Genomic DNA, 72,089 nt, shown 5'->3' with positions numbered 1-72,089 from the left:
AAAACAATGACATTTTGTATCAAGTGTTATTATTTTATAACATTCAATACAAAATGTCATGAAAAGACCGACATTAGATATAAAATGTCCAAAAGATTAGGACTTTATTTTAAATGTCATATTATAGTTGATAATTACGAACATTTACATTAATGCCGGAAATTTCTCTATATTTTTTAATTGTAAATCATTCTTTTCTAGAAGCAAAAGAAAGTATTCTTTTTATTTAGTACTGTATATTTTTTTGATATTTTTCCACAGAATAGACGAGTTCTCTTGTTATTAATCAATGTTTTAAAAGGTTTTTTTAGGACTCGCCGGCCTTAAAATAACATAATGATCATGTATGGTGTTTAGTTTTGTGAGGTTTACGCCCCAAGTGCCCGATTGTACCCAATTGTTTAGTGCTTGGGATACACCCAAGAATTCCTATGCAAATGATGTATTAAATTCCTAATTACTATTGTTGATCCTCGAGATACTTTAACAAATAAATGATAAAAGTTCTATACATATGTAGAATTATGAAGATTGAGATTAACTCAAATAATAAAGTTAGAGTATTGCATATTTACTAAGTGAGAACATCATAGGAGTAAATATTATTTGAATATTTCTTCTAAAAATATACATATGATCCGAAATTTATATCTGATCATTTGCAGTTGATCTCCATTTCTTAGTTTTATGTCTGTCAAAATTATTATTTTTAATTATTTAAAAGTTATGATATTATAGCCAATTTCTATCTCTTAATAATTTTAACACTATTGCATCATAGATACTTGTTAAAATATGTTAGTTATTTTATTTTCTATGAGTTTTTTTTATCTTTCTAATTTTCTTAATTTTTTAATGTACTCTCTATTGTTCACATTATTATACTATTTTATAAATTAAAAAATAATTTTTTATGTTGAATCAATAATATTACTAGTACTTGTTAAATATTGAATTAAAAAATAAAGTAGAAATTTAAAAAAATATATAAACCTAGACCACATTTGTAACTTACGTTAATTGCTAACCAAAAGTTAGCCGAGATACTCTCGGCTCCTTTCCTAGAAGACCTCAAAACCCTAACATGGTGCGAACTGTCAAATTGGGTCATTTTTGTTTTATCAAATCTAGTCCAATTTTAGTCAAATTTGATATGTATCTCAGCAATATATACAAATTGCAGTCTCGAAAAAAGCTATGTATGGAGAGTATCGGAGATTTAGAAGGAAAAAATTTTGGCGGTAAGAATTTTCGGCTTCCCTCCTCCTAATTCTGAAATTACAGTTTCTTTTATTAATTAGAATTCTTCAGACAAACGCTTTGGTAATTTAATCACATATACTTGGAGATTGAAGAAGACATGGAAAGGGAGGCAAGTTATTGGAAGAACATTGATATAGGGTTCAGACTCTTGGTGAGGCTTTCACAGGTTCATATCTATCTTTAATTTAATTTAATACTATGTAAATCTATTTTTTGTAATGTGATAGTTAAAAGAAAGTATTTTTCTGTTCTGAAATACTTACTAGGTTTCTCCTTTCCAAGTTATTTAGGCTCTTTAAGGTTGTTTGCATCTCTACTATTTGAACTTCTTGTATAGAAAAATATGCTGCTATTTGAAAAGGATTGGATTAATATGATCTCATTTTAGTTGTCGGATGATTATGGATTTACTCTTGTGAATTTAATTATCTACTCTACACAAAAATCAACCTTTCATCTTTGCTTCTCAAGTTCAACATGTGTTTTATATCCATCATCCAATGGCAGAGGAGTGTCAAATTGTTATTAAACTTAAGCCAAAAGTTTTTTTCGATTTAGATAAAAATACACAAGCAACTGGGAATATGGAAGGCCGTATGAAAGTGTGGCATGAGCAACGACTAGATGATACTATATTTAAAAGTGAAAAGATATTGAATGGGTTAGGGAAGGAGTATCCGGAACAGAAATTGACCCACAAACTCGAGAAAGTATTGAAGTATTTGATGAAGATTACATGTCTTATTGTTTGACTTGGTAGTTAGATATTATTTCATACCTTTAGACTGTAGAAATTATTTTCCAATTTGGCAGGAATCATATTTTTGGACTTGGGAGTTTAGTTGTTGATATATTGGATATGTAGCAAATTTCGTAGTGTGGCTGTAACATGTTTGAGCTGTAGTGCAAACTTATTTCGGACAGTAGTTTTATACTTCGCTTAGAATGCATTTAGTGAAAAACTACCTTTCCTACTCATCTCCACCATTACTTTATTTCTCTTCGGTTTAGTATTTGGACAAATGCAATAAATCCAGTCTCATATCATCAGATTCATTGTATTTATTTTTATTTGTTCTATTATTTGGAGATTTGAGATTATCTTATAAATTTGTGAAACTCAATTCTTTCTGGGTTTTTTTTTCCAGATATGAGAGTTATAAGTAAGATAATTTTGGTCTGGCTTATTTCTGTACTAGATGTGAAAAGCCCATGCTATGCATCGGCCCAACAAGATATGATTGTTCTTTGCATTTGTATTGTTACATCAGTTCTGGTCTAGAGCATCTAAATCATTTACATGTTGACCTGCTTGAATTTCAAGACTCTCAAAGTCACAGTTAGAAATTCTAGTAGAGCACTGAGCCAAGACATTATTTCTTCATTATTTAACTACTATGAAAGTGTCGAAGTGAAATTTATGATTTTCAGAATTAACCGATTTGTTGATATATTCATGTACGGATAACTTCAACATACAAGTGACATGAACAACAATGAAGGATGTGAAAAATAAAAAAGGGGTGAAAGATGGCATTAAACGGAAAGGTGGAAAGTAAAGCAGAAGACTGTTACCATTTCTTGCGTTTTGGTCAACATAAGTGAAGGCAAAGTTCTGTTTAATTCGTGAATATCGTTGAGCAATTTCTCATTCTCAATATTGTCACTTCTTATTTCAACGTCTAAAGTTATGATTCACATCAAATTCCAATTCAGAAAATGAAACACCAATTGTTGTATCTTTTATCAAGCATACACACTTTAAAGTTCTTGCAGAGTTGTTGATAAACAGAGCAATGGTATTTCAAGCTGTTACACGTAAAACAGCAGCCCACTCAAAAAAGAAAGAAGAGGCTATAAGAGGTATTGACATTATTATATTACTAATGAAGAATATAAAAAAATATAAAGCAGAAATGATACCAAGATATATAGAAGATAGAAACATAATTAACAGGAAGAAAGTTCGCAGATGTCGCGTGCTGAAGATCTTCAAGAACCTCTTCCACAAAAGCTGTTGTTGAACTTTCCAAAGCTTTTTTTTTGTTTAAACTATGAACTTCATTCCGTAATAGCTCTTTGTCTGCGAGCATAGTGCATACGTCATCATTATCTTCTACAAAAACTTCATTTTGAAAAGGCAGGCATGACACAATGAATTCATGTCTGCAAAGGCCAATGCTAAAGTTTACTAACAGTTGTTTTGAGATATAGAATTTGCTAACAGAAAGAGGCTACCCTATATTAAAGATACAAAACTCTCTGTTTGCATTTCCACACATAAAAGTGTCACATAGTTTAAGAATAGCACCTTATGTTATTGATACTTATAAGTATCTCGTCACGCCTCCTTGTTAGACAACAAATCTTTTCATCCAAATGTTTGAGAGAGGTCTCTCGATCAGCTAAAAACAAAGACAAGAATTGAAAGGAAATTATAAAAGCAATTAGAATAAAAGTCAATCACCGGTTCATCACTATTTAAATAGCGTAGAAAAAGTTTTCTGTATGTGTTTGTTTATCCGAAACAACTGATATTATTGGAAGTTCTAAATTTAGTCTTAAGCTCATATTTAAAGTAGTAAATTAGAGGATCGTAATATATATTATTTTAAGAATGTGAAAGCAAGTAATTTGACAGCTGGGAAAAAATGCATTACCAAAAAAAGAAGAAACAGATTATAATACTACACAAAAGCCTCTATAATCTACCATAAATACCATAAATTCTCATGAAGCCATCGATTTCAACTTGCAGTCTGTATGAAGTTCTCATCAGCTCCAATTCTCGAGTAGTCAAAGCACTTTAAACTTCCGTACTTGTTGCCTGAATGTTGCCTTAATTTTTTCGTTAACCTGAATGAATTCATTGAATATGCTACTTAGTTCCTAAGACATAGAAACACATAGAGACATACACACATATACATGTTTAAGTACACACACACCAAAAAAACACAGTGAATGAGATAAAACTGTATGGAAACACCTGATGAAGCATATCCTTGAGCGAAGACATCTGAAACAGAATTGCAGCTGAGCGTTCCATATTGCTTCAGTTCTCGTTCCTTCTTTTGTGTTTTGTGGATGCTCTCTTAATTTGACGTGCCATTAAGAGATGACATAGGAGAAGCCGTAAGCAACTGGGGTTCACGATTTTTCGACATTCAAAATCTTCATTTACAACTAATGCATAGGAAAGGCCAATTTGCACACACGTACTATATGTTGGTACTGATGCTTCATATTCAGAAATTTTTCTTGTATAGTATTTGCTGCGAAAGAGATCAATTGCACCTATTTCAAGAAGACAAAGGAATGATATGCACAGAATATTATAAAAAATTTTAATTAAGCTAAAAGAGATCAATTTTACCTATTTAGGAAGCTAGTTAATGGAAATTCAGTTAATAATCTGTAAATATCAAAATTGAAGTGAAGATACACACATAAGTACAAAGTATTCAGCAAAAGTCCAGCTTGTAAAGAGCTAACCATATCATCAAAACTGAAAAATCTGCGAGCTACAAATCTAGATCAGTACCACTAAGCCCCAGATAACATCTGAAGATATAATAAAGGAAGAAAAATTCAATACTGAATTAAGACATTGCCTAAGGAACCAGAAGAATAGAGTTTCAATAAGGAAGGATCATGTTTTCTGATCTAGTCTATTAATCAACATTTGTTGTTCATATTTTCGAATTCTACACTATTGTAAAGTTAGTAGGTATTTCATATTTTATACAACTGATTTAGATCATTTCACCTAGTTGTGTGAATCAGGAATGCCAACACAGAAGCCAATCAGTAGTTCCACTGAAGTATCAACTTCTTATCAGTTTAATGGAGAGTTTGCTGAACAAACAGTTGCTCTAAGAGGATGCTCATCTTCTATATTTAGAACAGGTTTGTAAACTAAGATTTTGTTATCCTGAACTGAACTATGAGACATTAAACATTTACATATTTAATACATTCATAACACCTTTTTTGTCTTAGAAAATATCTCTACAGTTCAAGATTCCCCTATTTTTAATAATGTCAGAGATGTACGTGATAGCTCCTGTATTTTTGAAGTTGGTAAGTGTGGAAGTATGTCTCCTGGAAACAGCCTCTCTACCCTTCGGGGTAGGGGTAAGGTCTGCGTACATATTACCCTCCCCAGACCCCACTTGTGGGATTATACTGGGTCGTTGTTGTTGTTGTTGTTGTTGTTGTTGTGTAAGTGTGGAAGTATGGTGTTCAAATTTGTAGAATGTTCAAACAGCCAGACTTATATGCTTAATTCCTTATATCTTAGGGTCCACATCGGGAACATGCGCTGAACAGAATGATATTACTATGCATAACACTGCAAATAGAGGTTTGGTTTCTTATAGCTTTAAAGTCATTTCAGTCATTTATTTTTCGAGGTTGTCATTTTTTCCCTTTGGTTAACCCCAAAAAACACAAGTCGTAGATCTAAAAAATTGGGTCAGTGGAACACTATTAACTTTCCCAGTAGCCCTTATAGACTGAAAACTGTACCGAATTATAAGTTTTGTAGAGCCAAAAAATTTCAATATGAATCACTGGGATTTTGCTGTGATAATGGATAAGTGAAATTGATTCACTATGGACTACCTTCTCAACTCCTAAATATTTATTTAAGAAACTCTGAGGAGTCCAAACATTTTTGCACTTATGTTAGATTGCATAACAATATATTTGCATTTACTTCTCTTGGAGTGAATTATGTCAGAGATTTAGCAAGAAGAATTTGTGGTATTTATACGTTTAGAGTTCAAGGGAAAATGTATCATTTCATAAATGACCTCCTTCCTTCGAGTCAACCAGCCAAAAATCTACAGTTGTATTCATATGATACTGATAATGAACTAGCAAATCGGATGACATTCTCTGACAAGCTTAACGAATCGGTTATCAGGACTTTGATGGGCATATTTAAAGTTAATCCATACTCTATCTTTTTGAAATCTTTAACAGATATCTCAGAATTATCAAACTTCTACATTGCACTTAAGTCTGACTCTAGTTTAGATCAAAGAACATATAACTTACCAACATCATCTGAAGTAGCAGCAATATGGATAGAAGATGGAAGTAGTTCTAATTTTTCTCTACCACATATTCGAATTTATACACATAGTAATAAAAGTCAATTGCTAAATTATTACTATGGCTGTTACGATCCATTGCAGTATCCATTGCTATTTCCTTATGGACAAAACGGATGACACTGTGGTATTAAAAAAATTATTCGAACGAATAATATTATTAGCCGCAGAACTTATTGTGATATGAATAGCTACCAAGTGTACTAAACGTGTGTTCAGTTGACATGCTACTTGACATGGAAGCAGAACTTCTAGAAAAAAAAGAAACGAAAAAGAAATATTGTGTCATGCCGTGAATATTATTGTTACAAGCTCCAAATGAGTGATGGAGAAGAAAATGGAGTTTTAAATGCTGGAAGAGTATTCCAACAATACTTAGTTGACGAATTCACCAAGCTTGAGACTCAAAGGTTAGATTTCTATTCATTTAATCAAGATTTATTTCGAATTGATGCGTTAGCGGGGATTCTTGATGTTCTAAGACATGGTGATTGAGAGGCATGCAACATAGGTAGACAATGTTTTTACCTATAAGTTTTATAGGAGGTCCTAGAGATATGAGCCAACGATATATGGATGCTATTGCATTAGTGCAATTTTTTTTGAAACCTAATATATTTGTAACAATGACATGTAATCCATCATGGACAGAAATAGAAGAACATTTATTAGTAACAGATGAGGTACAAAATAGACCCGATTTAATTAGTCAAGTGTTTAGAGCTAAGGTAGAGGAGATGAAAACAAATATACTGAAGAGAAATATATTTGGAAAAGTTGCTGCTTTTGTGTACACTATTTAATTTCAAAAGCGCGGTCTTCCACATGCTCATTTTCTTATCATACTAAATAACGAATATAAATTGTTAACTTCGGAAGCTTATGATAAATTTGTTTGTGTTGAACTGCCCGAATCTGATAAGAATGACTACCTGTATTCACTTGTTACTAAACATATGATGCATGGACCTTGTGGTAGCTTAAATCCTAAATGTCCTTGTATGAAGAATAGAGAATATTGTAAGTTCAAATATCCAAAAGAATTTGTTGATCATACATATAAGGGAAAAATGGATACCCAATTTATAGAAGACGAAATAACGGTAAATTTGCAAATATTTGATGCCAATTTCTTGACAATTCATGGGTCGTTCCTTACAATTCATATATATTGAGAAAATTTAACTTCCATATTAATGTCGAAGTTTGTTCTGATATTAAATTTGTTAAATACCTTTACAAATATATTTGTAAAGGACATGGTAAAATTGCCTTTTTCATCCATGCATGATGATCCTAATATTGAAATAGATGAGATCAAAGAATATCAATCTGCTAGATGGGTTTCTCCACCGGAGCCAACTTGTCGTTTATTTGGTTTTCCCATTAGCGAAATGACTCCATCCATTTACCATCTTCAGCTAAATCTTGATGGACAACAATTTATCTCTTTTAAAAGCACACAGACCATAAATTCAATTGTGAATAACCCCATTATCAGAAAAACCATGTTGACAGAATTCTTTGTGATGAATACAGAAATGCAAAGAAGTTAAATTTACTCTACTAGAAATTTCCAAAATACTTTGTATGGTCCAAACAATATAGAATGTGGACACGTCGAAAGAAAGGTGATGTTGTTGGACGTATAGTCTGTCATGGGCGGCTTTCCAGCCATGCCCCATGACCCCTTGGGCGTGCCCTATGGCGTCCTAGCAACCCTCCCAATGCCTAGATCCACGGACGGCCCTGTGGTCTTGGCCGCGCCAAGTTACAAGCGCGCATGTGCCTCTATCGCCCCACCGATATCCCTTGCCAGTGCCCAGCCGCAGGTACATGCCAAGTGTGCCGCGTGCGTAGACAACATTGTGCACGCAGATCGTGATGCCAAAGACAATGCTGCTAATAATGGACCTGTTTCTGCCTTGTAGAAAACTAACTCCTTTTCATTGTAAATATAGAGTAGTTTTATTTCATGTAATTCTATTATGTTTCTCTAGATTAATCAAGTCTAGTCTTGTAGCTTTGATTTATTTTTTTTAAGCATTATTAGGGGGGATCAAGCAATTAAAACTTTCTAGAAAGCAAACATTCTCTGTATTGGTGTCTCTCCCCCTCGACACCACGTTACCTTTCTGTAATAGCTTTCATTAATGCAATCAAACTTTCTTTCATTCTCAATTCTCATTTCTATTCTCTCAATTGATCTTGACATTAGTTTTTTCGTACGACACTGAATATCTCATCTAGCGTACGGAGGGGACCTCAGTTGGCGGACAGTAACTGCACTGACATCAGTTGCTTAGCCTTACGTCGCTCTTCCAAAGAATCTCAGGAAGGTGCTGCGTAACAAGTCACATGGCATCCAATAGAAGGATAAAAGTATTATCTTAGATTATTATTAATGAACACTAGAGGACCAAAATCATATCAACATTTGCTACCCATAAATGGATTATGTTGCAGTACATTTAGAGAAGCAGTAGAAAAATGAGGCTTATTACAATGTGATAATAACTTAGTTGATAGTATGTTAGAAGCTGTAAGATATCAGATGCCTTATAGTTTAAGACGTTTATTTGCTACACATCTTGTATATTGTAATCGTGCTAACCCGAAAGAACTTTGGAATCAATTTGAAGATTCTATGTCCGAAGACTTCAAGATTTTGCCAAACTTAAACTCGAAACAGATTCGTCATATGGCCTTAAACTATATTAATGACATTTTGCATTCAATGGGTCGTGACATAAATGAATTTACACTCACACCAGAAAGAATTTTAGTTTGTTATGCTACTAGGGAGGCTCAAGATTCTCATTTTGAAAGAAATATAATTGTTACAGAAGAAGATTTATTACTAGAAACAAAATTGAATGATGATCAGCGAAAAGCATATGATATAATCCTTGCTAGAATATTTAAGAATCAATGTGGAGCTTTTTTTATTGATGGTCCCGGAGGAACTGGTAAAATATTTTTGTACCGCGCATTATTGGCTACTGTACGATCAAAAGGATTCGTATAGCAACAACAACATCTGGTGTCGCAACTTCAATTCTTCCCAGAGGACGAACTGCTCACTCTCGTTTTAAATTTTCTATTGATATTGATAACATTTCTCATGTAATATCAGTAAGCAAAGTTCACTTGCATCATTGATATGAGATGCTAAACTAATTGTGTGGACGGAGTATTTATGGCCAAAAAACAGCTGATAGAGGCTTTTGATTTACTACTGAAATATCTAATGGATACAAACACACTCTTTGGTGGAAAAGTTGTCATCTTTGGTGGTGATTTTAGACCAACTTTTCCAATTGTTCGGAGTGGAAAAAAAAGAAGATTTCATATGTGACAGTTTATTGTGTTCTAAAATTTGGAACCAACTCGAAAAATTGCGGTTATCAATAAACATGCGAGCAAGAACAGATCCTGCTTTCTGCGACTATTTGATGCGAATAAGGAGCAAAAAAGAAAAACTAAATTCTCAAGGTAAGATTGAAATTCCTGATTGTTTCATTGTTTCTTTATAAGGGAAAAAGAATCACTGAATCTGTTATTTAGAATTACCTATCCGGATTTGTACACATCTACTAGTGATATATCTTTGACTAATTCTCGTGCTATTTTAACAACAAAAAATGATTTTTTTGACGAAATAAATGATATGCTCATAACCCAATTTTTTGGTGAATCTAGAACATATGTAGCATTTGATGAAACTATTGAAATGACTGATCAAAGTCAATATGAAGATTCTTGCATACTTTACACCCGACTGGCTTACCTCCGTATAAATTAATCGTGAAAATAAATTGTCCCGTTATTTTACTATGGAATTTAAACCCCTGCGAAGGTTTATGTAATGGAACACGACTTATATGTTGTAACTTTGAGAGGCATGTGATAAGTGCAAAAATTGATGTGATGACCCAGTCGGTCGTCTTAAGAATTAACACCCTGACCCCCTATTAACTGGTTTTCCTGTATTTGTTTCTGTTATTGTGAGTTGTCGGGAGGAATTATTTGGAGTTTCGGAGAGTTTTGGGACAATTAGTCCCTAAATGAGAGCTTAAGTTTTGGAAATTTGACCGTAGCCAAAACAGTGTGAAGACGGCCTCGGAATGGAATTCCGATGGTTTCGTTAGCTCCGTGGGGTGATTCGGGTTTAGGATCGTGTTCGGATTGTGTTTTGGAGGTCCTTAGCTAATTAAGGCTTGAAATGCTGAAAATTGAAATCTGAAGTTTCCGGTTCGATAGTGAGATTTTAATCTGAGGGTCGGAATGGATTTCCGAAAGTTGGAGTAGCTCCGTAGTGTTGAATGTGATGTATGTGCAAAATTTCAGGTCATTCGGACGAGGTTTGATATACGTTTTGATCGAAAGCGTAAATTGAGAGTTCTCAGAGTTCTTAGGCTTGAGTCTGTGGTTGATTCGATGTTTCAATGTTGTTTTAGGTGTTTTAAGAATTTGCATAAGTTTGGATAGTGGTATATGTCTTGATTGTGCTTTTGGTTGAGGTCTCGGGGGCCTCGGGATGGTTTCGGAAGGTTGTAGGAAGAATTGGGAGTTTGTTGAGCAGCTTCAGCTACTGATCTTCTGTCATAACCGCACCTGCGGTTGGGTCCCGTAGGTGCGTAGCCACAGAAACAGAAAGGGGAGAGCCAGCAGAAGCCGCAGAAGCGGGAGCTTCACCGTAGAAGCGGTACCACATCTGCGTATGGGAAACCGCAGGTGCGAAAGCTGGATTTTAGTGAATTGTTGCAGCTGCGAATTTTGTTCCGTGGTCCCATGACCGAGAAGCGGATTCGCTGGGCAGAACATATAAATAGTTGCCTTCGCAAATTTGAGTTATTATTTCACCATTTCATCCGGGAATTGAGCTTTTGGGGAGGTTTTTGAGAGGGAATTCAAGGGAGCTTCGAGGAGGTAAGATTCTTGGAACCTAAACTCATTATTATGGTGATTTTTATCATTCTAAGCATAAAAATTTAAGAAACATCAGTGGTAAATTGAGGATTAGGGCTTAATTAATTAGAGACCTTTGAGTGATGATTTGAGGGGCCATTTGAGGTGCGATTTTGGTATTTTGGTATGACTGAGCTCGTGAGAGTGTGAGGATTCTGAAAATATAAATTTTACCCGATTCCGAGACGTGGGCCCGAGGGGCGTTTTGGTTATTTTACCTAATTTCGCGTATTAACTTAGAATTTATTGTAGAATCAGTTATTTGAAGTGTTATTTACATTATGCAATTGAATTGAATAGATTTGGGCCATTTGGAGTCTAGTAATTGTTGAAAATACGTGGTTTCGGTTTGACTTTGGGCCGGTTCGAGGTAAGTGGCTTGCCTAACCTTGTATGGGGGACATTCCCCTTAGGATTTGGTAATATTGATAATTGAAATGCCTTGTACGTGAGGTGACGAGTGCGTACTTGTTCTAATTGTTGAAAATCCGATTTTCATTAAGTAATTACTAATGTGTTTCTTTTCCTGTTTATACTACTTGCAATTTAAGACTGTTGTTAGCTTGGGGAAGCATGTCTAAGTGACTTAATTGCTTTATTTGTTCAAACTGCCTTACCTGAATTATGTGCAGCATGCTAGGCTAGAATTACCTGTTTGCCTTAATATGAAATTTGCATTTGCTGAATATTTTTCATGTTGTTGTTGTGTATTTACATTTGGGAGTACGGATGTGGGATTCCGGTAGATCCCCCTTGTCTGTTTATTTGGGACTATGGATGTGGGATTCCGTTAGATCCCCCTGCACAGTTACATGGAACTACAGGACTACACCCGGTAGATTTTCCCGATACTGGTATTTACATTTGGGACTACGGATCGGGATTCCGGTAGATCCCCGCGCACTATGAGTTGGACTACGGGATGATATTCCGGGAGATCCACTGGATATTTATATTTGGGACTACAGGACGGTATCCTGGGAGATCCTCGGTTGTTATCTTTGTGTTGAGTTGTATTTCTTTATGTGTTTACTTTGTCTCTATAGTAGTTGTTGTTGTCCTTTATATCATGTGTTACTTTCATTGTTGTACTTATTTATACTGTACTAACTTGTTTCCAAGAGAGAAGATGAGGCTCCTCTTACACCAACTGTATTCTCATTCCGCTCTTTGCTAAATTGGCAGGAAGTTGGTACCTCCGTGGAATTACCAATAGGATTATGTGTTTTAGAATGAAGGTATACCATTCGTCGTTGCATTAAGTTTAATTATCTTCTGTCCGCCGACTTCTCTTTATATATTTCATGGCGTCTTTGTTTTATTTTGACACCTCTTTCTTCAGAGCATTGACGCTTCCCTTTTTTTGGGGGGCATATAGAATCAATAGTTTTTTCAAGCCTAGACATCTCTTTAGCTAAACCTGATCGCTGCTAAAAGAAATGAAGAAACTTCTGTTAAAGTTGCTAAATTTCTCTGCACAAACCATTATCGGATTATGAAAACAAATATACATGAGAAATCACTACAACTCATTTTGATACACCAGTAAACTTAGTCTAACAACAAACTAATATCAACCCTCTATTGATCCACCCTCTCCCAAATCAAAGCATTTGAAGATCATCACTTGATTGTTCATAGCCATTCTTAAAATAAATGAAGACATTAGGATTTGCTTACAGATTTTGATATGCACATATAGGAAAGAGTTCTATCAAAAAAATGTATTTGGTTCTTCGCAGATACTTAAAATGTGAAAATGCAATAATGACTGGAGCACATAATAATTGCTTATAGAACTTGAAAAGAAAAATCTAAAAGAACATTACGTAGAACCATCACATTGTCACTCTTACTCCAAGAAAAGCAGAAGAGGTTCAGCACTTGAAGCCACAACTTATGCCCATGTTGGTCAAACTAACAATTTTCTTTTCAAAGGCATCCAACTGAATGAATGAACTCTGGTATCCAAAGATAAAAAAAACCAAGATTTTTCTAAGATGACCTATATCATCTTCCAAGCAGTAGCTATGATATAATTTAGCCCCACGAAAATGAGAACAAAAGCCATGATACTCCTTCAAACAACAGAGATAAAACTAAATCACCAACACTTAAAAGATAGAGAAGACAGAAATATGCATAACAAATTTAATAGAAATGGTAATTCATTGAAGAATTTATTCAAACACCTAGAGAAGAGAAGACATTGGTAGTAATTTTATACCTTCAAAAGCCACCACTAATTATTGGCACGTCTAATTGCCAAAATAAAAGCTAAGTAAACTGATACTGAAAAATAACTTGGAAAACTCTGCTAAAAGGGGAAAATGGCATATCAAAAGATACAATCTAAGTCTAAGTAACTAAAGCTGAAACATATCTTGGGAAACTTAGCAAAAAGGAAAAGATAAAAAAACGCATATATAAAGACATAATCTTTAGATGGATTAAATCAAGAATTCAAGAAATGATCAAAAACATTAACTAAACATGGATGATTACTGTAATTGAATCTATTAATTTTAGAAAACAAGAAAAGAATCAGAATACTATAAATTAACAATGGATTAGCTGATTTACAAAAAACTTTTGACTCTTACATGAGAATCACCGTATATTTTTTTTGATTTGGTAACCTTGGCCAAGATCATAGTAATACTCAAAATACCATCCATAGAAGAAAATCATCCTATATAATAATTACCTTCAAATAAGTAGAAAATTCGAAAAAGAACTTCTCAAGCAGCAGTCGCTATAACCCCTGATTAGCAAACGTTGTGTTCTTCAGAGAAACCCAACAGGAAAACCAAACAAAATAGCAAAAGAAGATCGTTCAGCGGAGCAGACACGACAACTTAAGTTCGAAGTTCATCGAGAAAAAGCTAAGGTAATCCAAAAACTAAGTTCTGGAGAGGAGAGTATACGTAGGTGTATAATTTTATGTAATATACAGAATTACTTTGCAGCTGTCAAAAGTAATCTACGTGTTGCTTTGTAAATATAATGAGTCAGTCCAAGATGTAAAACCTGTCACTTTTAGAGCTAAAGTAGCAGTGAAAGGTCAAAAGTGAATTTTGAAAATACCTAAAGAGTTTGTTGTATTTACAAAATGGTGTGATGGTAATTGATGTAATAATGTTAAAAAGCAGGGGCAAAAATATTATGGCTGAAGCTGGCATGTCGATGAAGAGCAAGCTGCTTTTCCTCTTTGTGATACAAATATCCAAAAATCTTCAAAACAAGAAGACCTAAGAAGGTAGGTAGACCTTAAGATGATGTGAATAGCAAGTATTAGCTGCATATCCTGTGTATGAATAGAGAACGCCTGTTGCATCTCTTGTTGTATTTAATAATGAGAGAAGATATTATTTTTAGCTGGTCTATAATAGCAGCAATTGTTAAATCCATCCATTCAATAAGAAAATTACTTACCTGATAGCCAGTGTTGCTCCCAAAGTTGTGTCATACCTTGGCTTCTGATAATACAACAGTCAATTTATAAGATAGCAGTTGGTTGAATGATTTCTTCGTATACTACATTGTGTGTTGTATGATCATCATTGCTATCAAATGTTGGCGGTCGGATCAACAATTTCACAGAATTTGAGGTTTTTGCTCGGGATAAAGCAACATAAAGTTAACCGTGTAAAAAAATAGGCTCTCGTAAATAAATTCCAACAAAATCTAACGTCTGACTTTGAGCTTTATTCATAGTCATAGCAAAACATAATCTAATTGGGAATTGTGTTCTTTTGAAATGAATAGGTAGTTTTTCATCTTGTGATGATAACAGCGGTATTCTCGGAATAAATACATGTGTGTTTTTTTATCACGACCCAATCCCCGAAGCCGGTCGTGATGGCGCCCCTCGTGAAGATAAGGCCAGCTAGACCAAAACGTAACACCTCTTTTAAACAGTTAATCATCATAAACAGTAATAATATATAATATAATACTCATAAATTGCGGAATTTTAATGTTAACAACAGCAGGAACCATCCCGACACAGCCCAAACCGGGGTGTCACAAGTCATGAGCTACTACAGAATCTGCTATAGGTCTACAAAATACGGAATCCAATACAACAGTCTGAAGAAAACATAAATGATAGAGGATAAGAGAGAGAAGGGGCTGCGGCGTCAACAGCTACCTCGTAACTTCAAATCACTGCCTTGCCTGGACGGAAATAGCACTCAGGTGCGGACTCTGCTATACCTGAATCTGCACACACGGTGCATGGAGTAATGTGAGTACTCCGACTCAGTGAGTAATAACTATAAATAATGGCTGAAAGTATGAAAACACGTAAAGGCACAAAGCAATTCCATATCAAGCAGTAAAAATCGCTTAAAGCAGTAAATCAGTGAAGAAATCAAATGATATTCCTTTTAAAACAAGTAAAACCGGTAATTTAACAGGTAAATAACAAGTAGAAGTCCGCCCCTCGGGCACAGTATTAATCTCCCAACATAGTATCAGCCCCTCGGGCTCACTCTCAGTACAGTATCAGCCCTTCGGGCTCAGTATCAATCACTCAGAACAGTATCAGCCCCGCGGGCTACCTTACAATCACTCATATCAACCCCTCGGGCATAGTATCAATCGCTCAGCATAATGGGTACCCGCGCTCACTGTGGGTGTGCAGACTCCGGAGGGGCCCCTTACGACCCAAGCGCTATATCAAGCCACCTCGTGGCATCATCACTCGGCACTCGGCCTCACATCACTCGAGCCACCTCGTGGCATATAAAGTATCTCAGGCACTCGGCCTCATATCACTCAGCATATCCTCACATATGGCCCTCGGCCTCACTCAGTCCAAAAATCATCACAAGCCCCTTGGGCATTAGTAAAACAGTAGTTCTCAGCCCAAAACATGATGTAGAAATATCATTTAAGTTTCAAATCTGAGTAAAAGTGGCTGAGTTTGTAAAACAGTAGATATCAACAGGACTGAGTGCAAATAATAAGTCAAGTAGTGAGGAAACAGTGATAAAAATCCCCGAAGGGTTCAAATAGTTGGCACGAAGCCCAAATATGGCAATCAGCCCAAATCATGATGATAACAAATGAATTTCAGTCAAATATTCGGTAAAATCATCAATCGGGATGGACCAAGTGACAATCCGCTGTAGTGAAAGACCCCACGCTCATCATCCAGCGTGTATCTTGCCTCAATATAGCATTACGATGTGCAAATCCGGGGTTTCAAACCCTCAGGACATCATTTACAACCATTACTCACCTCGAACTGGCTAATTCTCTAGCTCGCCGACGCCTTTGCCCCTCAAATCGGCCTCCACGCGCATCGGATCTAACCAAAATTAGAGCGAATACATCACAATATGCTAAGGGAACAATACCCAATCGAAAACAATCGAAAAATATCAAGAATCACGAAGTTGGCAAAAACCCGAGCCGCGGGCCCACATCTCGAAACTCAGAAATTTTTACGACATCGAGTTCCTTATCTCTCCACGAGTCTATACATACAAAAATCTCTCAAATCGGACCACAAATGGGCCCTTAAATCCCAAATTTAGAATTTCAATTTCAATCCCTAATTTCTTACAATTTGGCTATATTTTCATGAATTTCGAAGATGATTTCACAATATAATCATGTATTTAGTTCATAGGACTTACCTCCAATCACTTCTCGTCAAAACCCCTTCAATTCCAATTCAAAAGCTCTCAAGGTTGCTCAAAAATGGAAGAAAAATGGGTTGGGTTCGCGGATGAAATGTTTTAACATTCTGCCCAGATCACTGTAGCTCCTTCTATGCAATCGCATTAGAGCCAATGCGATCGCATAGCACAAATATTCTGCCCCCCAGATTTAGCCCTATTAGATCGCATAGGCCTCCCTGCGATCGCATAGCACAGGGTCTTTACCCTGTGCGATCGCATGCCTTCCACCGCGATCACATAACACAACCAAACAGCCCCTCGAATTCCTTCTATGCGATCGCATGACACCCTCTGCGATCGCATAGAACAAAAAATACTATGCAATTTTTCTGCTGCATTTTACAACTCCAAACTTCCCGTTAACCATCCAAAATCACCTCGAGGCCCCCGGGACCTCAACCAAATGCACCATCATATCTTAAAACATCATCCAAACTTGCTCCAATCATCAAAACACCTCGACTAACACTAAAATCATCGAATTACATCGAATTCAAGCCTAAGTTCTTTTAAAACCTCTAAAACACGCATTTGATCAAAAATCCAACCAAAACACCTCCGAATGATCTGAAATTTTGCGCACACATCCAAAATCACCTAACGAAGCCACTGCAACTCTCGGAATTCCATTCCGACTCTCGGATCAAAATCTTACCTATCAACCGGAAATCGCCAAAATACTAACTTCGCCAATTCAAGCCTAATTCTACTCCGGACCTCCAAGATCAATTCCGATCACACTCCTAAGCCACATATCATCCCCCGAAGCTAACCGAATCACCGGAAATCACATCTGAGCCCTCTAACTAAATAGTCAACACCCGGTTGACTTTTCCAAAACAAGCCTTCCTTAAAGAGACTAAGTGTCTCATTTCCTATCAAAACTAATCCGATTTAACTCTAACACACCGAATACCGACAACGAAAAATGAAGAAACATAAAATGGGGGAAACGGGGCGGTAAATCACGTGACGACTGGTCAGGTCGTCACATTTTTAAACCCCCACTTGCAATTTTAGCACTTATAATATTCTTTTCAAAATTACATCATACAAGTCGTGTACCATTACATAAACCTTCGCACGGATTTAAATTTCGCAATAACATAATAGGACAATTGTTTTTCAAAGTTAATTTATATGGAGGTAAACCAGCAGGGTGTAAGCTATGCAAAAAATCTTCATATTGACTTTGATCATTTGTTTCAGTAGTTTCATCAAATACAACATATGTTCTAGAATCACCCAATAATTGAGTTATGAGCATATCATTTATTTCATCGACGAAGTCATTTTTTACTGTCAGAATAACATGAGAAGTTGTCGAAGACATATCACAAGGATGCATACAAATTTGGATAAGTTTGTCACATCCCAACCTTGGGAGGTATGGCTGGCACCCGATGCCCGAAGGGCCGAGCGAACCAACCATGAGATATGATCTGAAATATAATAACCTGCAGGCAGAAGAGCCCAACACGACACACACACACACACACACACACACACACACACACACACACACATATATATATAAACTAGGCCAACAAGGCTGCAACAACAGTATAACAGCTATCCAGAAGGCCGATAGGGCGATACAAAATATATATATATATATATATATATATATATATATATATATATATACAATGACCGCTAGTCTGCAAGCCTCTAAGAATGTAAGACAATCTCAACAGGGCGAGACAAAGCCCCCGACATGCCCAAAACCACACATATACATCTGTAATAGTACCTATGGACTCAAAGTAAGCAACTCCAAAGAAGTGGAGTGCGAAACCCAACGCTGATCCTGGGGGTCCTACTGAGGAGGCACGCCGCTCTGTCTATCCAAACCAGTGGGCATGAACACAGCGCATAAAAATGCATCAGTACGAAATATGTACTGAATATGTAGGGCGACAAGTGTAACATGAAAAATATAATTAACAAGAGAAGAGACAGAGACAATTTGAATTCTGAAACTAGCCTCGGTAGGAAACTAAAATTCAACATGGATATAAATGTATGCTCGTGAAACCGTCGTTCACTATCGCTACTTATAATATATCACATTATATAATAATAAATCCCTCTGTGGGGCTATAATAGCCATAACATACCCGGCCATAATAAAGGCTCGGTAGAATCGTACCGGCCACGTGAAGCTCGGTAATCCCAACTGATCAGTGGTTACACAATATGTGTCATACCCGGCCGTCTATAGTGCGGCTCGGTAATGAAAGTAAATACATACATATACTAAATCATGAATTATATAGGTGCAATGCGAAACCAACCTTAAAAGACGTATTCTAAGAAGAGTCGAAGTGGCCTATCATCATTATTCCCCGACTATCATGGTTGTGGATAAAATATTTAATTTTCAACTACGAGCCAACAAGTACTAAGAACATGAGAGTTATGTATTATGAATACCTTTGAAGTAAGTGTTCCTTATTCATGATTTATATGAATGTCGAAATGAGAACGAGTAAAAAGGCTCTAGTTCTTTTTAAACAAGGAACAAGGAAAACCGAGAATTCATAGATATTCTCTGAAGTAAGCACTCTATGAGAAAGGATCAGGTCTAAGCATCTTTATAAGTTGAAGGTGATATAACTTGAATCCGACGAAACAATTCGATAAACATTTATTCGAATTCTAGTCATGCCGAAAAGTATAGCGAAAGCCCTACATACCTTGTCGATGGAGTTATATACTGTTTTCGAGACCTCGAAAGCCTTAGGAATGATTTCCTACATAATACAAACCATTCAAAATCAAATTCAAGCTCATAGCTTATATAATTCTTCATTTAGACATTTACGCGAACAACTTGTGGCCATAAATTTGTAGACTCTTTTCTAGATTAATTTCCCCCCAACACACCACCAAATTTTACTTTACTACATCTCCTCATCGACAGGATTCAATCCATGTCTTCACAGATCCAAACAACACAATAAAACCATATAGAACAGCCCCAACAATCAAGCCATATTAAGAGAGGTTTCTTAACAAAATCAAGAACATTTCTATAGAGGTTTCAACTATTTCTTAGGAATTCTTATGGTAGAAGTTTACAAAGATCAAAGAGGAAGTTAAATCATACCTTATGTGACCAGAATTACTCAAAATTCGAAATTACTTCAAGGCGGAGTCTTGCTATGAAAAGTGAAACACCGAAGAATTCACGATTCCGAAGCTACCATGGTGTTCTCCATCTTGAGGATGACTAAATTGTTGTTATGCTTGGCTAGATGGATGGGAGAAGTTTGAGAGGAAATCCCTAGGTTTTTGGTTCTGTTTTGGAGAGGATAAAACGCAGGGGTTCTGTTTTAAAAATTGACTTAAATAAAGAAATTTTGACTAAACCCGACTAGGCACACTGTTCCCGTAACAGTGTGCATCCCTGTACGGAAATATTAATATCTCTCTACTCCGAAGTCGTATTAACAAACGGTTTGTTGCGTTGGAAACTAGACTCATAGACCTTCGATTCGGTAGGTAGAACACACTATAAATCCCAGTATATTGAGAGAAAAGCTCATCAACATTTTATCCAAATTCCAGTGAAATTTAAACCCGTAACTTGCGCGCGATCTTTGTTGAATTTTTAATCACAACTCAAATGACTTCCAATCTTAACGTATAACTATCGCATCATTTAAATATCTCATAGAAGTTATCTTCCTATCGAATTAGCCCATTTACAGCATGATAATGCCGAATACACAAGGTGTAATATTCTCCTCTCCTTAAGAACATTCGTCCTCGAATGTTAACGGTTAACCTAACTTCTGAATTTTTTTTTTTTAAAAAAATAAAGATAATGACGCCATAAATAGGAATATCCAAAACCTATCATCAGCCCAAACATACATATCTAAGGCCATACAGGGCTACACATCATAATAATAACACCAACTTGGCCTCACACGACCATTTACTTATACAATAATGATAATAAGAAGGTTAGCCTTAACTTAATTACCTCAACTGTCACTGGTTGATATATGTGCAACACCTACCATATTTGTCTCAAGCATATCACCTGAAGACTCAAATAAATGAGGGTATCTGGTCTTCATGTCCTCCTCGGCCTCCCATGTCATTTCCTCTACATTATTGCTCCTCCAAAGTACTTTTACTGTGGCTACCTCTTTAGTCCGTAGCTTACGGATTTGACGGTCAAGAATGGCAACAGGCATATGACAAGTTCTCGGAAACTTCAATATCCTCGATAGGGCTGATGCAAGAAGGATCACCTAAGAATTTCCGAAGCATGGAAATGTGAAATACCGGATGGATTGCTTCTAATTCTGGTGGCAGGTCAAGTTTGTAGGCTACTCGCCCAATTCTCTGAACAATCTGATATAGCCCAACATATCTAGGGCTGAGTTTTCCTTTCTTACCAAATCTCATTACACCCTTCATAGGCGATACTTTCAAGAATACCCAGTCTCCCACAGCAAATTCCAAGTCTCGACGTCGGTTATCTAAATATGATTTCTGCTGACTTTGAGCTGTACGCAACCTTTCCTGGATCAACTTTACCTTTTCTACAACTTGCTGTACCAATTCAGGTCCTAGCAACTTTGTCTCGCCAACATCGAACCAACTAATAGGAGATCTGCATTTCCTCCCATATAGTGCCTCATAAGGTGCCATCTGAATACCGGCATGATAACTATTATTGTAGGCAAACTCAATAAGCAGTAAATGATCTTCCCAACTTCCCTTGAAGTCTAAGACACAAGCTCGCAACATATCTTCGAGTGTCTGAATAGTGCGTTCGGCTTGTCCGTCGGTCTGCGGATGAAATGTTGTACTAAGGTTAACAAGAGTACCTAAACCTTCTTGAAAAGACCTCTAAAAATTAGCTGTAAATTGGGCACCTCTGTCAGATATAATAGAAAACGGAACTCCATGTAGTCGAACTATTTCCTTGATATACAGGCTCGCATAGTCTTCAGCTGAATAGGTGGTCCTAACTGGGAGAAAGTGAGCTGATTTCATCAGCCTATCCCCAATGACCCAAATAGAATTGAACTTACGGCGAGAATTGGGCAATCCTTTAATGAAATCCATATTAACCGATTCCCATTTCCAAGCTGGAATCTCAATATTTTGAAGTAGCCCTCCAGGTTTCTGGTGTTCAGTTTTAACATGCTGGTAGTTGGGACACTAAGCCACAAATTTGGCTATATCTTTCTTCATGTCGTTCCACCAGTATAGCTGACGAAGATCATGATACATTTTGGTTGAACCAGGATGAACTGAGTACCAAGACTGGTGCATCTCTGTCATAATTTGCTTACGAAGCTCCCCACCATTAGGTACACACCATCGGCCTTTATATTTTAGAATTCCATTATCTGTTTGCTCAAACAACTGCTTCTTCTGAAAAGGGATGCTCTCTTTAATCTTGACTAGCTCTGGATCCTCAAATTGACGCATTTCTACCTCAGCTATCAGTGATGACCCCGCAATATTTTGGACTACTACACCCTGGTCACCTGTATCATGTAGCCGCACACTCAGGTTAGCCAATCGATATATCTCCTTAGTCATTTCTAATTTCCCAGCTTCTACATGCTTCAAGCTGCCCATGGATTTGCGACTCAATGCATCAGCTACCACATTCGCTTTGCCCGGATGGTACAAAATATCCACATCATAGTCCTTCAGCAATTCAAGCCATCTCCTTTGTCTCAAGTTCAAGTCTTTCTGCTTAAATATATATTGTAAACTTTTGTGATCTGTATAGATATCCACATGAACACCATAAAGATAATGACGCCATAAATAGGAATATCCAAAACCTATCATCAGCCCAAACATACATATCTAAGGCCATACAGGGCTACACATCATAATAATAACACCAACTTGGCCTCACACGACCATTTACTTATACAATAATGATAATAAGAAGGTTAGCCTTAACTTAATTACCTCAACTGTCACTGGTTGATATATGTGCAACACCTACCATATTTGTCTCAAGCATATCACCTGAAGACTCAAATAAATGAGGGTATCTGGTCTTCATGTCCTCCTCGGCCTCCCATGTCATTTCCTCTACATTATTGCTCCTCCAAAGTACTTTTACTGAGGCTACCTCTTTAGTCCGTAGCTTACGGATTTGACGGTCAAGAATGGCAACAGGCATATGACAAGTTCTCGGAAACTTCAATATCCTCGATAGGGCTGATGCAAGAAGGATCACCTAAGAATTTCCGAAGCATGGAAATGTGAAATACCGGATGGATTGCTTCTAATTCTGGTGGCAGGTCAAGTTTGTAGGCTACTCGCCCAATTCTCTGAACAATCTGATATAGCCCAACATATCTAGGGCTGAGTTTTCCTTTCTTACCAAATCTCATTACACCCTTCATAGGCGATACTTTCAAGAATACCCAGTCTCCCACAGCAAATTCCAAGTCTCGACGTCGGTTATCTAAATATGATTTCTGCTGACTTTGAGCTGTACGCAACCTTTCCTGGATCAACTTTACCTTTTCTACAACTTGCTGTACCAATTCAGGTCCTAGCAACTTTGTCTCGCCAACATCGAACCAACTAATAGGAGATCTGCATTTCCTCCCATATAGTGCCTCATAAGGTGCCATCTGAATACCGGCATGATAACTATTATTGTAGGCAAACTCAATAAGCAGTAAATGATCTTCCCAACTTCCCTTGAAGTCTAAGACACAAGCTCGCAACATATCTTCGAGTGTCTGAATAGTGCGTTCGGCTTGTCCGTCGGTCTGCGGATGAAATGTTGTACTAAGGTTAACAAGAGTACCTAAACCTTCTTGAAAAGACCTCTAAAAATTAGCTGTAAATTGGGCACCTCTGTCAGATATAATAGAAAACGGAACTCCATGTAGTCGAACTATTTCCTTGATATACAGGCTCGCATAGTCTTCAGCTGAATAGGTGGTCCTAACTGGGAGAAAGTGAGCTGATTTCGTCAGCCTATCCCCAATGACCCTAATAGAATTGAACTTACGGCGAGAATTGGGCAATCCTTTAATGAAATCCATATTAACCGATTCCCATTTCCAAGCTGGAATCTCAATATTTTGAAGTAGCCCTCCAGGTTTCTGGTGTTCAGTTTAAACATGCTGGTAGTTGGGACACTAAGCCACAAATGTGGCTATATCTTTCTTCATGTCGTTCCACCAGTATAGCTGACGAAGATCATGATACATTTTGGTTGAACCAGGATGAACTGAGTAACAAAACTGGTGCATCTCTGTCATAATTTGCTTACGAAGCTCCCCACCATTAGGTACACACCATCGGCCTTTATATTTTAGAATTCCATTATCTGTTTGCTCAAACAACTGCTTCTTCGGAAAAGGGATGCTCTCTTTAATCTTGACTAGCTCTGGATCCTCAAATTGACGCATTTCTACCTCAGCTATCAGTGATGACCCCGCAATATTTTGGACTACTACACCCTGGTCACCTGTATCATGTAGCCGCACACTCAGGTTAGCCAATCGATATATCTCCTTAGTCATTTCTAATTTCCCAGCTTCTACATGCTTCAAGCTGCCCATGGATTTGCGACTCAATGCATCAGCTACCACATTCGCTTTGCCCGGATGGTACAAAATATCCACATCATAGTCCTTCAGCAATTCAAGCCATCTCCTTTGTCTCAAGTTCAAGTCTTTCTGCTTAAATATATATTGTAAACTTTTGTGATCTGTATAGATATCCACATGAACACCATAAAGATAATGACGCCATAAATAGGAATATCCAAAACCTATCATCAGCCCAAACATACATATCTAAGGCCATACAGGGCTACACATCATAATAATAACACCAACTTGGCCTCACACGACCATTTACTTATACAATAATGATAATAAGAAGGTTAGCCTTAACTTAATTACCTCAACTGTCACTGGTTGATATATGTGCAACACCTACCATATTTGTCTCAAGCATATCACCTGAAGACTCAAATAAATGAGGGTATCTGGTCTTCATGTCCTCCTCGGCCTCCCATGTCATTTCCTCTACATTATTGCTCCTCCAAAGTACTTTTACTGTGGCTACCTCTTTAGTCCGTAGCTTACGGATTTGACGGTCAAGAATGGCAACAGGCATATGACAAGTTCTCGAAAACTTCAATATCCTCGATAGGGCTGATGCAAGAAGGATCACCTAAGAATTTCCGAAGCATGGAAATGTGAAATACCGGATGGATTGCTTCTAATTCTGGTGGAAGGTCAAGTTTGTAGGCTACTCGCCCAATTCTCTGAACAATCTGATATAGCCCAACATATCTAGGGCTGAGTTTTCCTTTCTTACCAAATCTCATTACACCCTTCATAGGCGATACTTTCAAGAATACCCAGTCTCTCACAACAAATTCCAAGTCTCGACGTCGGTTATCTAAATATGATTTCTGCTGACTTTGAGCTGTACGCAACCTTTCCTGGATCAACTTTACCTTTTCTACAACTTGCTGTACCAATTCAGGTCCTAGCAACTTTGTCTCGCCAACATCGAACCAACTAATAGGAGATCTGCATTTCCTCCCATATAGTGCCTCATAAGGTGCCATCTGAATACTGGCATGATAACTATTATTGTAGGCAAACTCAATAAGCAGTAAATGATCTTCCCAACTTCCCTTGAAGTCTAAGACACAAGCTCGCAACATATCTTCGAGTGTCTGAATAGTGCGTTCGGCTTGTCCGTCGGTCTGCGGATGAAATGTTGTACTAAGGTTAACAAGAGTACCTAAACCTTCTTGAAAAGACCTCTAAAAATTAGCTGTAAATTGGGCACCTCTGTCAGATATAATAGAAAACGGAACTCCATGTAGTCGAACTATTTCCTTGATATACAGGCTCGCATAGTCTTCAGCTGAATAGGTGGTCCTAACTGGGAGAAAGTGAGCTGATTTCGTCAGCCTATCCCCAATGACCCAAATAGAATTGAACTTACGGCGAGAATTGGGCAATCCTTTAATGAAATCCATATTAACCGATTCCCATTTCCAAGCTGGAATCTCAATATTTTGAAGTAGCCCTCCAGGTTTCTGGTGTTCAGTTTTAACATGCTGGTAGTTGGGACACTAAGCCACAAATGTGGCTATATCTTTCTTCATGTCGTTCCACCAGTATAGCTGACGAAGATCATGATACATTTTGGTTGAACCAGGATGAACTGAGTACCAAGACTGGTGCATCTCTGTCATAATTTGCTTACGAAGCTCCCCACCATTAGGTACACACCATCGGCCTTTATATTTTAGAATTCCATTATCTGTTTGCTCAAACAACTGCTTCTTCTGAAAAGGGATGCCCTCTTTAATCTTGACTAGCTCTGGATCCTCAAATTGACGCATTTCTACCTCAGCTATCAGTGATGACCCCGCAATATTTTGGACTACTACACCCTGGTCACCTATATCATGTAGCCGCACACTCAGGTTAGCCAATCGATATATCTCCTTAGTCATTTCTAATTTCCCAGCTTCTACATGCTTCAAGCTGCCCATGGATTTGCGACTCAATGCATCAGCTACCACATTCGCTTTGCCCGGATGGTACAAAATATCCACATCATAGTCCTTCAGCAATTCAAGCCATCTCCTTTGTCTCAAGTTCAAGTCTTTCTGCTTAAATATATATTGTAAACTTTTGTGATCTGTATAGATATCCACATGAACACCATAAAGATAATGACGCCATAAATAGGAATATCCAAAACCTATCATCAGCCCAAACATACATATCTAAGGCCATACAGGGCTACACATCATAATAATAACACCAACTTGGCCTCACACGACCATTTACTTATACAATAATGATAATAAGAAGGTTAGCCTTAACTTAATTACCTCAACTGTCACTGGTTGATATATGTGCAACACCTACCATATTTGTCTCAAGCATATCACCTGAAGACTCAAATAAATGAGGGTATCTGGTCTTCATGTCCTCCTCGGCCTCCCATGTCATTTCCTCTACATTATTGCTCCTCCAAAGTACTTTTACTGAGGCTACCTCTTTAGTCCGTAGCTTACGGATTTGACGGTCAAGAATGGCAACAGGCATATGACAAGTTCTCGGAAACTTCAATATCCTCGATAGGGCTGATGCAAGAAGGATCACCTAAGAATTTCCGAAGCATGGAAATGTGAAATACCGGATGGATTGCTTCTAATTCTGGTGGCAGGTCAAGTTTGTAGGCTACTCGCCCAATTCTCTGAACAATCTGATATAGCCCAACATATCTAGGGCTGAGTTTTCCTTTCTTACCAAATCTCATTACACCCTTCATAGGCGATACTTTCAAGAATACCCAGTCTCCCACAGCAAATTCCAAGTCTCGACGTCGGTTATCTAAATATGATTTCTGCTGACTTTGAGCTGTACGCAACCTTTCCTGGATCAACTTTACCTTTTCTACAACTTGCTGTACCAATTCAGGTCCTAGCAACTTTGTCTCGCCAACATCGAACCAACTAATAGGAGATCTGCATTTCCTCCCATATAGTGCCTCATAAGGTGCCATCTGAATACCGGCATGATAACTATTATTGTAGGCAAACTCAATAAGCAGTAAATGATCTTCCCAACTTCCCTTGAAGTCTAAGACACAAGCTCGCAACATATCTTCGAGTGTCTGAATAGTGCGTTCGGCTTGTCCGTCGGTCTGCGGATGAAATGTTGTACTAAGGTTAACAAGAGTACCTAAACCTTCTTGAAAAGACCTCTAAAAATTAGCTGTAAATTGGGCACCTCTGTCAGATATAATAGAAAACGGAACTCCATGTAGTCGAACTATTTCCTTGATATACAGGCTCGCATAGTCTTCAGCTGAATAGGTGGTCCTAACTGGGAGAAAGTGAGCTGATTTCGTCAGCCTATCCCCAATGACCCAAATAGAATTGAACTTACGGCGAGAATTGGGCAATCCTTTAATGAAATCCATATTAATCGATTCCCATTTCCAAGCTGGAATCTCAATATTTTGAAGTAGCCCTCCAGGTTTCTGGTGTTCAGTTTTAACATGCTGGTAGTTGGGACACTAAGCCACAAATGTGGCTATATCTTTCTTCATGTCGTTCCACCAGTATAGCTGACGAAGATCATGATACATTTTGGTTGAACCAGGATGAACTGAGTACCAAGACTGGTGCATCTCTGTCATAATTTGCTTACGAAGCTCCCCACCATTAGGTACACACCATCGGCCTTTATATTTTAGAATTCCATTATCTGTTTGCTCAAACAACTGCTTCTTCTGAAAAGGGATGCTCTCTTTAATCTTGACTAGCTCTGGATCCTCAAATTGACGCATTTCTACCTCAGCTATCAGTGATGACCCCGCAATATTTTGGACTACTACACCCTGGTCACCTGTATCATGTAGCCGCACACTCAGGTTAGCCAATCGATATATCTCCTTAGTCATTTCTAATTTCCCAGCTTCTACATGCTTCAAGCTGCCCATGGATTTGCCGACTCAATGCATCAGCTACCACATTCGCTTTGCCCGGATGGTACAAAATATCCACATCATAGTCCTTCAGCAATTCAAGCCATCTCCTTTGTCTCAAGTTCAAGTCTTTCTGCTTAAATATATATTGTAAACTTTTGTGATCTGTATAGATATCCACATGAACACCATAAAGATAATGACGCCATAAATAGGAATATCCAAAACCTATCATCAGCCCAAACATACATATCTAAGGCCATACAGGGCTACACATCATAATAATAACACCAACTTGGCCTCACACGACCATTTACTTATACAATAATGATAATAAGAAGGTTAGCCTTAACTTAATTACCTCAACTGTCACTGGTTGATATATGTGCAACACCTACCATATTTGTCTCAAGCATATCACCTGAAGACTCAAATAAATGAGGGTATCTGGTCTTCATGTCCTCCTCGGCCTCCCATGTCATTTCCTCTACATTATTGCTCCTCCAAAGTACTTTTACTGAGGCTACCTCTTTAGTCCGTAGCTTACGGATTTGACGGTCAAGAATGGCAACAGGCATATGACAAGTTCTCGGAAACTTCAATATCCTCGATAGGGCTGATGCAAGAAGGATCACCTAAGAATTTCCGAAGCATGGAAATGTGAAATACCGGATGGATTGCTTCTAATTCTGGTGGCAGGTCAAGTTTGTAGGCTACTCGCCCAATTCTCTGAACAATCTGATATAGCCCAACATATCTAGGGCTGAGTTTTCCTTTCTTACCAAATCTCATTACACCCTTCATAGGCGATACTTTCAAGAATACCCAGTCTCCCACAGCAAATTCCAAGTCTCGACGTCGGTTATCTAAATATGATTTCTGCTGACTTTGAGCTGTACGCAACCTTTCCTGGATCAACTTTACCTTTTCTACAACTTGCTGTACCAATTCAGGTCCTAGCAACTTTGTCTCGCCAACATCGAACCAACTAATAGGAGATCTGCATTTCCTCCCATATAGTGCCTCATAAGGTGCCATCTGAATACCGGCATGACAACTATTATTGTAGGCAAACTCAATAAGCAGTAAATGATCTTCCCAACTTCCCTTGAAGTCTAAGACACAAGCTCGCAACATATCTTCGAGTGTCTGAATAGTGCGTTCGGCTTGTCCGTCGGTCTGCGGATGAAATGTTGTACTAAGGTTAACAAGAGTACCTAAACCTTCTTGAAAAGACCTCTAAAAATTAGCTGTAAATTGGGCACCTCTGTCAGATATAATAGAAAACGGAACTCCATGTAGTCGAACTATTTCCTTGATATACAGGCTCGCATAGTCTTCAGCTGAATAGGTGGTCCTAACTGGGAGAAAGTGAGCTGATTTCGTCAGCCTATCCCCAATGACCCAAATAGAATTGAACTTACGGCGAGAATTGGGCAATCCTTTAATGAAATCCATATTAATCGATTCCCATTTCCAAGCTGGAATCTCAATATTTTGAAGTAGCCCTCCAGGTTTCTGGTGTTCAGTTTTAACATGCTGGTAGTTGGGACACTAAGCCACAAATGTGGCTATATCTTTCTTCATGTCGTTCCACCAGTATAGCTGACGAAGATCATGATACATTTTGGTTGAACCAGGATGAACTGAGTACCAAGACTGGTGCATCTCTGTCATAATTTGCTTACGAAGCTCCCCACCATTAGGTACACACTATCGGCCTTTATATTTTAGAATTCCATTATCTGTTTGCTCAAACAACTGCTTCTTCTGAAAAGGGATGCTCTCTTTAATCTTGACTAGCTCTGGATCCTCAAATTGACGCATTTCTACCTCAGCTATCAGTGATGACCCCGCAATATTTTGGACTACTACACCCTGGTCACCTGTATCATGTAGCCGCACACTCAGGTTAGCCAATCGATATATCTCCTGAGTCATTTCTAATTTCCCAGCTTCTACATGCTTCAAGCTGCCCATGGATTTGCGACTCAATGCATCAGCTACCACATTCGCTTTGCCCGGATGGTCCAAAATATCCACATCATAGTCCTTCAGCAATTCAAGCCATCTCCTTTGTCTCAAGTTCAAGTCTTTCTGCTTAAATATATATTGTAAACTTTTGTGATCTGTATAGATATCCACATGAACACCATAAAGATAATGACGCCATAAATAGGAATATCCAAAACCTATCATCAGCCCAAACATACATATCTAAGGCCATACAGGGCTACACATCATAATAATAACACCAACTTGGCCTCACACGACCATTTACTTATACAATAATGATAATAAGAAGGTTAGCCTTAACTTAATTACCTCAACTGTCACTGGTTGATATATGTGCAACACCTACCATATTTGTCTCAAGCATATCACCTGAAGACTCAAATAAATGAGGGTATCTGGTCTTCATGTCCTCCTCGGCCTCCCATGTCATTTCCTCTACATTATTGCTCCTCCAAAGTACTTTTACTGAGGCTACCTCTTTAGTCCGTAGCTTACGGATTTGACGGTCAAGAATGGCAACAGGCATATGACAAGTTCTCGGAAACTTCAATATCCTCGATAGGGCTGATGCAAGAAGGATCACCTAAGAATTTCCGAAGCATGGAAATGTGAAATACCGGATGGATTGCTTCTAATTCTGGTGGCAGGTCAAGTTTGTAGGCTACTCGCCCAATTCTCTGAACAATCTGATATAGCCCAACATATCTAGGGCTGAGTTTTCCTTTCTTACCAAATCTCATTACACCCTTCATAGGCGATACATTCAAGAATACCCAGTCTCCCACAGCAAATTCCAAGTCTCGACGTCGGTTATCTAAATATGATTTATGCTGACTTTGAGCTGTACGCAACCTTTCCTGGATCAACTTTACCTTTTCTACAACTTGCTGTACCAATTCAGGTCCTAGCAACTTTGTCTCGCCAACATCGAACCAACTAATAGGAGATCTGCATTTCCTCCCATATAGTGCCTCATAAGGTGCCATCTGAATACCGGCATGATAACTATTATTGTAGGCAAACTCAATAAGCAGTAAATGATCTTCCCAACTTCCCTTGAAGTCTAAGACACAAGCTCGCAACATATCTTCGAGTGTCTGAATAGTGCGTTCGGCTTGTCCGTCGGTCTGCGGATGAAATGTTGTACTAAGGTTAACAAGAGTACCTAAACCTTCTTGAAAAGACCTCTAAAAATTAGCTGTAAATTGGGCACCTCTGTCAGATATAATAGAAAACGGAACTCCATGTAGTCGAACTATTTCCTTGATATACAGGCTCGCATAGTCTTCAGCTGAATAGGTGGTCCTAACTGGGAGAAAGTGAGCTGATTTCGTCAGCCTATCCCCAATGACCCAAATAGAATTGAACTTACGGCGAGAATTGTGCAATCCTTTAATGAAATCCATATTAATCGATTCCCATTTCCAAGCTGGAATCTCAATATTTTGAAGTAGCCCTCCAGGTTTCTGGTGTTCAGTTTTAACATGCTGGTAGTTGGGACACTAAGCCACAAATGTGGCTATATCTTTCTTCATGTCGTTCCACCAGTATAGCTGACGAAGATCATGATACATTTTGGTTGAACCAGGATGAACTGAGTACCAAGACTGGTGCATCTCTGTCATAATTTGCTTACGAAGCTCCCCACCATTAGGTACACACCATCGGCCTTTATATTTTAGAATTCCATTATCTGTTTGCTCAAACAACTGCTTCTTCTGAAAAGGGATGCTCTCTTTAATCTTGACTAGCTCTGGATCCTCAAATTGACGCATTTCTACCTCAGCTATCAGTGATGACCCCGCAATATTTTGGACTACTACACCCTGGTCACCTGTATCATGTAGCCGCACACTCAGGTTAGCCAATCGATATATCTCCTTAGTCATTTCTAATTTCCCAGCTTCTACATGCTTCAAGCTGCCCATGGATTTGCGACTCAATGCATCAGCTACCACATTCGCTTTGCCCGGATGGTACAAAATATCCACATCATAGTCCTTCAGCAATTCAAGCCATCTTCTTTGTCTCAAGTTCAAGTCTTTCTGCTTAAATATATATTGTAAACTTTTGTGATCTGTATAGATATCCACATGAACACCATAAAGATAATGACGCCATATTTTCAAGGCAAATATAATGGTTGCTAACTCAATATCATGAGTCGGATAATTGTGTTCGTGTTTCTGCAATTGCCTCGAAACATATGCAATAACTTTTCCATGCTGCATTAGAACACATCCCAATCTAACTCTGGATGCATCACAATATACCACATAACCTTCAGATCCTTCAGGAAGTGCTAGAACAGGTGCTGATGTTAAGCGTTTCTTCAACTCATGAAATCTCCTTTCACATGAATCAGACCATTGGAACTTAACGGCTTTGTGTGTCAATTTTGTCATGGGAGCAGCAATAGAAGAGAAGTTCTCAACAAATCTCCGATAATAACCAGCTAAGCCCAAGAAACTACGAACTTCCGTAGGAGTTGTGGGTCTAGGCCAGTTTTGTACTGCTTCAATTTTCTGACCATCTACCTTAATACCTTCATCGGAAATGATATGCCCAAGGAAAGCCACTGAATTCAACCAAAATTCACATTTGGAGAATTTAGCATATAATTTCTGATTTTTCAAAGTCTGCAACACCACACGCAAATGATCCTCATGTTCTGCTTCTGATCGAGAATATACCAGAATATCATCAATGAAAACAATTACAAATATATCTAGAAATGGCTTGAAAACCCGATTCATTAAATCCATAACAGCTGCTGGCACATTAGTAAGATTGAAAGACATCACAAGAAATTCATAATGGCCATATCTAGTCCGGAAAGCCGTTTTCGGAATATCTCTCTCCTTAACTCGCAATTGGTGATAGCCGGATCGAAGGTCAATCTTTGAGAAATATTTGGCACCTTGCAACTGATCAAACAAATCATCAATTCTGGGTAAAGGGTACTTGTTCTTGATAGTCACTTTGTTGAGTTGGCGATAGTCAATACACATTCTTAACGAACCATCCTTCTTACGAACAAACAACACTAGTGCACCCCAGGGAGATGTTCTGGGCCTGATAAAGCCCTTAATTAGAAGATCCTTCAACTGGGCTTTCAATTCTTTTAACTCAGCAGAAGCCATTCTGTATGGAAGAATAGATATTGGTTGAGTATCTGGAAGCATATCAATAGCAAAGTCGATTTCTCTTTCTGGAGGAAGACCAGGAAGTTCATCAGGAAATACATTAGGAAATTCATTCACGATGGGAACCGATTGAAGAGTTGGATATTTCACCTCCATATCATGCACTCGTACCAAATGATAGATGTACCCTATCAAAATCATCCTTCGAGCTTTAAGGTAAGAAATAAACTTTCCCTTAGGCGCTGCAGCATCACCTTTCCATTCAATAATAGGCTCACTTGGAAAATTAAAACGAACAATCTTTGTCCAGCAATCTACATTGGCATAACAAGAAGCCAACCAATCCATACCCATAATGATATCAAAATCAACCATTTTTAGCTCATGCAAATCAGCTAACGTATGGCGGTCATGAATCTTCACGTCACAACTTCGATATACCCGTCTAACTACAACAGACTCACCCATTGGCGTAGATACCTCAAAGGACTTATGCAACAATTCAGGCTCTCTATCCCATTTACTAGCAACAAAGGGGGAGATATACGACAATGTAGAACTAGGATATATCAAGGCATACATATCGATAGAAAAGACGGATAGTATACCTGTAACCACGTCCGGAGATGACTCTAAATCCCGACGACTCGATAAAGAATATATGCGATTCTACTGACCTCCTGAACCAGAAGCTCCAAATCTTCCCCTACCCCTGCCAGCTGATGTCTGCATACTCTGCCTAGGAGGACGTACCGAAGAAGAAGAAGAAGCCCCTAGAGATGCCGTCGCCTGAGCCATACCCCCTCCACCTGTCATCGGACAATGTCTCATAATATGACCTGGCTGTCCACATGTATAACATGCATCAGAACCCTGGCGACATGGTCCAAAATGATTTCGGTCACATCGATCACATCTAGGAAACTGAGGCCTCATCTGACTGAACTCGCCTCTAAACTGTGAACCTGGGGTCCGTGAACTCTGACCTGGACCAGAATAAGTGGTCTGATCCTGTCGCTGTCCCTGAAACTATGGTGGTGCACTGGCTGCCTGATAAGACTGACGCCGGGGAAATTGTGGCCTAAATCCACCTCGAAACTCTCCTATGTTACTTGCGAACCGCACCCTCTTCTGCTGCCCTCTATCATTCTCTCGATTGGCTCGTTGTTTCCTCTTGCGATCCTCTAGACCTTGTGCATATGCTTGAATACGGGAAATATCCATTCCTTGGTTCAGAGAAGCTGTAGTGCACTCTATGTTGAGAAAATGTATTGGAGACCCTTCTCGAGTCGTCCCTATCAAAGATGTACAAGTTACAGAGGACCTATCATATGAAGAAGTGCCAGTGGCGATATTAGATCGGCAAGTCCGCAAGCTGAGAACAAAAGATGTAGCTTCCGTCAAAGTATTGTGGAGGAACAAAAATATGGAAGAAATGACATGGGAAGCAGAAGAGGAGATGAAGTCTAAATACCCTTACTTATTCCAGAATGAAGATAACAAGGATGCTGGTGGAAGACAGGATACATTGGAAGAAGAAACGGCTCTATGAGGTAAGCAATAATTTGAGAATACTCCTCCTTAATACAAAATGGTGATATGTAGATAATGTAAATACGCATAATGCTTTGTGTAGCCTTGTGAAGCCATATGTTGGGCTTAATTACTTGCAAGTTTTGCTAGTGACCATTTTATAGGGGAAAATTGATCGGAAATTTCCATTGGAATCCACGATGATTTAAACTCCCCATAAACCCTTACATTCGAGGACGAATGTTCCTAAGGGGGGAGGGTGTTACAACCCATATCCACATGTGTTAGTTCATGCCATATATTAGTTAACATAAATCCAAGAAGGAATTATCTTTGAGATGATAAGAAGTCAATCCTATTGGTCTTAAGTGATACAAGAGTGTATAAGGGTGATTAACCAGTATTAGAAGTTAAACGAATCAAGGATGTTGTAACTCGTATTTTCAGGTAATCTAGCGGTGCTTAATACACTCAAGAGGTCATTTATTAAGGTATTTTAATCATATAATATCTGTATCATAAGTCTTGAAGTCAAACGAGTTATGAAACAAAAGTCGACAAAAGTTGTCGCAACTTAGGTTCATAATTTTACTTAAACATTAGGTCAAATGTTTCTAATCTTTTCTCCTAATTTACAAGGAATTACGGGGTGATCTACCAACAAAATTAAATATCTATGAGTCTAGTTTCCAACGCATTAAACCGTTCATCGATACGATCTCGGAGTAGAGAGATATTCACATTTACGTGAGACTGCGCCAAATACCTCTCTATGGGGCCCACTAAGGCGATTTAAGATATTTGGACCTATATAGGATGCCTCCAACCCGTTTTAAGTCATTTCGTCTCACTATTTTCAGACCTTAGAACCCTAGGAACATCCTCTCAAGGTTCTCTCAAGATTCAAGACCCAAAAAAGGGCAAACAACACAAATCAAGTGTCGGGAATTCTGTTGTGCTAGTAAGTCTCTTGCTCTTCTTGTTGTTGCTCATTTTTGTGTCGCTCCAGCTCGTGTGGGAGGTTGTTTTAAAGGGTTTATGTTCTGTAAATACTCCCTCATATTCTTAATATCAATCCTAGGTGATTTCAAGCCTTCTAAAGTGATTCTAGTGCCGAAAAACACTAATTGATCGCTAGTTTCGCTTTTTTGTTGTTGTGGCAGCATTGGAGGGATATTTCATGGAAATTTAAGGTCAAATTGGAGTTGTTATTTCTGTATAAAGGTAAGGAACCTCTTACTCTATATGTATTTAAGATTATCCAAGTTGCGGCTAAGCCATTGAAGCTAGAACTTGTGAAATATATATCGAAAGGCTTGGTAGTAATGTTATTGTTTTGTGGACTGTTTTGCGTTGCTGTTGGGCTGCGTATTTTACTACTGTTTTGTGGAGTTTTGGAGGAGTAAGGGTGTGTAGAAACACCATATATATGTGGGGTTGTGGGATGATAGTTATTCGTAACATTTTCGGGTCGTTTGACACGACTATGGTGGTCGTCGTATGTATGGAGTGATTAGGCTGTGCGTGGACTATTTTGGGAGGCTCAATATGTTTATTATTGATGTTGTTTGGGCTGTTTGGTGACTGTTTTGAATGGTGTGAAGTCATATATATAGGGGAGGTGCTGTCCGTTTCATCGTAAAATAGGTTGTGGTCGATACATAATAGTTATGACGCTTAAATGATAACGATAGTATCGTTTCTCTTATTGTAGACTAAGGAGTTTTGACAATTGCATAGCTTGAGATTGGGGAAGTATATACAAGGTATGTGAGGCTATCCCTTTCCTTCTTTTGCACGACTCCGATTGTACATAATGTAATGAACGAGCTTCCAAGATACTCTACTCTTAGAAGCTAGCAGTACTTACATTGTTTTCCCTCTTATGGAACGATTGATGTTAATGTTGCTTCTCTTATTCTTATGTTATCAATGTTGTTGGTACTTCCTGATTCTTATAAGGTTCATAGTGAAGAGTTAGTCCTAATAACGTGTACAGAGGATACCGACCTTACGTCACTCCGAAAGGTTTAGAATGTGATTCCATGAGTCGAGCATGCATTATATATATGTATCTATTTTACTCTACCGAGCCACGCTATAGTTGGCCGGGTACGATACCTCTTGTGCAACCACTGATCAGTTGGGTTTTACCGAGCTCCACGTGGCCGGGTACGATTCTACCGAGCCTTATGATGGCCGGGTACATTTTTTACCGAGCCTATTATGGCCAGGTACAATATGATGATGATGATGCCCACAGAGGCGAATGTTTTAAAGGTTTATGTATTTATACATATGTATCATGCATTTCATGTCAGTAGCCCTCAGAGGTACTAAGATGTTACAGGTTGTATATTCTCTATCCTTGCTTACATTACTGATCGTATTTATGGTTCCCTGCCTTACATACTCAGTACTTTATTCGTACTGACGTCCTTTTATTTGTGGACGCTGCATGTCGTGCTGCAGGTCCTGATAGACAGGCAGGTGCAGCTCCCCCACCACAGTAGGCTGTCCAGTTCAGCGGTGATTGGCGAGATCCCTTCTCCGGACTTGCCTTGGTCTTGGTATGCATTTTTGTTATAGACATTATGGGTATGTCGGGGCCCTGTTCCGGCTATGTTGCAGCACTTATGTTCATTTAGAGGCTCATAGACAAGTGTCGACTCATGTATAGTTTGGTATGCCTTGTCGGCTGGTTTTTGTTATATAGTCTTTCATGGTAGCGTGGTAGCTCATACCTTATATGTAGTTTCTTGATTGTCTGGTCATCCCCTGCTATGTATGTTCATGCCGTCATATTTTATTGTTGGTTGTCCATGATCCAGGTCTACCATTTATATTGATCTCGTCAGCCCTAAAAGATAATAATGAAGGTTAGATGAAATGTACGTTGGTGCTCGGCAAGTATGGTCGGGTGCTAGTCATCGCCCTCCAGTTTGGGTCGTGACAAACTTGGTATCAGAGCAAGTCTGTCCTAGGGGTTGTCTATGAGCCATGTCTAGTAGAGTCTTGATTATGGATGTGTAGCGCGCCACATTTATAATCAGGAGGCTACATGACATCTAGGGTTGTTACCTTCTTCCTGAATCTAGATCGTGCGTAGAGTTGAGTCCTAAGTGTTCGTCTCTAATATTCACCTTGTTTTCTTTCAGTGATGCCTTTGACTAGGAAGCAAACGATTAGTAGACGGCTTGATACAGCAGCGGGAGAGGGTACCAGTCAGGTGCCCCAAGCCAAAGCAGGACAAAGTGAGGCTCAGAGTGAGATGCCCTTTCATACCTCATCTACTCCATTTCCTCCATAGGATATTAGAAGGCACGCAGCGCCTCCAGTTCCTCCGTCTGGCACTACAGACCAGGATATGCGGAGTGCTTTGCAGTTGTTGACTAGCTTGGTAGCTGCTCAGGCTCAGAGGCAGAATATAGGTGCTGCTGATAAACCAGTTAGTACAAGAGTTCGTGATTTTATTAATTTATACCCTCCAGTGTTTACCAGATCAGACCCCAAGGAGGACCCACAGACTTTTATTGACCAGGTTCATTGTACACTACGGGTTATGCATGTTAGTGATATAGAGGCAGTAGAGTTGGCTTCTTATCAGCTACAGGATTTAGCGGTTCTCTGGTATGATAGTTGGGAGAGATCCAGGGGTCCGAACGCTCCTCCAGCTGTGTGGAAGGAATTTTCTGAGGCCTTTCTTCGTCACTACTTTCCAGTTGGGATAAGACGAGCTAGAGCTGATAAGTTCTTGAACCTTAGACAAGGTAATATGAGTGTGCGAGAGTACAGTATGCAGTTTGATTCTTTGGCAAGGTATGCTCCCCATATGGTGGCCGAGATTAGTGATAGGGTGTATATGTTCGTGAATGGGTTGGGACCACATCTGATAAATGAGTGTACGATAGCCTCCTTGGTGGAGGGCATGGATATTTCCCATATTCAAGCTTATGCCCAGACCCTAGAGGATCGTAAGCGCCAGCAGAGGGCAGTTAGGGAGCAGGATAGGGGCCAACATAAGAGGGCGAGATTTGCAGGGTATTTTGATGACTTCAGAGGCAGCGTCAGGCCACAGTTTTCGAGGAGTTCGGTGCCACTTGTAGCTAGTGCTCCTCCATAGTTTCAGAGGCCTCGATATAATCGATCCTATTCTGGTCCAGGTTAGAGTTCGCGGGCATCTGGCTCGAAACATCACAGGGATACTAGTTAGATGAGACCCCCAACACCACATTGTGATCAGTGCGGCAAGGCCCACTTTGGACTATGCCGTCGAGGTTCTGATGCGTGCTATTCGTGCGGACAGCCTAGCCAAATGATGCGGGATTGTCCTAACAGAGGAGTTGATGGTATGGCTCAGCCGACTGGATCTGTGTCTGGTTCTTCCTCATCAGTTCGACCTCCAGCACGGGGTTTTCAGCAGTCGACAGGTCGTGGTAGGTGTAGAGGTGCAGTGCCGAGTTTGAGTGGTGCTCAAAATCGAACCTATGCTCTAGTAGGTCGATAGGATCTCGAGTCGTCTCCAGATGTTGTTACAGGTATTATATCTGTGTTTTCTTATGATGTATATGCACTGATTGATACGGGATCTACATTATCATATGTTACACCCTTTGTGGCTAATAAGTTTGGCATTGAACCTGAATTGATAAGTAAACCCCTTGCGGTATCTAATCCGATAGGAGATTCTGTGATTGCTAGAAGGGTATATAGAGGTTGCACTGTGATGATTTGTAGTCGTCAAACCTCGGCAAATTTATTTGAGTTAGAAATGGTTGATTTTGATGTGATAATGGGAATGGACTGGTTGGCCTCATGCTATGCAAATGTTGATTGTCGTACGAAGATGGTTAGGTTCCAATTTCCGGGTGAACCCGTCATTGAATGGAAAGGGAACATTGCTACACCGAAAGGTAGGTTTATTTCCTATCTTAAGGCAAGGAAAATGATCTCAAAAGGTTACATTTATCATCTCGTTCACGTTAGGGATGCGGAGGCGAAGCCGCCTACTCTACAATCAATCCCCGTGGTCAACAAATTTCCAGATGTTTTCCCAGATGAACTCCCAGGCCTTCCTCCTGAAAGGGAGATTGAGTTTAGCATTGATGTGTTGCCTGACACTCAATTGATCTCTATCCCTCCATACGGAATGGCCCCGGCAGAGTTGCGAGAGTTGAAGGTGCAGTTGAAGGACTTGCTGGATAAGGGCTTCATTAGGCCTAACACTTCACCTTGGGGTGCGCCAATCCTATTCGTACGGAAGAAAGACGGGTCGTTACAGATGTGTATCGACTATCGACAATTGAATAAGTTTACTATAAAGAACAAGTATCCACTTCCAAGAATTGATGACCTGTTTGACCAACTCCAGGGTGCCAAGTATTTCTCCAAGATTGATTTACGTTCAGGGTATCATCAGGTGAGGGTTAAGGAGAAGGATATTCCAAAGACGGCCTTCCGGACAAGATATGGGCACTTTGAGTTCTTGGTGATGTCGTTCGGGCTAACAAATGCCCCAGCAGCTTTTATGGATCTCATGAATACTATATTCAGGCCCTATCTTGATGTGTTCGTGATTGTATTCATTGATGACATTCTAGTGTATTCTCGTTCGGAGGCGGAACATGCGGGCCACTTGCGGATAGTATTACAGACGCTTCAGGATCGTAAGTTATATGCTAAGCTCTCCAAATGTGAATTCTGGCTGAACTCAGTAGCATTCCTTGGCCATGTGATATCTGATGAGGGTATTAGTGTCGACACTCAGAAGATCGATGCAGTAAAGAATTGGCCGAGACCTACAACACCATCAGAAGTCCGCAGCTTCCTAGGGCTAGCAGGATATTATAGGCGGTTTGTAGAAGGATTTTCCTCTATATCATCACCATTGACTAAGTTAACACAAAAAGCTACCAAATTCCAGTGGTCTGACACTTGTGAACGTAGTTTTCAGGAGCTGAAGAATCGATTGACATCTGCACCAGTGCTCACTCTTCCTGAAGGAACAGAAGGTTATGTGGTATATTGTGATGCCTCAGGTATAGGTTTGGGGTGCGTATTGATGCAGCGTGGGAATGTGATTGCTTATGCATCAAGACAATTGAAGAAGCATGAAAAGAATTATCCAACCCATGATTTGGAATTGGCTGCAGTAATATATGCTTTGAAGATATGGCGGCACTACTTATACGGCGTCCATGTTGACATCTACACAGATCACAAGAGTTTACAATACATCTTCAAGCAGAAAGAGTTGAATTTGAGGCAGCGTAGGTGGCTTGAATTACTGAAAGACTACGACGTCGAGATATTGTATCATCCCGGTAAAGCCAATATTGTGGCAGATGCTCTCAGCCGTAAATCAATGGGAAGCTTAGTACATATTGAGGCAGGTAGATGGGGGTTGACTAAAGAGCTTCATCAGCTAGCCAATATGAGAATCAGATTGTTAGACTCTGATGACAGAGGTGTTACTGTACAGAATACATCAAAATCATCTTTGGTAGCCGAGGTAAAAGCACGACAATATGAAGTTCCTATCTTAGTACGATTAAGAGAGAGCATTCAACAGTGTAAAAGTATGGCTTTTGAGATCGGAAGAGATGGGGCACTGAGATACCAGGGTCGATTATGTGTGCCTAATGTGGCAGGGTTGCGAGAGAAGATTATGAATGAGATCCATCGATCCCGATATTCCATCCATCCCGGCTCGACAAAGATGTATCATGATGTCAAGGAGCAGTATCGGTAGGATAACATGAAGAAGTCTATTGCAGAATTTGTAGCCCAGTGTCCCAATTGTCAACAAGTAAAGATAGAACATCAGAAACCCGGTAGATTGCTTCAGAATATAGAGATTCCGACCTGGAAATGGGAGGTGATTAATATGGACTTCATTATTGGATTACCTCGCTCTTATCATAAGTTTGACTCCATCTGGATGATAATTGATCGACTTACAAAATGTGCCCATTTTCTGCCAGTTAAGACAACTTACACGGCTGAAGATTATGCCAAGTTGTACATCAAGGAGATTGTTAGGCTTCATGGTATGCCAGTATCTATTATATCAGACCGAGGAGCTCAATTTACAACTAACTTTTGGAGGTCTTTCCAGAAGGGTTTAGGCACACAAGTAAATCTCAGCACTGCATTTCATCCGCAGACTGACGGACAGGCTGAACGTACCATTTAGACACTGGAAGATATGCTATGATCATGTTTTCTAGATTTTAAGGGAAATTGGGATGACCATCTTCCACTCATAGAATTCGCCTACAATAATAGCTACCATTCCAGTATTAAAATGGCCCCATACGAGGCACTATACGGGAGAAGATGTAGATCACCAGTTGGATGGTTCGAAGTCGGTGAAACAGAATTATATGGGCCAGATTTGATTCACCAAGCTATTGAGAAGGTGAAAGTGATACAGGAGCGATTGAGGACGGCACAAAGCAGGCAAAAATCTTATTCTGATGTCCGACGTCGTGATCTAGAGTTTGAGGTTGGTGATTGGGTTTTCCTGAGGATCTCACCAATGAAGGGTATTATGCGTTTTGGGAAGAAAGGTAAGCTGAGTCCAAGGTATATCGGGCCGTATAAAATTCTTCGACGAATTGGACAGGTTGCTTATGAGTTAGAATTGCCATCCGAATTGGAATTTGTCCACCCGGTATTCCATGTATCTATGTTGAGAAAATGTATTGGAGACCCTTCTCGAGTCGTCCCTATCAAAGATGTACAAGTTACAGAGGACCTATCATATGAAGAAGTGCCAGTGGCGATATTAGATCGGCAAGTCCGCAAGCTGAGAACAAAAGATGTAGCTTCCGTCAAAGTATTGTGGAGGAACAAAAATATGGAAGAAATGACATGGGAAGCAGAAGAGGAGATGAAGTCTAAATACCCTTACTTATTCCAGAATGAAGATAACAAGGATGCTGGTGGAAGACAGGATACATTGGAAGGTGAAACGACTCTATGAGGTAAGCAATAATTTGAGAATACTCCTCCTTAATACAAAATGGTGATATGTAGATAATGTAAATATGCATAATGCTTTGTGTAGCCTTGTGAAGCCATATGTTGGGCTTAATTGCTTGCAAGTTTTGCTAGTGACCATTTTATAGGGGAAAATTGATCGGAAATTTCCATTGGAATCCACGATGATTTAAACTCCCCATGAACCCTTACATTCGAGGACGAATGTTCCTAAGGGGGGGAGGGTGTTACAACCCATATCCACATGTGTTAGTTCATGCCATATATTAGTTAACATAAATCCAAGAAGGAATTATCTTTGAGATGATAAGAAGTCAATCCTATTGGTCTTAAGTGATACAAGAGTGTATAAGGGTGATTAACAAGTATTAGAAGTTAAATGAATCAAGGATGTTGTAACTCGTATTTTCAGGTAAATCTAGCGGTGCTTAATACACTCAAGAGGTCATGTATTAAGGTATTTTAATCATATAATATCTGTATCATAAGTCTTGAAGTTAAACGAGTTATGAAATAAAAGTCGACAAAAGTTGTCGCAACTTAGGTTCATAATTTTACTTAAACATTAGGTCAAATATTTCTAATCTTTTCTCCTAATTTACAAGGAATTACCGGATGATCTACCAACAAAATTTAATATCTATGAGTCTAGTTTCCAATGCATTAAACCGTTCATCGATACGATCTCGGAGTAAAGAGATATTCACATTTTTGCGAGACTGCGCCAAGCACCTCTCTATGGGGGCCACAAAGGCGGTTTAAGATATTTGGACCTATATAGGATGCCTACAACCCGTTTTAAGTCATTTCTTCTCACTATTTTCAGACCTTAGAACCCTAGTAACATCCTCTCAAGGTTCTCTCAAGATTCAAGACCCAAAAAAGGGCAAACAACACAAATCAAGTGTCGGGAATTCCGTGGCGCTAGTAAGTCTCTTGTTCTTCTTGTTGTTGCTCATTTTTGTGTCGCTCCAGCTCGTGTGGGAGGTTGTTTTAAAGGATTTATGTTCTGTAAATACTCCCTCATGTTCTTAATATCAATCCTAGGTGATTTCAATCCTTTTAAAGTGATTCTAGTGCCGAAAAACACTAATTGATCACTAGTTTCGCTTTTTTATTGTTGTGGCAGCATTGGAGGGATATTTCATGTAAATTTAAGGTAAAATTGGAGTTGTTCTTTCTGTATAAAGGTAAGGAACCTCTTACTCTATATGTATTTAAGATTATCCAAGTTGCGGCTAAGCCATTGAAGCTAGAACTTGAGAAATATATTTCGAAAGGCTTGGTAGTAATGTTATTGTTTTGTGGACTGTTTTGCGTTGCTGTTGGGATGCATATTTTACTACTATTTTGTGGAGTTTTGGAGGAGCAAGGATGTGGAGAAACACCATATATATGTAGGGTTGTGGGATGATAGTTATTCGTAACATTTTCGGGTCGTTTGACACGACTACGGTGGTCGTCGTATGTATGGAGTGATTAGGCTGTGCGTGGACTATTTTGGGAGGCTCAATATGTTTATTATTGATGTTGTTTGGGCTGTTTGGTGACTGTTTTGAATGGTGTGAAGTCATATATATAGGGGAGGTGCTGTCCGTTTCATCGTAAAATAGGTTGTGGTCGATACATAATAGTTATGACGCTTAAATGATAACGATAGTATCGTTTCTCTTATTGTAGACTAAGGAGTTTTGACAATTGCATAGCTTGAGATTGGGGCAGTATATACAAGGTATGTGAGGCTATCCCTTTCCTTCTTTTGCACGACTCTGATTGTACATAATGTAATGAACGAGCTTCCAAGATACTCTACTCTTAGAAGCTAGCAGTACTTACATTGTTTTCCCTCTTATGGAACGATTGATGTTAATGTTGCTTCTCTTATTCTTATGTTATCAATGTTGTTGGTACTTCCTGATTCTTATAAGGTTCATAGTGAAGAGTTAGTCCTAATAACGTGTACAGAGGATACTGACCTTACGTCACTCCGAAAGGTTTAGAATGTGATTCCATGAGTCGAGCATGCATTATATATATGTATCTATTTTACTCTACCGAGCCACGCTATAGTTGGCCGGGTACGACACCTATTGTGCAACCACTGATCAGTTGGGTTTTACCGAGCTCCACGTGGCCGGGTACGATTCTACCGAGCCTATTATGGCCGGGTACATTTTTTACCGAGCCTATTATGGCCGGGTACGATATGATGATGATGATGCCCACAGAGGCGAATGTTTTAAAGGTTTATGTATTTATACATATGTATCATGCATTTCATGTCAGTAGCCCTCAGAGGTACTAAGATGTTACAGGTTGTATATTCTCTATCCTTGCTTACATTACTGATCGTATTTATGGTTCCCTGCCTTACATACTCAGTACTTTATTCGTACTGACGTCCTTTTATTTGTGGACACTGCATGTCGTGCTGCAGGTCCTAATAGACAGGCAGGTGTAGCTCCCCCACCACAGTTGGCTGTCCAGTTCAGCGGTGATTGGCGAGATCCCTTCTCCGGACTTGCCTTGGTCTTGGTATGCATTTTTGTTATAGACATTATGGGTATGTCGGGGCCCTGTTCCGGCTATGTTGCAGCACTTATGTTCATTTAGAGGATCATAGACAAGTGTCGACTCATGTGTAGTTTGGTATGCCTTGTCGGCTGGTTTTTGTTATATAGTCTTTCATGGTAGCGTGGTAGCTAATACCTTATATATAGTTTCTTGATTGCCTGGTCATCCCCTGCTATGTATGTTCATACCGTCATATTTTATTGCTGGTTGTCCATGATCACGGTCTACCATTTATATTGATCTCGTCAGCCCTAAAAGATAATAATGAAGGTTAGATGAAATATACGTTGGTGCTCGACAAGTATGGTCGGGTGCTAGTCATGGCCCTCCAGTTTGGGTCGTGACAATGTTGATCTACAGTAGTAGGTGGCAGTTGACTTATGCCCTCTCCCGCCTCCTCATCCAACCTCTGAATAAATTTCATAGCCACTTGTCGTCTCGTATTATTAGGCATCACTGAGAAGGTAAACAAAAAGAGAATTAGGAATGAACACTTATGATTAGGCTCTATTGCACGATCTAGATCAAGAAGAAAGTAATAATCCTAAATTCCCAATAGCCTCATGTTTATAAGTGTGGTGCACAACACACCATAAACAAGACCCTACTAGACACGGCTTGCAGACTCCCTAGGACTGACCTACTCTGATACCAAGTTTGTCACATGCCAACCTTGGGAGGTGTGGTTGGCACCCGATGCCCGAAAGCCCGAGCAAACCAACCATAAGATATGATTTGAAATATAATAACCTGCAGGCAGAAGAGCCCAACACGACATATATATATATATATAAACTAGGCCAACAAGGCTGCAACAACAGTATAACAGCTGTCCAGAAGGCCGATAGGGCGATACGAAAAATATATACAATGACCGCTAGTCTGCAAGCCTCTAAGAGTGTAAGACAATCTCAATAGGACGAGACAAAGCCACTGACATGCCCAAAACCACACATATACATCTGTAATAGTACCTATGGACTCAAAGTAAGCAACTCCGAAGAAGTGGAGTGCGAAACCCAACGCTAATCCTGGGGGTCCTAATGAGGAGGCACGCCGCTCTGTCTATCCGAACCTGTGGGCATGAACACAGCGCATAAAAATGCGTCAGTACGAAATATTTACTGAATATGTAGGGCGACATGTGTAACACGAAAAATGTAATTAACAAGAGAAGAGACATAGAGACAATTTGAATTCTGAAACTAGCCTCGGTAGGAAACTAAAATTCAACATGGATATAAATGTATGCTCGTGAAACCGTCGTTCACTATCGCTACTTATAATATATCACATTATATAATAATAAATCCCTCTGTGGGGCTATAATAGCCATAACATACCCGGCCATAATAAAGGCTTGATAGAATCGTACCCGGCCACGTGAAGCTCGGTAATCCCAACTGATCAGTGGTTACACAATATGTGTCATAACCGGCCGTCTATAGTGCGGCTCGGTAATGAAAGTAAATACATACATATACTAAATCATGAATTATATAGGTGCAATGCAAAACCAACCTTAAAAGACGTATTCTAAGAAGAGTCGAAGTGGCCTATCATCATTATTCCCCGACTATCATGGCTGTGGCTAAAATATTTAATTTTCAACTACGAGCCAACAAGTACTAAGAACATGAGAGTTATGTATTATGAATACCTTTGATGTAAGTGTTCCTTATTCATGACTTATATGAATGTCGAAATGAGAACGAGTAAAAAGGCTCTAGTTTTTTTTAAACAAGGAACAAGGAAAACCGAAAATTCATAGATATTCTCTGAAGTAAACACTCTATGAGAAAGGATCAGGTCTAAGCATCTTTATAAGTTGAAGGTGAAATAACTCGAATCCGACGAAACAATTCGATAAACATTTATTTGAATTCTAGTCATGCTGAAAAGTATAGCGAAAGCCCTACATACCTTGTCGATGGAGTTATATACTGTTTCCGAGACCTTGAAAGCCTTAGGAATGATTTCCTACATAATACTAACCATTCAAAATCAAATTCAAGCTCATAACTTATATAATTCTTCATTTAGACATTTACGCGAAAAACTTGTGGCCATGAATTTGTAGACTCTTTTGTAGATTAATTTCCCCCCAACACACCACCAAATTTTACTTTACTACATCTCCTTATCGACAAGATTCCATCCATGTCTTCACAGATCCAAACAATACAGTAAAACCCTATAGAACATCCCCAACAATCAAGCCAGATTAAGAGAGGTTTCTTAACAAAATCAAGAACATTTCTATAGAGGTTTCAACTATTTCTTAGGAATTCTTATGGTAGAAGTTTACAAAGATCAAAGAGGAAGTTAAATCATACCTTATGTGACCAGAATTACTCAAAATTCGAAATTACTTCAAGGCGGAGTCTTGCTATGAAAAGTGAAACACCGAAGAATTCACGATTCCGAAGCTACCATGGTGTTCTCCATCTTGAGGATGACTAAATTGTTGTTATGCTTGGCTAGATGGATGGGAGAAGTTTGAGAGGAAATCCCTAGGTTTTTGGTTCTGTTTTGGAGAGGATAAAACGCAGGGGTTCTGTTTTAAAAATTGACTTAAATAAAGAAATTTTGACTAAACCCGACTAGGCACACTGTTCCCGTAACATTGTGCACCACTGTACGAAAATGTTAATATCTCTCTACTCCAAAGTCGTATTAACAAACGGTTTATTGCGTTGGAAACTAGACCCATAGACCTTCGATTCGGTAGGTAGAACACACCATAACTCCTAGTATATTGAGAGAAAAGCTCATCAACATTTTATCCAAATTCCAGTGAAATTTAAACCCGTAACTTTTGCGCGATCTTTGTCGAATTTTTAATCACAACTCAAATGACTTCCAATCTTAACGTATAACTATCGCATCATTTAAATATCTCATAGAAATTATCTTCCTATCGAATTAGCCCATTTACAGCATGATAACGCCGAATACACAAGGTGTAACAAAGTTACTCTAAATAAAAGATTCAACGATTCTTTTTCACGAATAAATGAATAATGAAACGATCAGGGATTTCAATCTTACCTTGCCAATTTGTTTTTTTCTTTTCCGCTCCTTATTTTCATCAAATATTCACAAAACGCAGAATCTGTTCTCGCTCGCATATTTACTGATAATCGCAATTTTTCGAGTTGATTCCAAATGTCAGAACATAGCAAACTTTCTTGTATGAAGTCCTCCTTTTTTCCACTACGAACAACTGGGAGAGTTTTTCTGAAATCACCACTAAAAACAACAACTTTTCCACCAAATAGTATCTTCGTATCCATTAGATCTTTTAATAGTAAATCAAAAGCCTCTATCAATTCTTTTTTGGCCATTAATACTTCATCCCATACGATTAATTTGGCATCTTGTATCAATAATACAAACGAACTTTGTTTACTAATATTATATGAGAATTGTCCATCAATATCAATAGGAATTTTAAAACGGGAATGAGCAGTTCGTCCTCCGGGAAGAATTGAACCTGCAACACCAGAGGTTGTTGTTGCTAAAGCTACAAATCTTTTTTATCGTATAGCAGTAGGTATTGCACGGTACAAAAAAGTTTTTCCTGTTCCTCCAGGACCATCTATAAAAAAAGCTCCAGGTTTATTTTTAAATATTCTGTCAAGAATTATATTATATGCTTCTCGTTGTTCATTATTCAATTTTGCTTCCAACAACAAATCTTCTTCTCTAAGAATTATATTTCTTTCAAAATAAGAATCCTGAGCCTCTTTAGCGGCTGATGAAGCTGAAATTCTTTCAGGTACAAGTATAAATTCACTTATGTCATGACCCATTGAATGCAAAATGTCATTAATATTGTTTAAAGTCATATGACGAATCTGTTTCTTGTTCAAATTTGGCGCAATCTTAAAGTCTTCAGACATAGAATGTTCAAATTTGTGCCAAAGTTCTTTCGGATTAGCAGGAATACAATACACCAATAACGTAGCAAATAAACGTCTTAAACTATAATGCATTTGATATCTTACAGCTTCTGACATACAGTCAACCAAGTTATTGTGTCATTGTAATAATCCTTTTCTCTCTGCGGTTTCTCTAAATGTAATGCAACATACTCCATTTATAGTTAGCAAATGTTGATATGATTTTGGTCCTCTAATATTCATTAATAACAATCGAAGATAGTATCTCTCCCCCTCTGTAGGATGACATGTCACAATACGTCCAATAACAGTACCCCGTTATCGACGTGTCCACATCCTATATTGTTTGGACCATACAAAATATTTTGAAAATTCCTTGTAAAGTAACTTTAGATTCTTAGCATCTTTGTTTTCTCTGTTCATCAAAAAAGTTCAGTCAACATTGTTTTCCTAATCATGGGATTACTTACAATTGTATTTATGGTCTATGTGATTTTAAAAGAGACAAATTGTTGTCCTTCAAGATGTACCTGAAGATGGTAAACTGTTGGGATGATTTCGCTTATGGGAACACCAAATAAACGCCAAGTTGCCTCTGGCGGCGAAACCCATCTAGCAGATTGATATTGTTTGATCTCATCTATTTCAATATTTGGATCATCAGCATGTATGAAAAAGCAATTTTATCATGTTCCTTGCAAATATATTTATAAAGATATTTGACAACTTTAATATCGGAACAAACTTCAACATTACTATGATAATTAAATTTGCTCAATAGATATGGATTGTAAGGAACCACCCAGGAGTTATCAAGAAGTTGGCCTCTAGTAGTTACAACTTTGCCTGTATTTCGTCTTTGATATATTGGATACCCATCTTTTCCCTTTGATGTGTGATCAGCAAATTCTTTTGGATATTCAAACTTACAATATCCTTTTTTTTCTATATAAGGACATTTAGGATTTAAGTTGCCACAAGGTCCATGCATCATATGTTTAGTAACAAGTGTATACAAGTAATCATTTGTATCACGATCAGGCAATTCGGCACAAATAATTTTATCATAAGCTTCTGGAGTTAACAATTTATATTTGTTGTTGAGTATGATAAGAAAATGAGCATGTGGAAGACCGCACTTCTGAAATTCAATAGTATACATAAAAGCTGCAACTCTACCAAATATGTTTCTCTTTAGTATATCTGTTTTCATCTCTTCTACCTTCGCTCTAAACACTCGACTAACTAAATCAGGCTGATTTTGTACCTCAGCTATTACCAATAAATGTTCTTCTATTTCAGGCCAAGATGGATTACATGTCATTGTCAAAAATATATCAGGTTTTCCAAAATGTTACACTAACGCAATAGCATCCATATATCTTCGATGCATATCTCTAGGACCTCCTACAAAACTCGCAGGAAAAAAACTTTGTTCACCAATATTTGATGCATCTCTCTCTCCGTGTCAGAGAACATTAAGAAGCTAATGCATCAACTCGAAATAAATCTTGGTTAAGTGAATATAAATCTAACCTTTGAGTATCAAGTTTGATGAATTGATCAACTGAGTACTGTTTAAACGTTCTCCCAGCATGTAAAACTTGATTTTCTTCGTCATCCCTCATTTGAATCTTATAGCAATAATACTCACAGCAAGATACAATATTTCTTTTTTGTTTCTTTTTTTTTTGCAGAAGTTCTGCTTCCATATGAAGAAACATGTCAATTGAGGACATATTTTCTACATTCGGAAGTTGCTCATGTTTACAGTAAATTCAAGTACTAATAGTATTGTTCTTTTGAATAATCTTTTTAATACCACAGTGCCATCTGTTTTGTCCATAAGAAAATAGTAATGGATACTGCAACGGATCATAACAGCCGTAATAATAATTTACTAATTGGATCTTACAACTATGTGTATAAATTCGAATGCGTGGTAAAGAAATATTGGAACTATTCTCATCTTCCATCCATATTGCTACTAATTCTGACGATGTTGGTAAGTTATATATTCTTTGATCTAAACCAGAGTCAGACTTCAGCGCAATATAGAAGTTGGATAATTCTGAAATATCTGTTTACGATTTCAAGAAAATGGAGTATGGGTTCATTTTTAATGTGTCCATCAAAGTTCTGATAACTGATTCATTAAGCTTGTCAGAGAATGCCATCCGATTTGCTACCTCATTATTTGTATCGTAGAAATAAAACTGTAAATTTTTAGCCGGTTGACTTGAGGGCACCAAGTCATCTATAAAATGATACATTTTTCCTTGAACTCTAAATGTATAAATAATGCGATTTCTTCTTGCTAAATCTCTGTCATATTTTACTCCAAGAGAAGTAAATGCGAACATGTTATTATACATTCTAACATAAGTGCGAAAATATTCACATTCCTCAGAGTTCCCTAAATAAAGCTTTAGCAATTCAGCAGGCATTCCATAGTGAATCAATTTCACTGAAACATTGTCACAACAAAATCCCGGTGGTTCATATTCAAATCTTTTGGCTCTACAAAATTCATAGTTTGATACAGGTTTGAGTCTGAAAGAGCTATTAGGCAATTCATTAGTGTTGCAATGACCCAATATTCTATTTTTACGACCTGTATATCTCAAATTTTAGGAAAGGAAAATATAGGAGAAAAAATGACAAAAATGATTTGAAGGGTAGATGAAAAGAAACCTTTCTATGATGTTGTATGTGACGTAATGTTGTATTGTTCAGTGCACGTTTCTGAGGTGGACCCTAATATATAATGAATTATCACATAAGTTTGGATATGTAAAAGAAATTACAAATAACACCATTGTTCCAGGCTTACCAACTTCAAAAGCGCATGAGCTACTACCTATATCTCTGCCATTATCAGAAATAACGGAAGCATCAACTGAGTTCCCATTTGCTAAGACAGACAAAGAGAAAACAAGTCAATTGATGTATGGACATATAAATTAAAACATACACATATAAGAAGCAAGTTATTAACTAAAAAACTAATACTGTACTAACTTGTGTACAAGAGAGAAGATGAGGCTCCTCTTACACCAACTGTATTCTCAATCTGCTCTTTGCTAAATTGGCAAGAAGTTGGTACCTCGGTGGAATTACCAATAGGATTATGTGTGGTAGAATGAAGGTATACCATTCGTTGTTGCATTAAGTTTAATTCTCTTCTGTCCGCCGACTTCTCTCTATATATATCACGGTGTCTTTGTTTTATTTTGACACCTCTTTCTTCAGAGCATTGATGCTTCCCTATTTTGGGGGGCATATATAATCAATAGTTTTTTCAAGCCTAGACGTCTCTTTAGCTAAACTTGATCGCTGCCAAAAGAAATGAAGAAACTTCTGTTAAAGTTGTTAAATTGCTCTGCACAAACCATTATCGGATTATGAAAACAAATATGCATGAGAAATTACTACAGCTCATTTTGATACACCAGTAAACTTAGTCTAACAACAAACTAATATCAAACCTCTATTGATCCACCCTCTCCCAAATCAAAGCATTTGAAGATCATCACTTGATTGTTCATAGCCATTCTTAAAACAAATGAAGACATTAGGATTCGTTTACAGACTTTGATATGCACATGTAGGAAAGAGTTCTATAAAAAAAATGCATTTGTGTCACGACCCCAACCCCGGTCATGATGGCGCCCAACACACTGCTAGGCAAGCCCGACCATTCAACAACATTATCCTAAATTCTTATTCAGATTATAGATAAAATATCATAGAGAATTTACTAAGTCATTTCATTCAAGTGTATAATTAATAATAAAATCTGCGGAGGTTCAATTAAAATACCACATCATAGCCCAACAGAATCCGGTGTCACGAATATGAGCCTCTAATACAGAATATTCACCTATAACAAGTCTGTCTAGGAAAAATACGGAATAAAAGATAGAGATAGAGGGGAGAGATAAAGCTATGAATGCCATGCAGCTACCTCAATACTCTCGGATACTGTTGTTCAGCTAAACAAATCCTCACTCAGCCTGTGGTGTACCTGGATCTGCACGCAAGGTGCAGGGAGTAATGTGAGTACTCCGACCCAGTGAGTAATAAACATAAATAAAGACTGAGAATAAGAAATCATACAAAAATACAAAGTAAACTATAACTGGCAGTTTAGAACAACCAATAGTGAAGCAACAAGTCAATTAAGTCAGAGTACCAAATACTGAGACATGTATAACAGATAAAAATAAATGCATGAGTGCAATGCAATGCATATGATGGTACACTCTAGTACCCACTGCGGTGTGCAGCCCGAGCCATCCATTTATTTATCGTTGACGGCGCTCACTAGGGGTGTGTGCAGACTCCGAAGGGGCTCCTACAACCCAAGCGCAATATCAAGCCATCTCGTGGCATCAAATCTAGGCCCTCAGCCTCATATCAATCTCAGTATAATCGCCTAGGCTCTCAGCGTCAATATCAATGTAATCAACCAGGCTCTCGGCCTCAATATCAATATAACAGTGATGCGGCGCGCAGCCCGATCCATGCTCAGTCCAAAAATCATCATAAGCCCCTTGGGCATTTGTAAAACAATAGTTCTCAGCCCGAAATATAATTTAAGTTTTCAAATCTTAGAATGATGGCTGAGTTTGCAAAACAGTATTTAAAACCTTGGACTGAGGTCAAATGATATGCAAAATATGCGAAAGCAGTGATATCAATCCCTGAAGGATTCAAATAATTGGCAAGAAGCCCAAATGTAACAATTAAATCCAAGTAAGTATGATTCTCAATTTAGTTCAGGTAGAAAACACGGTAAAAACATATCTCGGGACGGACCAAGTCATAATCCCCAACGGTGCTCTACCCCACGCCCGTTATCCGGCGTGCAAGTAACCTCAATATAGCGTTACGATGTGAAATTTTGGGGTTTCAAACCCTCAGGACATCATTTACATCAATTACTCACCTCAAGACGGTCAAAGTCTAGCTCGTTATGCCCTTGCCTCTCAAATTACCCTCCTCGTGCGACTAATCTGCCCAAAATCACAACAAATATGTCGCATTATGCTAAAGAGACAATACCCAATTGAAAGCAATCGAAAAATATCAAAATTCACGAATTTGACAAAACCCGAGCCCCGGTTCCACGTCTCGAAAAATCAGAAAATTAACATCACCGGATTCCTTGTCTCGCCACGAGTCTATACATCCCAAGAACTCCCAAATCCGAGTTCAAATGACCCATCAAATCCTAATTGTTTGGTTTCAAAATTCAAGCCCTAGTTCTTGATTTGTAGGCTTATATTTCATGAATCTCTAGGTGGAATTCACAATAAAAACGAGTTCTAAGTCCAAGAAACTTACCTCAAGTCGTTCCCCCTTGAGTCCCTCTTTAATCTCCACCAAGAAGCTCTCAAAATGATCAACCATGGAGGAAAAATGACCCAAAATCGCGGATGAAGTGTTTTATAAACTCACTGCCCAGGATTTTTCGGAAGTACTGTTCACCCGCGCAGTTACTGTTCATGCTGCTAAAAAAAATACAGCAACAGCCAAAGAAATTGCAGCACTTTTCTTTTTACTAAAATGGCTCTAACTCCATCATACGAACTCGGAATTTGATGATTATTGTTCCTATGAGTCACAAATAATGATACAAACATAGTCCTTCAATCGAAACTCAATTTGGAGCTCGTTTGCTCAGTGCGATATCCATTTCGCTCGTTAAACAATTAACTCATGTTTCGTGTCAAAAACCCAATCGCAACTTGATGAAATTAGACCAAACTTTCCAGATCACTCCTATAATTCATTATTTAAATTCTGGAAATCTCAAAATAAAATTTTGATCTCTAGAACTAAAAATGGACTTTTGGATCATTACAGCTTATGCTCAAACGACAAAAATCTTCCAAAAACTCTTCCAAAACTTATCCGAGCCTCATGGGACCCCGACCAAACATGCCAAAATAATTCATAACATTATTAAAACCTCTTCCAATCATTAAAATACCTCAAACAATATCAAATTACCCAAAACTCATCGAATTCAAGCCTAATTTTCTAAAAACTTCCGAAATACACTTTCGATCAAAAACCCGACCAAACTACGTCCGAATGACCTGAAATTTCGTACACATATCCCAAATCACCTAACGAAGCTACAACAACTCTCGGAATTCCATTCCGACTCTCGAATCAAAATCTCACCTATCAACCGAAATTCGCCAAAATACTAACTTCGCCAATTCAAGCCTAATTCTATACCGGACCTCCAAAATTACTTCTGATTACACTCCTAAGTCACAAATCATCCCCGAAGCTAACCGAATCATCCGGATTCAAATCCGAGCCCTCTAACACATAAGTCAATGTCCGGTTGACTTTTCCAAAACAAACCTTCCTTAAAGAGACTAAGTGTCTCATTTCCTACTAAAACCAATCCAAATCAACTCGTTCACACCCAACACTGATAATGAAGCATAAAGAAATAGAAAATGGGAAAAACGGGGCGGTAACTCATGAGGCGACGGGTCGGGTCATCACAATTTGGTTCTTCGCAGATACTTAAAATGCAAAAATGCAATCAAGACTGGAGCACATAATAACGGCTTATAGAACTTGAAAAGAAAAATCTAAAAGAACATTACGTGGAACCATCACATTGTCACTCTTACTCCAAGAAAAGCAGAAGAGGTTTAGCACTTGAAGCCACAACTTATGCCCATGTTGGTCAAACTAACAATTTTCTTTTCAAAGGTATCCAACTGAATGAATGAACTCTGGTATCCAAAGATAAAAAAAAACCAAGATTTTTCTAAGATGACCTATATCATCTTCCAAGCAGTAGCTATGATATAATTTAGCCCCACGAAAATGAGAACAAAACCATGATACTCCTTCGAACAACAGAGATAAAACTAAATCACAAATACTTAAAAGATAGAGAAGACAAAAATATGCATAACAAATTTAATAGAAATGGTAATTCATTGAAGAATTTATTCAAACACCTAGAGAAGAGAAGACATTGGTAGTAATTTTATACCTTTAAAAGCCACCACTAACTATTGGCACGTCTAATTGCCAAAATAAAAGCTAAGTAAACTAATACTGAAAAATAACTTGGAAAGCTCTGCTAAAAGGGGAAAATGGCATATCAAAAGATACAATCTAAGTCTAAGTAACTAAAGCTGAAACATATCTTGGGAAACTTAGCAAAAAGGAAAAGATAAAAAAACGCATATGTAAAGACATAATCTTTAGATGGATTAAATCAAGAATTCAAGAAATGATCAAAAACATTAACTAAACATGGATGATTACTGTAATTGAATCTATTAATTTTAGAAAACAAAAAAGAATCAGAATACTATAAATTAACAATGGATTAGCTGATTTACAAAAAACTTTTGACTCTTACATGAGAATCACTGTATATTTTTTTTGATTTGGTAACCTTGGCCAAGATCATAGTAATACTCAAAATACCATCCATAGAAGAAAATCATCCTATATAATAATTACCTTCAAATAAGTAGAAAATTCGAAAAAGAACTTCTCAAGCAGCAGTCGCTATAACCCCTGATTAGCAAACGCTGTGTTCTTCAGAGAAACTCAACAGGAAAACTAAACAAAATAGGAAAAGAAGATCGTTCAACGGAGCAGACACAACAACTTAAGTTCGAAGTTCCCCGAGAAAAAGCTAAGGTAATCCAAAAACGAAGTTCTAGAGAGGAGAGTATAAGTAGGTGTATAATTTTATGTACTATACGGAATTACTTTGCAGCTGTCAAAAGTAATCTACGTGTTGCTTTGTAAATATAATGAGTCAGCCCAAGATGTAAAACCTGTCACTTTTAGAGCTAAAGTAGCAATGAAAGGTCAAAAGTGAATTTTGAAAATACCTAAAGAGTTTATTGTATTTACAAAATGGTGTGATGGCAGTTGATGTAATAATGTTAAAAACCAAGGGCAAAAATATTATGGCTGAAGTTGGCATGTCGACGAAGAGCAGGCTGCTTCACCTGCTCCTACGGTGCTTCTTATATAGGAGAATAAGTTTGCATCTTCAGCTTTGGTTTGGTTTGGTGAAAGTTCTGTCATTCTTTGGTTGAAGTATGCTTAATTGTAGCTACTTTTTTAATTGATGTTCACTTGTTTGTTAGCATTTTGAGAATTGATGGGTCTATACTGGATGATATCTTTGTGATTTGTGAATAGTGAAGCTTATAGTTCAAAAGAACTTTTACAATGTTGTCACATAAGGAAATCTAGTATAAAGGTGCTATTAATGTTGCCTCTAGACTTTTGCTTGTAATTTAAAGTTCTTACACTATTTTTGTAGGAGTGTACGATATTCTGGGGCTACATAAGCTTTGTCTTGTTGATTGTATCTTGTAATTTACCCTCAATATTAAATTCTATAAACTATCAAAGTAACCTTTGTTCTTTCTCAGGTAAACAAAATTGAGAAGAATCAAACTAATAAACTTGGGACCAAGAAAAAGAAATGGGTAAGTTTGGTAAAACATGCAATACATATGGTATTTTTCAGTTTTATTACATAGTTGTAATTCTCCTTTTTTGTGATTCTTTGCAGAACTTCTGAAGGATGTAGATTAATTTTTTGCAAGGAATACTTGGCTTGTGAAAAGATGGATCCATAAAGCCTTGTTGCACAATTTATTCTAGAATTTAAGGGAATTCATTTAGATTAGGAGTGAATTTGACATAGTTCCATGTTAAAATTACTATATCTTTTATGATTTAGATAGAATTACATTTATTTGAGATATAACATATCATTTGATTTGAACTCAAACTTGTAAGGAGACCTTATTATGTCGGTAGTATATTCTTTAAATCCAACGTATAAAGAAATTTTATTTTTCATATTTGTTATATTGTGTATAAAGATAGACATTTATGAATGTATAAATCGAATATATATTTGATTCACGACGAAAAACTAAATAAAATATTATTATTCCTATTTTAGAAAATTTGGTATGCAAATTTTAAAGTGACATTTCAAAAGATTTTTAAAAAATGTCATTAATTTATTTGACATTCACCTAAATGTTGTAAAAGTTTTAGTGACATTTACCAAAATGTCGTAAATTATAATGGGTATTTTTTAAAAGCTATAAATAAATGTCATAATCTTTTTACCAACATTATTCTAAATGTCAGCATTTTTAAGTGACGTTTTAAAAAATGTCATAAATAAATGTTGTAAATTTTTTACCGACATTTATATAAATGTCGGAAAATTTCATACCCCAAAATTTACGACATTTTATACAAATATAAATTAAATATCGGTAAATGAATTTGTGACATTTAAGCAGCATTATACGACATTTATTTAATGTCGTCGTATCCTTACTTTCTTGTAGTGAGTTTTTATAACATGTATCACATCCCATGTATACGAAAGACGAATTAATTAATTAATTGTGCCATTATATTATGCACTACAAGAAAGTTAAGACACAACGGCATTTTTAAATGTCGTTTTTAATTAAGTCAAATAAATGTCACAAAATGAATTGCCGACGTTTATTTGACGCTTAAATTAAATAACATTTATATTAATGTCGGTAAATAAATTATGACATTTATTTACGACTCTTATCGAATGTCACCAATTTTAAGTTATAGCTCATTATAGGTGCGACATATAAGGAAATGTTGGCTCATACCCATCCTTGCGACACCTACTTAGAAATGTCGGAAAATTATCTCTAATTAATCAGCTTTTTTCTTCCTTTTAGATGCTAAATAAAATAATAAATTCTAATTTAATACCACAATCATTCATATAACTTCGATACCACAAGTCATACACCAAAAAAGAATTTTACATTAATAACAAAAGAGTAACTTATATACTTTAATTTTTAAAATCACATAACACTATTAAATTAAGGTTCTCAAACAATACAAATTTGTTCCTGATGCAACTTCAGAACAAGCTAAGAATGCTATAATAAACTCCAATATTGTGATGACCCGATAGATAATCTAGAGTTTTAAACCTAAATTCCGTGTTTCGAAACCTCAAATACCTCATTTTAACCTTCCTCAATTTGCATGCGCAATCTAGGTCTTTTTTCGGAAGGCTTTTATGTTAAAAATTGATAAAGTATGAAAATTTGCCTTTTAAATCCATTTGAGTTGACTTTGGTCAACGTTTTGAGCAAACAGATCTGAATTTGTGTTTTGACGGTCTCGGTGGGTCTGTATCATGATTTGGAATATGGGCTTATGCCCAGAATCAAATTTGGAGATCCCTAGCTCTAGTTATCGCTTTTTGTCGAAATTTTGAAGTTTAAAGGCTTAATGAATCTAAAGGTTCGACAAATATTTGACTTTGTTGGTACCGGGACCGTATTTTGGTTTCGTAACTCGATATAAGTTCATTACTATATTTATGACTTACTCTGTCAAATTTGGTGAGAAACGAAGTTGGTTTGACGTGATTCGGATGTCCGGTTGTTAAAATAGAAGTTCTAAAGTTTTCTTGAAAATTTATTGATTTGGTGTCCAATTCATAGTTCTATGTGTTATTTTGGCAATTTGGTCATGCGAGCAAATTTGTATGATGTTTTTGAACTCGTGTGCATGTTTGGTTTGGAGCCCTGAGGGCTCGGGTGAGTTTCAGATAGGCCACGAAGTGAGTTTAGACTTAGAAACAATGCTGGTGTGCTTCAGTTCTGGTGCAGGTCTCTGTTAATGTTCACAATTGCGAAGAACCTAATTTGCTGCTTGGGTCACAATTGCAAAGAAAATTTTCGCACTTACGAAGAGGGGTGGGTCAGCTAGGGTTCGCATTTGCGATCAAAGGGGTCGCAAATGCGGAGGACCACAATTCGCATTTGCGAACAAATCATTTGCAGTAGAGATGGGGGACCTTCGCAATTGTGAAGGGTTTCTCGTATCAGGTCGCAATTTCGACTTCTGTGCCTGGTAAAAAGCTGAGTTAGAAGGGATTTCTCTTATTCTTTCAAATTTTCAAACTTAGACACCCTAGAGGCAATTTTCCTAAGAGCCCTTTGTATACGGCAAAAATCAGCGGTTCGATTTTACGGTCACCAAAGTGCCTCGAAGAAACTACCTCCCGAAGGCTCGAAGCTTAGCTCGAGGCTCTAGCCTCGAGGGTTCTTAGTAATCTACTTCGAGGTAGCGTAAGCAATGGTTGACCTCGAGGCAGGGTAAATCAGTGGCGCCGGTGGATCGGTGTGAGGTTCCCAAGGAATGTGAATAAAGCTGACAGAGTCTATTAGGATAGTCCAAACCCGTACCATGACATTAAATGGCTGTACCAGCCCTATATCTTGTAATAAATACATTTGTACTATGTTGGTATTCCCCTTCATATATAAAGGAGATCCTTGTCATTTTGTAAGAGGGTTGATACTCAATATTAAATAAACAAGAACATTCTCCCTATTCTCTAATATATTCTCTTGATCTTATTGCTTCCATTTATTGCTTATATTCATTGTGTTCTATTTATTGTTCATCATTTATTGCTCATCATTGATCATAAAGAGCCATCACCGTAGCTCTCATAACTGTTAGCCTTCCTTCGATCATTCCAAGCTGGGTACCCAACTCGACCTTGAGGCCTCATATACGACAGCTCGAGGCCCCGATCTCCAGCCATTTGGTTCGATTATCATATCACCTCTAAGTTATAATCTTGCTTTCTAATCTTTTACTTAGCATCCACTGCCTAACAACTAGCATAAAAATAGATCATGTATTTTTAGAACCACAAAATCAAATTTAATTGTTATTACCATTTTCACGGTAAACACCCTTCTTCCCTAATTCATTGGTATGTATTCTAACCTATTTTCTTTCAATCTTCTATTGCGTTTCATAAGATTTCAACCTAAAATCTAGGATTTTCATGGTGGAAATTAGAGGTTTGGGAAGAATTAGGGATTTTTGTAAAATTGAAATTTAAACCTCAAATTGAGGTCGGATTTCAAAACAAATCACATAACCGGGCTCAGGAGTGAATGGGTAATCGGGTTTTGGTCCGAATTTTGAATTTGGATCAAGCGAGCCTGGGAGTTGACTTTTGTTGACTTTTTCAATAATGACCTAAATTGAATCTTTTGCATTCGTGGATAGTTTATAAGGCTTATGTTGAACCATTTGGTTGATAATTTGCAAGATTTTGTTGGTTCATAGGCTTGTCTGAAAGGCAAATCCGTGGTTGAGTTTTGAGGTTATCTTTGGAGCGAGGTAAGTGTCATGGTTAACCTTGACTTGAGGGATTAGGACTTGTTTGCCTAGTTGCTACTTGTTTAAAATTTGGGTACACCATATATATGAGGTGACGATTACTTATGTGTTATTGTTGGGTTAAAGCTTCCGGGTGGGACTTGTTTCTTGTAATTTATTATTTTCATTGATCATGATATCCATGCTTAGACTATTTAATTACTAAATTGATCGTTCTTTCCGCATTTATGGGCTATCTGTGATAATTGAATATTGTTTCTGAAGTTGAGGTTGGTATTGTGAAACTATTGTTTACGTAAAGTTTGTCCTTGTTTATTCTATCTCCCTATTATTATATGTTCATTGTTATATGGTAAGGGAGAGTGTTAATGCACAGAGGATGATGTCGTGCCGTATTTAAGTGTTAATGCACGAAGGGTGATGATGTGTTGTATTTGAGTTTTAATGCAAGAAGGGTGATGTTGTGCCATATTTGAGAGTTAATGCATGAAGGTTGATATTGTGCCATATCCATAGTTTTACGATGAAATTGAGAGTAAAAGCACGAAGGGTGATGCCGTGACTTTGTTATTGTTTTATAGTGAGGTTGAGAGTAAAAACACGAAGAGTGATGTCGTGCAGTTTTATTTATTATGTTTATTCATTTTACCGGTTGAAGTTTTATTGACTGTTTCTTGTTATCATTCCCTGTTGTAGTTACCATATTTTTTTCACCCTTCATAGCTCCATTCCCAATAGTACATGTTTAGCCTTATTTGTTGTTATGTTATACATATATTATTGTCTGCACAGGTTTATTTACGTGGGTGTCCTGTCATAGCCTCGTCACTACCTCGAGGTTAGGCTCGACACTTATGGAGTACATTGTAGTTCCTTTAGATCTGCTATGTAATTAGTGAAGAGAAGAAAAAGAGATAAACACTGGTGAGGCATTGTATCAAGAAAAGAAAAGAGACATAGAGATTAAGTTGTTGGTGTAAAGCTACATCATCCATTATGTACTCAAGAAATATCGATCATTGAAAGAGAACACCCTTGCAACCCAAGGGGAGTGGACTAGGATTCAAATTGAATCCGAACTAGATAAAAATTCTGGTGTCTTTATTTCCTGCATTTTATTTCTGCATTTACTATTATCCTGTTCTTATTTCTAGTCGACTAATTGGTAAACTAGTCAACTACTTATAAAAAAAAATTAATAAGCAATTCATCCCCCTCCTTGTACTTTCATGTTCTTGATTTTATAGATTTGTGACCTCCTCCTTCTCTCCCTTATTACATTGTAGAAATATTTTGAGTTGGAATCTCCTTCCTGTAACGAACCAGACGGTCATTTTAAGAATTAACGCCCCGATCCCCTATTAACTGCTTTTCTCGTGTTTTTTTGAGTTTCAGGGTGTTTTGGGACACGTAGTCCCTAAATGAGAGCTTAAGCTTTAGAATTTGGATAGTAGTTGGAGCAGTATGAAGACGGCCTCGGAATGGAATTCTGTCAATTCCGTTAGCTCCGTTGGGTGATTTCGGGCTAAGGGGTGTGTTCGGATCATGATTTGGAGGTCCATAGCTTATTTAGGCTTGAAATGCCGAAAGTTGAATTTTTGAAGTTTTCGGTTCGATAGTGAGATTTTGATATCGGGGTCGGAATGGAATTCTGAAAGTTGGAGAAGCTCCGTAGTGTTGAATTTGATGTGCTTGCAAAATTTTAGGTCATTCGGACGAGGTTTGATCGAATTTTTGATCGAAAATGTAATTTGAGAGTTTTTGAAGTTCTTAGGCTTGAATCCGATGTTAAATATGTGTTTTGATGTTTTTTTAGCGTTCTGAAGGTTGGAACAAGTTTGAATGATGTTCAAGGATTGCTTTTCATGTTTGGTTGAGGTCCCGGGGGCCTCGGGTGTGTTTCATATGCGCAACGTACCATTTTTGGACTTGGAAAAGGATCAGATTTTTGCTGGTATTTGTTGCAGACTTTTCTTCATCATGATCGCGTAAGGAGGCTCGGATCGCGAAGGATTAGATGAGGCAGAGGGGATTTTGTTCTACGCGATTGTGGGAAGGGGAGTGCGAATGCGTAGTAATAGCAAGAGTTGAATCGCGAACGCATGGGCTACGCCGCGTTCACGAAAAGGAAGTAATGAGGCCACTAAGGATTTGGAAGTTGTTCTTTGCGATCATATGAGGTCAACTGCGATCGCGTAGAGTTAATTTAGGGGTCAGTGATATTTCTCTTCGCGATCGCGTAGGTTCTTCTGCGATGGCAATTAAGGTATTGCCTGGGCGGATTTTAAAAACCCAAAATCGAGGGTTTAAGCCATAATTCATATTTTGGACTTGGGAGCTCGGAAAATTGCGATATTTGAAGAGATTTTTACCTAGGTGATTTTGGTAAGTAATTCCTACTCGGTTTAGACTAATTTTCATGATCTATACTTAAATCCATCCTTTAATTTCGAATTTATGGTGGAAAATTAGGGGAAAGTTCTTAGACCTAAATTTCAAGTTTTGATTGGGATTTAACATTGGATTTGGATAATTTTGATATGGTTAGACTCGTGAGAGTATGAAGATTCTTAAAATGTAAATTTTACTCGATTCCGAGAGGTGGTCCCGGAGGGCATTTTGGTCATTTTACTTAATTTCACGAATTAACCTAGAATTTATTTGTTGAATCAATTACTTAAAGTTATATTTACATTATGCAATTGAATTAAATAGATTTGGGCCAGTTGGAGTCGAGTACTCGTGGCAAAAACGTGATTTCAGGTTGATTTTAGCCGGTTCGAGGTAAGTGGCTTGCCTAACCTTGTGTGGGGGACCTCCCCTTAGAATTTGATAATATTGATATTTGAAATACCTTGTACGTGAGGTGACGAGTGTGTACTTGTGCTAATTGTTGAAAAATCCGGTTTTCATTAAGTAATTATAATTGTGTTTCTTTTCCAGTTTATACTACTTGCAATTCAAGCTTGTTGTTAGCTTAGGGAAGCATGTCAAGTTGAATTAATTGTTTTACTTGCTCAAACTCCCTTGTTTGGATTATGTGCAGCATGCTAGGCTAGAAATACCTGTTTTACCTTGGTATTGAATTTGAATTGAATTGTCTATTTTTCGTGTTGTTGCTATGTGTTTACTTTGGGACTACAGGACGGTATCCCGGGAGATCCCCCTGTATGTTTACTTTGGAACTACAGATTTATATTCTAGGACATCCCCCTGCACCTTTATATTGGAACTATGGGACTGCACTCGGTAGATTCCCCCAATACTGGGTATTTACATTTGGGACTACAGATCGGGATTCCGGTAGATCCCCGCGTACTATGAGTTGGACTACGGGATGGTATCCCGGGAGATCCACTGGATAATTATATTTGGAACTATAAGACAGTATCCTAGGACATCCCCGGTTGTTATCTATGAGTTGAGTTGTACTCCTTTCCGTGATTATTTTGTCTCTATTATAGCAGCTGTTGTTCTTTCTATTTTATGTTGTTTATTACTGTTGCACTTAGTTACACCGTCTTATTCTATACTATTATACTTTATATTTCATTTAATCTCAGAGGGCCCTGACCTTCCTCGTCACTACCCAACCGAGGTTAGGCTTGGTACTTACTGAGTACCACTATGGTGTACTCAAGCCCTTTCTGCGCATGTTTTCCATGTGCAAATCCAAGTACTTCAACTCAGACTTATCACACTTGAGGCGAGGTGCTTTCGTAGAGATTTCGAAGTATATCTGCCACGTCCGCAGACCGAAGAGTCCCTTTATTCTCAGTACTAGTATAACCCTTCTGTATTTTCCTTGTTGATACATATTTATGGAGTTAGAGCTTTTTATGTAAACTCTTAGCTTGTGATTCATGGGGTTCCAGATTTTGGGAGTATTAGGTTGAGATATTGTACCGTTATATGCCAGGTGGCATCTTAAACACTGTTTCATTTTGTTATCTCAGTTTTTAATTATTTTCCTTCCGCAATTGTTTTATTTTCTGCATTTGTTAGGCTTACCTAGTCGTAGAGACTAGATGTCGTCACGATAGTTCACGGGGGACGAACTGGGATCGTGACACTTCCCCTGCCCACATATACATACATACATACATATATACATACATACATATATATATATATATATATATATATATATATATATATATATATATATATATATATATATATATATATCACGCATTTTTTGACTAAAATATTATTTTTCTCTGATTTAGAGATTAAACAATGTATTGTCTCTTTCTACACAAATATAGTAATATAATATCATTATGTAGCTATCATTATAATATGCAATTGCAAGCTTGTATTAACCTTATCTGGTGACTCAATTCAGGTGTGTAATGACCCGACCAGGAATTTTGAAAATATAAACTCCGTTCGGTAGCGTAAAATATTGAACAGGTTCATATTATAGCTATCCACTTGCGTGCATGGTTGAATTCAGTTATCGGATGATTCGGAGTCGAATTGGATGAAGGAATCTAGTTTTGGAAGCTTAAGCAGTGAGAATTTAACCGGAATTTGACTTTTATGTAAACGGCTTTGGAATGAGTTTTGGATGATGTCAGCAGCTTCGTATGGTGATTTTGAACTTAGGCATGCGGTCGGATTCAGATTTGGAGGTCCGTAGGGTAATTTGAGGCATTTTGGCAAAAGTTGGAAAAGTTGAAATTTGGAAAATGGAGAAGTTTGACCCATAGTTGACTTTTGTGATATCGGGGTCAGAATGCGATTCTAAGAGTTGGAACAACTCTGTCTCATCATTTAGGACTTGCCTTCAAAATTTTGTGTCGTTCGGAGTTGATTTGATATGGTGCGGATGCTTGGTTGCAATTCTAGGAATTCTTGAAGTTCATGGGATTTTCATGCGTTTTGGCATCCGATTCGTGGTTCTAGAGGTTATTTTGGTGTTCTGATCGTGCGATTGAGTTTGTGTTATATTTTCAGACTTGCGTGGATGTTTGGCATAGAGCCCCGAGGGCTTGGATGAGTTTCGTACGCGTTTCGGAGTGTTGGAAGAAGGTTCAATTGTGCTGGTGTCTCTGTTCTCGCATTTGCGAGAATTTCATCGCAAATGCGATTACCACATTTGCGAGATCATTCTAGCATTTGCAACGTTGGGCTGGGGCAGGGGAGTTTGCAATTTCGAACAACTTCATCGCATTTGCGACTAGGCAGCTCCACATTTGCGACGCAACTGTTGCTTTTGCTAACATCTCAGAGCTCGCATTTGCGAGTCTTGTGTCGCATTTGCGAGTCTTGTGTCGCATTTGCGACCTAGTCAGAGCTGGCCAGCCTTCGCATTTGCGATATTTACGTCGCATTTGCAAGAATTACATTTGCGATCCTGATGTCACAAATACGACATCTAAGGCTGGTATTAAGACTCCCATTTCGGGACTTAACTTCATCATATCATATTTTGAACCCTAGGTCCGAGGGTGGGAGATTTTGAGAGAAGATTTTCATACCAAATCATTGGGTAAGTGTCTCTAATAAAATTTCAACTATATTTTTGTGATTATATCTTAGATTTAACATCAAATTCATGAGAATCTAAAGGAAAATTTGGGGGAAAATTGTAAAATCTTTCAAAAATGAAAAATCATAATTTGAGGGACCAAATAGTATCGGAATTTGATAATTTTTGTAGGGTCGAACTCATATCAGAATGGATATTCAGTTTTTGTAAAATTTGTCGGGTTCCGAGATGCGGGCCGGGGTCGACATTTGGACCAATTTTTGGATTTTATTAAAAATTGAGACTTTATGATCCGAAATAGTTTCTTATAAGTTTTATTTATGCTTTGAAGTTATTTTGGTTAGATTTTATCCGTCCGAAGGTCAATTAACCCGAGAAGTTCATTTTAGAGTATCGGTTTGTCTTCTTTGAGGTAAGTATCTTGCCTAACCTTGTGTGGGAGATTTTTCCTTAGGATTTAAGTCTTCTATGTTGATTGTAGTCCGTGTACGCGAGGTGAGGAGTGCATACTCGGACTTATTTGTGAAAAACTGGACTTATAGGGTTCTTAGGTCCTTATATGCACTGTGTATGAGGTTGTTCTTGATATGACTGAGTTCATATTTACTAGTTTCACCTCTACATGTATAAATTAGAATTAATTGCTTTAGGATTCACTCTTATTTCCTATTTGACTCTTATTTGACTGAATTGAAGATTTTACCTCTTCTATTGTCAAGCTATCTTTTCACAACTGCTTATATTTATTTGAAATTCTCACCATCTCATCATTTAATTGTTTAGTCTTAATTGAGGTTATGATTATCTTCCCATTGTCTATCTTTAATTGAATTGTGGAATATTCTTTGTAATTTCCCAACCTTAAAATAAGTCTAGATATTCATATTTTAGTTGACTTGTCCTTATTTAGAACTGTTGGACTTGTGTTAGTTTTCTCGTTGCTGAATTGTATATTATGGAATCGTTGTGGCATATTAGTTCCCTCCTTTTTTAGATGTTCTCTATACGCCTAGCATTCTTTACTGTGGTTATTCCTTGTGAATGAATTCTACCATTTCTTTATGATTTAAAGTTCTTGAGTTGATATACTTGTCATACGTTGTATTATTGTCATTGTTGTTGTTGTACTTGTTGTGGTGATGCACGAGGTTTCTGCCATGCTGTAATTATTATCTCTGTTGGTTGCACTGCATATTTACTTTGGGACTATGGAATGGTATTCCGGGAGATCCTCTTGTTCTGCATATTTACTTTGGGACTACGGAACGGTATTTCAAGAGATCCCCCTGTTCTGCGTATTTACTTTGGGACTACCTAACGGTATTCCGGAAGATCCCCCTGCACTGCATATTTATTTTGGGACTATGAAACGGTATTACGGGAGATCCCCCCTGCACATTTACATTTGGGACTACAGGATGGTATCCCATGAGATACCCCATTGTTATATATGTGTTCTGAACCGTTGATCTTCTGTGCTTACATTCTTGTAAACATTCTACGCGATGTCTGTTCTTTCCCTTATACTTACTAGCTGGTATATACTATATTAGGACACTTGCACAAGCATACATGTAGCTAAGCACCCTTATCAAATAAGAGGTTTTCTTGATATTGCTGAGTATAGACGCACACCCTTGTTTACTTGCATTCCATGTGAGAATGGCTATATTTAGCACGTGAGTTGTTAGTGTGGTTATGAGATGTGGTGAGGGCACAAGATGCCAAGTGTTAAGGTTCAGGTATTGAGACCCGTATTGTATGATTATGAGATGAGGTGTCACAGAGTGACTTATATTCGAAGGATATTTATTTGAAAAGACTATATTCGAAAGGTATTTATTTTGAAAGAACTATGTTTTAAAGATATTTATTTGAAGGAAGTATATTTCGAAATATTTTATTAGGAAGGATTATATTCTAAAGATTTCTATTTGAAATTTTATGGGTACAAGATTTATATTTGAAGGATTTGACTAATTGATTGGAGTTTGTTGGCTAAGGCCTATTGTAAAAACTGTCGTAGTTGTTGAATTGTTATTTGTCTTTACTGTATTTTTGATTTCGGATTTGGGTTATATTCCTGTTCACTCTTCTGTGTCCTTATTACGTTGTTCTGCTGTTACTTACTATTTCTTTCCTTATTGCAAATTTCTGTATTGCTAGCCATATCGCATAGTCTTTATATAGATACTATATTCTATTGTTCCTATGCTTATACTTGTCAGTTTATTAGACCAGTAGGTGGCTTGACTGTTCTTTATCACTATTCCACCGAAGTTAGTCTTGATACTTACTGGGCACCACTGTGGTGTGCTCATGCTACACTTTGTTGATACCCAATTTTTTCATACATATTTTCAATATGCAAAATGACTTCAAAATTACACACACACACACACACACACACACACACACACACACACATATATATATATATATATATATATATATATATATATATATATATATGCATATGTAAGCATATCCAAGCATTTTATTATTTTTTTCATAATTTTAAAAGTTTTCAAATCAATTTATTTCCCCTTTTTATCCACAAAAACCAATAATTATTTCCAAAATTATTATTTTGGTAATTCATTTGTTGTACTTTTATATTTATACTAAGATATAGCTAGGGTAATTTTTGCATATTTTTTACAAATTTATTTAGTATTTGTAAGTTAAATTGCATATAATTGCAATATTAGTCCTTTTTAAGATTTAATTGTGTTTTATATTCATAAAATTAAGTCCTGTATTTTTAAATTATTAATTGTGTGTTATAAATCATGTTAGTTCTTTCAATTTATTTTCATAAATTAATTTGCTATTTTTATAACTTTAAAAGGGGAGAATTGGCTATTTAAATAATAGCCGAATTACATTTCAATTGTAGCCTAAATCTAATCCCCAAATTAAACCCAATTTCTCCGGCCCAATTCCTATTAAAACCCGACCCCTAACCCAATTAAATGACCCAACCCGGATTCCCCTACCTACCCTCTTTAACCCAGGACGTTGATCATTCAGATCAACGGCCAATATTCGCCCTTACCATTTTTAACCCTAAAAGACCCCTAAACTTACCTCATTCTTCACCAAATGCCGCTCTTGAATCCCTCTTCTCTCAACTCTCTCTTAAACCTCTCATGAACCCTACCTGCCGCTATCTAATCCCACCCTAATTTACCTCAATCCATGACCTCCCATGGCTATTGGAGATGTGTATTGGCCTCCTATGGCTCCTGGGTTTTTGTTTCTGTGGTTTCATGGCCAATCCTCGAATGAATCAGGTCCAGCCCATACTCTATCTCTAGTTATCAAATAAACTTAGAAATGAACTCTATATGTGTCCTAATGCACTTTAAATCATTAGGTGGCGACTCTTCAAAAGCAAACCCAGTTCCCAAAATGAATGAGTTGTCCCATACCCAAAATGTCATAAACCCGATTTTTCCGATGCGAAGAGGAAAAGAGGGGGCGCGATAGCATGGCGACTCTACTGGGGATCTTAGGCTTTTACCACTTCAGATTGTTCTTGTACCCTCCCTTATGTGCAATTACTTGTTTAATTCCTTTAAGCATTTAATTTTTTTTCAAATGCGAAACTGACATGTCTTCCTTGTTTCTTTCCTTTATTGCCGCTTTAAATTATAAACTGTTGTATTTATTGATTTCTTAACTTGTAAATACATGTCAACATGTTTTTTAATTATTGCATAATCATGCTCAACATCATACTCCCCCCGTGCCAAACAAATACTATAGCAACGCTTATAATGAGTGGTTGCGCTCTTCCTATATCATTACCCCCTAAATTCGGAAAGGCATATTTTTGCGGTAAAACTAGTCGATCAGCGGTTCAGTCGACAATTCTGTGCCTTCCCCCTTGAGTTGTCCTCTCTGTACCAGTCTAAAACCCCATAGAAACCTTACTCTGTTCAAATTGTGCATGCATAATGGTCAAACTTAACCTTGTCAGTTATGTTGTCCACATAATGATCCTTTAAGATAGCCTTGTCCAAAGTCCATCGGGCTTCCCGGAACCCAAACGGACACCACCACGTTCTTTGTATTTATTTGGAGAACTAAATGCTTCATGCTAGTTGTTGGTATTAAATAGTTGAGTCTGGTGGGGGTAGGGTCTAACCCTTTTGTTTTGCAGAAAATGAGGCACGAGGTCCCCAGTTTTGGTATGATTAGCACGCCCCCACTCTTGCTAGACTGGTAGAGGAGTCTTCCATCAAATGACCAAATCAATGAGTGGAAAGAGAGGGCCACCAAAGCTAGCGAAAAGTTGGAATATCTGGAATACAGTCTGCTGGAATTGGAAGGAAAAGTGAGGAAGAGAGTCACCGACTGCCAGAACGCTGAGGGAAACAAAGAAGAACACCTGGCAAAGGCATTTTTACTGGTGAACCTATGCGAATTGGAGGATCTGATCAACGAGAGCATTCAACCTGAGGAAGGTCCTTCTAGGACCAAATAGATAGGAGTTTACTTTTTTGCTTTATGAATGTAATAAGGCCAATGGCCATTAGTGACCTTTATTTCTTATTTATTTAGTGTCATTTTGGGATTTGTCTATTTTATCAATAAAATGAGGCATTTAGGTTCTCCAAATC

At 37.8% G+C, this 72,089-nt stretch overlaps 2 protein-coding genes and 2 long non-coding RNA genes across 6 annotated transcripts; 1 reads left to right on the top strand and 3 right to left on the bottom strand.

The window, feature by feature from the left end:
- The first annotated feature begins 1,034 nt into the window (after positions 1-1,034).
- LOC104222452 (uncharacterized) lies at positions 1,035-2,994 on the top strand. Of its 2 annotated transcripts, none has more exons than XR_011407461.1 (3): positions 1,035-1,241; positions 1,312-1,429; positions 2,746-2,994. It is a non-coding gene; the product is annotated as an uncharacterized lncRNA (long non-coding RNA). The 2 variants fall into 2 exon arrangements; XR_011407462.1 differs by lacking the exon at positions 2,746-2,994 and adding an exon at positions 2,412-2,737.
- A 25,132-nt stretch (positions 2,995-28,126) lies between these two features.
- On the bottom strand, positions 28,127-28,552 carry LOC138869617 (uncharacterized). Its single transcript, XM_070147250.1, has one exon. It carries the CDS (start codon positions 28,550-28,552, stop codon positions 28,127-28,129), a length of 426 nt encoding a protein of 141 aa, XP_070003351.1.
- Positions 28,553-50,112: 21,560 nt separating this feature from the next.
- Positions 50,113-51,039, bottom strand: LOC104232098 (uncharacterized). The gene is made up of 3 exons (XM_070147249.1): positions 50,472-51,039; positions 50,246-50,355; positions 50,113-50,130 (listed from the first exon to the last, which is right to left on the bottom strand). Exons 1-3 carry the CDS (start codon positions 51,037-51,039, stop codon positions 50,113-50,115), a joined length of 696 nt encoding a protein of 231 aa, XP_070003350.1.
- Positions 51,040-52,149: 1,110 nt separating this feature from the next.
- Positions 52,150-56,960, bottom strand: LOC104232097 (uncharacterized). 2 transcript variants are annotated; one of them, XR_011407460.1, is made up of 6 exons: positions 55,065-56,960; positions 54,667-54,733; positions 53,683-53,748; positions 52,737-53,051; positions 52,549-52,629; positions 52,150-52,472 (listed from the first exon to the last, which is right to left on the bottom strand). It is a non-coding gene; the product is annotated as an uncharacterized lncRNA (long non-coding RNA). The 2 variants fall into 2 exon arrangements; XR_011407459.1 differs by having other exon boundaries at positions 52,150-52,629.
- Positions 56,961-72,089: the final 15,129 nt, after the last annotated feature.

Source organism: Nicotiana sylvestris, chromosome 5, assembly GCF_000393655.2.
Source record: "Nicotiana sylvestris chromosome 5, ASM39365v2, whole genome shotgun sequence".
Taxonomy (NCBI): domain Eukaryota; kingdom Viridiplantae; phylum Streptophyta; class Magnoliopsida; order Solanales; family Solanaceae; genus Nicotiana; species Nicotiana sylvestris.
The sequence above is the reverse complement of the archived record's forward strand: the minus strand, read 5'-3'. Positions and strand labels throughout refer to the sequence as shown.

Excerpts from the sequence above, each read along its gene's own strand:
- LOC138869617 (XM_070147250.1), bottom strand. The coding sequence starts at position 28,552 with ATGGGCAGCTTGAAGCATGTAGAAGCTGGGAAATTAGAAATGACTAAG.
- LOC104232098 (XM_070147249.1), bottom strand. The coding sequence starts at position 51,039 with ATGACATGTAATCCATCTTGGCCTGAAATAGAAGAACATTTATTGGTA. Across the intron at positions 50,356-50,471 it reads GAGCAAATTTAATTATCATA|ATGAGATCAAACAATATCAA; the intron begins GTAATGTTGAAG and ends ATATTGAAATAG.